The sequence below is a fragment of the Sphaerodactylus townsendi genome, linkage group LG06 (genome assembly GCF_021028975.2).
Source record: "Sphaerodactylus townsendi isolate TG3544 linkage group LG06, MPM_Stown_v2.3, whole genome shotgun sequence".
NCBI lineage: Eukaryota > Metazoa > Chordata > Lepidosauria > Squamata > Sphaerodactylidae > Sphaerodactylus > Sphaerodactylus townsendi.
This window is the reverse complement of record NC_059430.1, coordinates 130,619,616-130,681,820: the sequence shown is the minus strand read 5'-3', so window position 1 is coordinate 130,681,820 and position 62,205 is coordinate 130,619,616. Positions and strand designations below refer to the sequence as shown.

The following is a 62,205-nucleotide window of genomic DNA, read 5'->3' as shown; positions in this document are numbered from 1 at the left end:
CGCCACCACTGGTCTATGGTATTATACATTTCTAAGTTGCTTCCCTTCCTTGGACCGCCCCCCCCCAATCCCCAGGAGTTTCCTGGCCCCAAGCACTGAGTATGGGAAATAAACAAGATGAAGTTGAACTCTTAATACAGCTAAACAAACATGATACTATAGGCATCACTGAAACCTGGTGGGATGAGTCTCATGATTGGAACATAAGAATGGAAGGGTATAACCTATTTCAGAGAAACAGATCAAATAGGAAAGGAGGAGGAGTAGAATTATACGCAAAAGATTGTTACAGCTGTGAGCAGGTCCATGACTTAAATCCTCCAAGCCAGACTGAGAGCATCTGGGTAAAAATAAAAGGGGAGAAAAACAACACTGATCTAATTGTGGGGGTCTATTATAGCCCCCCCCCCCCCCCCTGCCAGTCTCAAGAGATGGATGAGGCATTCTTGGAACAGATGACCAAACTTGCACAAAGAAGAGAAACAGTCGTAATGGGAGATTTCAATTATCTGGATATTTGCTGGGAGTCAAACTCTTCCATGACAGTCAGGTCCAACAAATTTCTCACTTGCCTTGGTCCAGAAGGTGGAAGAAGCAACAAGGGGAACGGCTATTTTAGATCTGCTCCTAACCATAATGATGACCTGATTAGTGGAGTGAAAGTGGTAGGATCCTTAGGTGGGAGTGATCATGTTCTTCTCGAGTTTGTTATACAGTGGAAAGGGGATGCTAAGCGTAGTCATACACGCATTCCAGATTTTAAGAAAGCAGATTTCAGTAAGCTTAGGAATCTACTGGGTGCGATCCCGTGGTCAAAAATACTAAAAGAGAAAGGAGTGCGTGATGGCTGGGAGTTTCTTAAAAGTGAGATCTTGAGCGCACAATTTCAAACCGTTCCAATGAGGAGGAAAAATGGGAGGTGTCTCAGGAAACCAGGATGGCTGTCTAGTCAGTCACAAGCCTTTATTGGCATAAAGGATGGCTGTCTAAAGAACTTTCAACTGAGCTAAGATTTAAAAAGGACATGTACAAGAAATGGAAAAGGAGGGAAATCACCAAAGAGGAATTCAAACAAATAACAGGGATGCGTAGAGAGAAAGTCAGAAAAGATAAAGCTCACAATGAGCTGAGGCTTGCCAGAGTGGTTAAAAACAACAAAAAAGGCTTTCTTGGTTATGTCCGTAGCAAAAGGAAGAAAAATGATAGGATAGAATCACTGCATGGAGGAGATGGCAAAATACTAACAGGGGATGGAGAAAAGAGAACTAAACACCTTCTTTGCCTCAGTCTTTTCCCAAAAAGGAAACACTGCACATCCAGGAGAAAAAAACCACAGAAGATACAGTAGGAGAAATGCAGCACAAAATAAATAAAGAGGTACTGTAGGAATACCTAGCTACTTTAAACGAATTCAAATCTCCAGGGCCTGATGAACTGCATCCCAGGGTATTAAAAGAACTGGCAGAAGTAATCACAGAACCACCTGCTATAATCTTTGAGAACTCCTGGAGAACAGGAGAAGTCCCAGTGGACTGGAGGAGACTAGAATAGAATCTTTATTGGCCAAGTGTGATTGGACACACAAGGAATTTGTCTCCGGTGCATATGCTCTCAATGTACATAAAAGAAAAATACATTTGTCAAGAATCATAAAGTACAACACTTAATGATTGTCATATAGATCTAATAAGCAATCAGGAAACAATCAATAGTAACATAATGTTATGTTATAATGTTATAATAATGTTATCCCCATCTTCAAAAAAGGGGGAAAGGAGGACCGTCCAGTAAGCCTGATATCAATACCAGGGAAGATTCTGGAGCAGATCATTAGACAGACGGTCTGCCAGCACTTAGAAGGGAATACTGTGATCACAAAAAGTCAGCATGGGTTTCTGAAAAACAAGTCATGCCAGGGGCAATTTAAAAAATGCTGGGGAACAGGAGCAAAAGACAATAAAACAAACATTGTGGCGGCAGCTGTAGCTGAAATAGCATTATTTCAATGCGCAGAGGCAAGCCGCGTGTCAGCGGCCCGTGGGCACTGTGTTGGAGACCTCTTCAATACCAGGGCTTGGACACGGGAGTGCTGATCGGTGTGGTTTCCTCGTTGTTATTGATTGTCTTAATTTCGGCTTGGCTCCCTCAGGTGCTTTTAATTCATCTTTTAAGGAAGACCAAAGGCGGTAGAAAGGCAGGAGCCAGGAGGGTTGCTTGTGAAGAGGGGGCTGAGACCATCTAAGAAGCAACCGCCCGAGGCGTTCCTTCTCTGCAGACTCAGGGAGACCTCCCAGCTACTATCACTAAACAGGCGCATTAAAAAACACACAAATAGCTTCTAGGGCCATGATCCAAGGCACAGACTGGGATTCTGTCTTGTACCTGCCAAATAGCTTACTCTCGAGTAACGCACGCCTCAGAGCCAACCGTTTTTTCTAAACTAAAACCTCAGTATACAGGCTAAATTGCCGTGTTGGCACTTTGTGGTAAATAAGTGGGTTTTGGGTTGCAGTTTGGGCACTCGGGCTCGAAAAGGTTCGCCATCGCTGCTTTAGAGAATAGTTAAAACATCATCCAATAACTGACCCATCTCAACACAACCACTAAAACCCCTGATACTCCATGTCGGGCCTCAAGACCAGCCCCCCCCCCCCCCCGTCAACTCCTGCAGATAATAGCAACACTGCCCCTAACCTGCCCAAACATGGCAGTCCAAGGAAATTCTCTAAAGCCGCCCCCACCCCCCAACCCCCCGTAGCTTTCCCCTGTAACAAATGGATTACTATCCATGTAAATTTCCCTCCACCCCCCTCCCTTATCCTCTCTAGCCAAACTGCGGCTGCTCTTCTTATGCCTATAAATTTCTAATCCCTTTTACAATCCCTTTAAGCTCCAAGCGATCTGCTCGCTAAGACGCACCAATACCCACAAACATTTAAATCCACGCAAATGAGGTTGAACGGAGCCCAATGCTAGTGGTGGTTATGGCGAGATTTCAAAGGAAAACGACATCCCATCATTAGATGTTAGGAGACTAAGTGGGGTGGTTTCTAGAAGAAGAAGAAGAAGAAGAAGAAGAAGAAGAAGAAGAAGAAGAAGAAGAAGAACAAGAAGAACAAGAAGAACAAGAACAAGAAGAAGAACAAGAAGAAGAACAAGAAGAGGAGGAGGAGGAGGAGGAGGAGGAGTTTGGATTTATATCCCCCCTTTCTCTCCTGCAGGAGACTCAAAGGGGCTGACAATCTCCTTGCCCTTCCCCCCTCACAACAAACACCCTGTGAGGTAGGTGGGGCTGAGAGAGCTCCGAAGAGCTGTGACTAGCCCAAGGTCACCCAGCTGGCATGTGTGGGAGTGTACAGGCTAATCTGAATTCCCCAGATAAGCCTCCACAGCTCAGGCGGCAGAGCTGGGAATCAAACCCGGTTCCTCCAGATTAGATACACGAGCTCTTAACCTCCTACGCCACTGCTGCACTTCTACATTCTCTTGGTGGGCTGGGGGGGGGGGGGCATGAATGATTTCTCACCGTGTTCTAAATATTTTAAGAATACCACCAAGGACTCGATCCAAGGCACAGACTGGGATTCTGTCTTGCACCTGCCAAATAGTTTGGGCTTGGTCCCAGGGCTCATCCTCCTAAAAATGCCAGGAAGGGATGGGTTTCAAGTCCTTACGGAGACAAAAAAAAATAGATTTTGAAGTGAATAGGCCATGCTTGGCAAGATCTTCAAAGCTGGAAGTTGTGGTGCCAGGGTAGCATTCTCCAGTGGTTAGGGATGGGGAACGGCATTCAGGGTGTCAGCCCTTTCATGAGCATCAGAACGAATTATACATGCTGAGGAGAGATAAGCATGTTTGCTAATACCCTGTTTCCCTGAATATAAGACATCCCCTAAAAATAAGACGTAGTAGAGATTTTGCTGAAGTGCGAAATATAAGGCCTCCCCCGAAAGTAAGACGTAGCAAAGTTTTTGTTTGGAAGCACGCCCGACGGAACAGAACACAGAAAAATAAGACATCCCCTGAAAATAAGACATAGCGCATCTTTGGGAGCAAAAATTAATATAACACACTGTCTTATTTTCGGGGAAACACGGTATTGATTCGTGCCGTGAAATTTAAGTTCCCTTTAAAAGGCACACAGGGAAGTAGCCTTCCCTCTGATACACCTCTGAAAATGCAAGCCGCAGATGCAGGCGAAACGTTAGGAACAAGATCCACCAGACCACGGCCACGCAGCCCGGAAAAACCCACCAGAACCAGTTTTTTAAAATATGTTCACTGGCCTGGATATGCCCGAGGTTATAATCTGTTTTGTTCTTGGGAAGCACATCATTTTGATACCCGTTCTGTCCCAATTCATGCAGGTTATATGGTGAGGTTTTATTTGTTTTTTGCTATCTATAGAACCACAAAATAGAAGACACAACCGCCCCACCCCCCACCTTCTACGACCAAACCACCCAACCCTCAGCCCCCCACCCCCCACCCATCTCTCTCATAAGGGCAACTGGATTCGGGTTCAAATCCACCTGCTTTAGAACGACCTGCTGCCAACCCAGAGGCATAAGGAAGGAGAAGTAATATCCCGGCCCACCGTCGCCCCCTCTTCTTTGTAGATTTTGTTGTTGCTGCTGACCAGAGACCAGAGCATATCGCGGGCAGATCTGCGCATGGCCAGGGCTTGTACAAAGCATGGAGCTAGACCTCAAGGAGCTAGACCTCGTGGTAGGCTTGCTAGCTGCTGGTGACAGAGAGCAGGTTCCACCAGAGAAAATGGCCCCTTTGGGAAGTGAAATTGACAGCATTACTCCCTGCTGATCTGCCTCCCCTCCCACAACTGAGTCCTCCTTAGGTCCTACCTCTTCCCCTCCCCCTGCCCAAATTTAAAGGCATTTCCCAACTCGGAGCTGGCAACCCTATATAAGCCCAGCGGCTAATGACCCATTGCAATACTTCGTGATTACCATGGTTTATAACATTTAAAAGAGAAGAAGAAGAAGAAGAAGAAGAAGAAGAAGAAGAAGAAGAAGAAGAAGAAGAAGAAGAAGAAGAAGAAGAAGAAGAAGAAGAACAAGAAGAAGAAGAACAAGAAGAACAAGAACAAGAACAAGAAGAACAAGAACAAGAAGAAGAAGAAGAAGAACAAGAACAAGAACAAGAAGAACAAGAAGAACAAGAAGAACAAGAACAAGAACAAGAAGAACAAGAACAAGAAGAACAAGAAGAACAAGAACAAGAACAAGAACAAGAAGAGGAGGAGGAGGAGGAGGAGTTGTTGTTTGGTGGATTTATATCCCCCCTTTCTCTCCTGTAGGAGACTCAAATGTTTTAATGTTAGTTTAATGCTAAGTTTAATAATGTTGTATTTTTAATAAGATAGGGTTTATTATTAGAGCCATATTAACTTATATTTATTGGATTTTAATTTATTTAATTTTAATTTATTATTGTGCTCTGTTATATGTTGTTCACCGCCCTGAGCCCTTCAGGGGAGGGCGGTCTATAAACCCAATAAATAATAATAATAATAATAATAATAATACACACACACACACACACACACACATACATACATACACACACATACAACGGCCATAATCTCCTTGCCCTTCCCCTCACAACAAACACCCTGTGAGGTAGGTGGGCTGAGAGAGTTCTGAGAAGTTGTGATTCATGCTAGGGAGCTCAGAAGCTTCCAGATACCAGGGTCCACTCCCATCAGCCCCTACCAGCATGGCCAATTGGCCATGCTGACAGAAGCTGATGGGAATTGTAGTTCCTGAACATCTGGAGAGCCGCAGGTTCCCTACCCCTGGACTAGCCCAAGGTCACCCAGCTGGCCTGTGTGGGAGTGCACAGGCTAATCTGAATTCCCCAGAGAAGCCTCCACAGCTCAGGCGGCAGAGCTGGGAATCAAACCCGGTCCCTCCAGATTAGATACACGAGCTCTTAACCTCCTACGCCACTGCTGCTTTGTAGTCCACGAACATCTGGAGAGCCGCAGGTTGCAGACCCCTGAACTATACTTGTCCATCAGTTTCTGAGCCTTCGGGGGAAGGAGACTGTGGCTCCGATCTCCCTGCCTTCCCCTTGCATCCTGCATCTGCCAACTTCTGCTTGCAAAGTTCTGCAGAGCAGATAGCTGAGCACGGCCAGATCATGTCATTAGCCTGGAAGCAAGAAAACACCCAACGTATTTTTCAGACTTCCTTGGGTATTGATTGTTTGCTTTTGGTTTTTGGTCAACTGGGATGTACTTAAAAAAAAATCTAAATAGAACTTGTGTGAGTCAGGAACGGTCAAGTCGCTTCCAGTTTATGGCAATCCTGTGCATTAATTATTTCCGAAACATCCTCTTGTTAGCTGCCTCGCTCAGGTCTTGCAAACGGAGTGCCGCTGCTTCCCGGATGGAGACCACCCGTCTCATGTTTCCTGCTCCTTCAACTTGGAGGAGGATTAGTTTGGATTTATACCCCACCTGCTCTCCTGTAGGGAGACTCCAGGTGGCTTACGAGCTCCTTTCTCTTCCTCTCCTCACAACAGACACCTTGTGAAATAGGTGGGGCTGAGAGAGTCCTGAGAGAACTGTGACTGGCCCAAGGTCACCCAGCAGGAATGTAGGAGTGCGGAAACACATCTGGTTCACCAGATAAGCCTCTGCCACTCAGGTGGAGGAGTGGGGAATCAAATCCAGATTAGAATCTAAATTAGTGCTTAGTGTTACGGTTATCCATTCCACATGGCTGGGGTTAGGGGCAATGTGGAAACATGTGTAAAAAATTGTGGCCCTTCACACCAGAAAAGGTCTGAATTTTTCCTTTTTCTTTTCTTTTAACTTTAAAAAAGAAACTGTGTACGTTTACGGCCATTAAAAGATACAATATGTTGATATTGTACAATACTATAAATATATTTCATCCATTTCTGAGTTTCTAAAGTGTTGCCTGAGTGCCGTCTGCTGGCTGTGCGTTGTTTGTGGCATCTGCAAAACTCCACACACACCCCAATTCCCATTTAATTTTTTATGCTGACCCATAATATATCAAAACTGTGATGGGGAAAGTCACGATGTGGAAGGGATAACTGTATTGTCTTTTTCAGTGACTCAGCATGTGCCCGGTGCGCCCCCCCCCCCCCCGGTGACCGAAAGGCGTTGCCTGGGGACATGGATGTCCCCATGTCCCTAGGGCAGTACGCCCTTGCCCTCCCCTCCCCAGATTTCACTCCTCAAATGTCCAGGAATCCCCCAACTCACATCTGGCGACCCTATCTCCACCACTGCTTTGTGGCTTCTTATGGAACTAACGCGCATTCTAGGTCAAAAAACAACAACTTCCCATCAAAAGCAAGCCCGCGCCTCCAAAAACGAATCAAGTAATTGTGGCACAGATAAGATTTTATTTTATTATATTAAATTCTCCGGCTTTGAAGTTATCTGGTCCGTTCCTTTGAGGGAAACTTCCCCGATTATCAGAGCTCCAGCTGGAAACATCTCAGGTGAAAAGTAGGTTAGATTTAAATTGGACTGGGAGGAGGGATATGAGTTGTCTAGCGCTTACCTCTCCTCCAACCTTTTTTTTTTTTAATGCATTCAGCCAATTCAGAATTTGTGCTCAGTTTAAATTAGGCAAACAGACGTCTGCTTTCCCCAATTCATCCTCATTTCAATTTCTGAGTGTTTCTCCTCCCTTCCTCGTTCTAGACCTCCAATATATTTTTGGAACAGGGCAGAGCTACGCAGGAGGGAAGAATTAGAAAAAATATAGAGGGAAATGAAGTGGTTGGTAATTGGGACCCCAGAGAGCAGCCGGGAATTAGATGTGGCGTGAGAGAACGGCCTCTGGGCTTGGCGCTCTGCGCTTCTGTTGCCATTTCCCGTGTTCAAAATGACATGTTACAATCCCATCCAGCCCAGCAACCCGTTTCCGGCAGTGGCTAGCTGACATGCCCCCCCTCCAGTTGGGGATAACAAGGGGTAGGTGGGTTTCTCATCTAGCTCTCCTGCTTAATATCCATTGATTGACATAGTTCCATGGGAATGTCAACTCAATGCATGGCAAACTCTATGCTGGGGATCATTAAGAAAGGAGTTGAGAATAAAACTGCAAGGATTGTCATGCCCTCATATAAAGCAGTGGTGCGACCGCACTTGGAGTCCTGTGTCCAGTTCTGGTCGCCACATCTCAAAAAGGATATCGAAGAGATAGAAAAAGTGCAGAGAAGGGCAACGAGGATGATTGAGGGACTGGAGCACCTTCCTTATGAGGAGAGGCTGCAGCGTTTGGGACTCTTTACTTTGGAGAGGAGACGTCTGAGGGGGAATATGATTGAAGTCTATAAAATTATGCATGGGGTAGAAAATGTTGACAAAAGAGAAATTTTTCTCTCTTTCTCACAATACTAGAACCAGGGGGCATCCATTGAAAATGCTGGGGGGAAGAATTAGAACTAATAAAAGGAAACATTTCTTCGCGCAACGTGTGATTGGGGTTTGGAATATGCTGCCACAGGAGGCAGTGATGGCCACTCACCTGGATAGCTTTAAAAAGGGATTGGACGGATTGATGGAGGAGAAGTCGATTTATGGCTACCAATCTTGATCCTCCTTGATCTGAGCTTGCAAATGCCTCAGCAGACCAGGTGCTCAGGAGCAGCAGCAGCAGAAGGCCATTGCTTTCACATCCTGCATGTGAGCTCCCAAAGGCACCTGGTGGGCCACTGCGAGTAGCAGAGTGCTGGACTAGATGGACTCTGCTCCGTTCCAGCAGGCTCGTTCTTGTGTTCTTATGTCTCCATTTATGTGCCTGATTTTTTTAAAGGCCATGTCTACGGTGCCTGTCAGCAAATCTAGTGGCATTGAATTCCACATGTCAGACCTTGTGCTTTGCCTGAAGAACTATATCTCAAGCATTATGTAACCCAGGGATGTCCAACTCTGGCGCCCCAGATGTTCGTGGAATCATCAGACTGATGGGAAGCGTAGTCCATGAACATCTGGGGTGCCAGAGTTGGACATCCCTGATGTAACCCCACCCACTCAATGCAGTAAGACAAGGAGCAGCAGTGGCGTAGGAGGTTAAGAGCTCGTGTATCTAATCTGTTGTTAGTAAGGGCTGTTGGCTTGCCCCTTTCACTGACTTTTGCTAGTTTAGACACTAAACATTTGTTCCATCCTTTCTGGCTGCCCTGGCTGTTATTTTAACAGCAGAAAAGCAGGATGTAAATTTTCTAAACAAAACAGAAGAAGAGTTCTGTAGATTTTTCTCGGGATCAAACGAGAGACACATCCAGCCCAGCATCCTGCTTCACACAGTGGCCACCCAGTTCCTCTGGTGGTCCATCAACAGGGCAGAGAGGCCAACGCCTTCAGAAGAACATCAGAAGAGCCCTGCTGGATCAGACCAGAGGTCCTTCTAGTCCATCATTCTGTTGGCTGTTGTGTGTTCCGTGGGTTGTGTGGTCGTGACCTGGAAGTTTTTGCTTCTTACATTTTGGCCACATCTTTGGCAGGCATCTTCAGAGCCATGTCATGGTAAAATGTGCTTCTCTCTGTGGCGTGGTGTCCTGTCTCACACAATGGCCAACTAGTTCTCCTTCCTCTGATGCTGCCTCCTGGCATGGGTATCCAGAGGTTCAGTTCCTCTGAACTTGGAGTTGGCTTCTTCTGTCTTCTTGAGTAAACACACACACACACAAAGAAGAATATGGACTAGGGAATTCAACAGTGGTTTGGTTATCAGTCTTGCCTTTCTTCCTGTACTTTTTCAAGGCCTTTGAAAATTATCTTGTTTTCAGTTACATATGAAGAAGAGAAGAAGAAGAGGTTGGATTTATATCCCCCCTTTCTCTCCTGCAGGAGACTCAAAGGGGCTGACAATCTCCTTTCCCTTCCCCCCTCACAACAAACACCCTGTGAGGTGGGTGGGACTGAGAGAGCTCCGAGAAGCTGTGACTAGCCCAAGGTCACCCAGCTGGCATGTGTGGGAGTGCACAGGCTAATCTGAATTCCCCAGATAAGCCTCCACAGCTCAGGCAGCAGAGCTGGGAATCAAACCCGGTTCCTCCAGATTAGATACACGAGCTCTTAACCTCCTACGCCATGAAGATTTGTTCATTTCAATGTTATTGTCATCTTTTTTTTAAAAAAAAAAAGCAGTTTACAAACCACTCTGAGAAAGGAGTTTGCTTTGCATATCATGCTTCTGTGGCAAGTGGAAATAACTGATTCGCCCTGAGGTCAGCCCTAAAACGGTGTCTCGAAATAGGCTCCATGCATAACCTAATCTTATCCGATTCTATCCAATCTCTGCTAGATTGTTTAAGCCCCTTGCCCCCGTGAGCGACCATCCTCTTCAAAATCAAAAGTGGGGCAAGCCGACGAAAACGCTTCCCATCTCTTTCCAGGCTGTTCCCTGTCATCATCATCATCAGCAGCAGCAGCAGGAAGAAGAGGAGGAGGAGGAGGAGGAGAAGGAGGTGAAGGAGGAGGAGGAGGAGAAGGAGAAGAAGAGGAGGAGGAGGAGGAGTTTGGATTTATATCCCCCCTTTCTCTCCTGCAGGGGCTTCTCAAAGGGGCTTACAATCTCCTTGCCCTTCCCCCCTCACAACAAACACCCTGTGAGGTAGGTGGGGCTGAGAGAGCTCCGAGAAGCTGTGACTAGCCCAAGGTCACCCAGCTGGCGTGTGTGGGAGTGCACAGGCTAATCTGAATTCCCCAGATAAGCCTCCACAGCTCAGGCGGCCGAGCTGGGAATCAAACCCGGTTCCTCCAGATCAGAGTGCACCTTCTCTTAGCCACTGCTCTTAGCCACTACACCACTGCTGCTCACTCAGGAAGGAGGGATGCTTCTGGCTGGCTGGTAGGTTTTGTTTTTCCATGAAAGGAAAGGTTTGTTTCCTCCGGAACATTACATTTTTGTACCGACGCCTCATCTGGCCCAGCAAAAGCTCACACAGGGAACACAGCGCACTGGAAGCAAGAGCGACTTAGTGGCACACAACACAATTGCCACAATTACACCGGTTTCGCCTCTGTGCTTTTGCTAATGAAAGAACCCATTCGCAACCAAACTGCAGGAGCCGTTGGTCCCCCGACACATTGCCAAGAAGGGTGGTTGGGGGGAGTCATCTATAAAATCTGCCAGTTGAAAGCTTGGCTCCTATTTCTCTGGGGGGGAAACGATGCTGGAACGGTTGCATCTGATTTCCCGAAATGGAAAACGGATGTAACAAACAGCAAAAATTTGGCATTGGCTCTGCCTACCCCAGCGATGGCTAACCTTTTCGAGACCGAGTGCCCAAATTGCAACCCCAAACCCACTTATTTATCGCAAAGTGCCAACGCGGCAATTTAACCTGAATACTGAGGGTTTTTTTTAGAAAAAACGGTTGGCTCTAAGGTGTGTGTTACTCAGGAGTAAGCTTGGTGGTAGTCGATGGCTTTGCTTTGAAGCAACTGTGTAACTCTTCCAACGGGTGAATCACAACCCTAGGAGGGTTTACTCAGAAGCAAGCCCCATTGCCAGCAACCGAGCTTACTCCCAGGTAAAGGATCGCGCTTTTATTCTTCGCATGAAAATCAGTGGGGTTTAACAGCACTTAACAGGGTTACTTCCCCAAAACTAGGTCTTAGGTTTAATGCTAATAATCGAGCCCAGTGGCCCTGGCCAGCCTAGATGGGGGGGGGCACTCTGTTTGTGTATGCCCACAGAGAGGGCTCTGAGTGCCAACTCTGGCACTCGTGCCATAGGTTCGCCATTACTGCCCGACCCCCGACCCCCACAGATTGGCTTTCCCAATCCTGCTTTTTGGGGTGGGCATTTCACTATAGCAGGGGTGTCCAACTCTGGCGCCCCAGATATTAATGGATTACGATTTCCATCAGTCCCTGCCAGCATGGCCAATTCCCAGCATGGCAGGGGCTGATGGGAATCGTAGTCCATGAACATCTGAGGCACCAGACTTGGACACTCCTGCACTATGGCCTTTGAGCTAAAATCAAGACTCCGGTGACTTCCGCCCCCCCCCCCCCCCCCCGCTAATGTTGCCAGATCTGGGTTGGGAAATATTTGGGGGGGGAAGCCGGGGAAGGAACCTCTCTGCAGAGTATAATGCCATCGAGTCCCCCCCCGCCCCCAGAAGCCATTTTTTCCAGGGGAACTGATCTTGGTAGTCTGGAGGTCAGCTGCAGTAGCAGGTTGTCAATCTACCCCGCCCCTCCAGTTTTGGTCCACACCTTGAGTTGCCAGCCTCCAGGTGGGGCCCAAACATTTTCCAGAATTACAACTGAGCTATAGAACATGCTAACCCTTACTGAGACATTTGCCCTCATCAAAGAGCGGCTACTAGCAATGGATTATCAACAACTGCAGAGCTTGGCCAACAAATCCTGCTCACCAACGAACGTGGCAATTCCATTTGTGCAGGGAAACCCAGCCTACTATATTGCAGCGCTTACCAACCCTATATATAGGAGAGCCTACATCAGTGATGGCGAACCTATGGCACGGGTGCCAGAGATGGCACTCAGAGCCCTCTCTGTGGGCACGCACAAACATAGTTGCCCCCCCCCCCCCCACACACACACACACATACATCTAGGCTGGCCTGGGCCACTGGGCTCGATTATTAGCATTAAACCTAAGACCTAGTTCTGGGAAAGCAATGTAGGTAACCCTGTCAAGCGCTGTTAAACCCCACTGATTTTCATGCGAAGAACTAAAGCGTGATCCTTTACCTGGGAGTAAGCTCAGTTGCTGGCAATGGGGCTTGCTTCTGAGTAAACCCTCCTAGATTCACCCATTGGAAGAGTTGCATGGTTGCTTCAAAGCAAAGCCACCGACTACCACCAAGCTTACTCCCAAGTAACAGAGCCAACCGTTTTTTCTAAACTAAAACCTCAGTATTCAGGTTAAATTGCTGTGTTGGCACTTTGCAATAAATAAGTAGGTTTGAGGTTGCAATTTGGGCACTCGGTCTCAAAAAGGTTCGCCATCACTGGCCTACATGCTGGCTAGATTTAACATTATGCCATCCCCGCTCCATAGAGGAAGACTCAAGGGGCTACCAAACGATAAGAGGCTTTGCCCCTGCAGTCCAGGGCAGCTGGATTCCATTGCGCACATTCTCCTCCACCGCCCACTTTACCAGAATCCAAGATCCAGATTATTATTACAAATCATTGACTCCATGAAAACCCTGACAGAGCTTGATAAAGTAAATATGCTCTTAAACTGTAATGACCTGGACTGTTGTCTCGCAGTGGCAAAGTTTCTGGCTGAGGTTTGCGAACTGAACTTATGATCCAGTGTGAAGTTTTATCGAGTAATTTTAACTGTATTTATATTGTATGTTCTGTATGCCAATAAAGGCTTATTGAAATTGACAACTGAGCTATAGAGATCAGTTTCCTTGGGGGGGGGGAGGGGGGAGGCTGCTTTGGAGGGCAGGTAATAATAGCACCCTGGAGTCCCTCCACAAACTCTGCTTCTCTCCAGCCTTCTCTTCCAAACGTGCAGAAATTTCCCAAGCCAAAGTTGGCATCCATAAATAACCGTTCTACATCTTAAAGGGGCAGAGAAAGCAGAGTTCCTACAGTGAGCGTCTCCCAAACTAAGCTCCATCCTTATCACTATCTGGCAAGATATTCAGATTTCCCTCTATACTACACACAGAAATATATCACTGCCCCTGCTCCTTATTTAACTTATCTGGATAATAAAGATCTAAGGAGAGCTTTTACTTTTGCAAGAAGTGCACATTTACCTTCTGCTGTCTTAGAAGGGAAATATCAAAAGATACCTCATGCTGCAAGGTTATGTTCTTGCTCTCTGAATTCTGTAGAAACTATAGAGCATGTGTTATTAAAGTGTCCCCTTTATGAGGAGGCAAGGAAAAAATGCCTGTCACCTCTACTACACAAGATGACATATTGTTCTGATAAAGTTTGTTGTGAAAAACTACTACAAGATAAGAAGGAGAATATTACTAAAATCGGGTAGCAAAAATTCTGGTCTATTATGAAAAAAAAGAAAAATGATCTGAATATGGCATCCCCCTTGGATATCTTTGTTTTGTCTAGTAATTTTATGCTGTTTGGTGTGTCTACAAAGTATAATGATATATAGATGGATAGTGCTGGAATACGGGAGAGAGATCTGCATTCTTGTTTTGTTGTAGATATTTTGGAGATTTGTAATATATTTGGTCATTGACTGTAAATAAAGTCTTCTTCTTCTTCTTCTTCATCATCCTTATCACAACCCTAGCCAAAGTTACAGGGTGATCCCAGGAAAAAACATCGGCTCATTCCACACATGCAGAATAATGCACTTTCAAACTGCTTTCAGTGCTCTTTGAAGCTGTGCAGAATGGCAAAATCCACTTGCAAACAGTTGTGAAAGTGGTTTGAAAATGCATTATTTTGCGTGTGCGGAAGGGGCCATCACCTACTAAATTCCTGCCTGCTATGTAGCTGTCCAAGACGCAGGAGCAGGGGTTGAGGAAAAACACTGGCAACCCCTATCAGAAAGGGAATTGGAAGCCAGCAAGACCAACAGAACGCTGGTCAAGTTGGGTTAACAGGTGCTTGGCTAAACACTGGAAGCGTATTGAGGACATGTGGGCTACTGAACCCTAAGCTGATTCCTCATTGGTGATTTCCCGCACAGCAGAAATAAAGCATCCTGCAAATGTTGTAAAAGTTTTTTTTTTTGTTTTTTCAGTTCACAAGCAGCCTGCCAAAAGTGTTGCCAGCCAAAATGGACCTTTTCCCCTCCGGCTTGGAGCTCTTGTCGGTTTCAGAGTTGTGCCCGTCTTTTTGTGCGCTGCTGCAGAAATTCCTCATGCCTCCACCATTTGGTGAAGGTTTCCCACTGAGGTTTCCTCTCCTTGCAGTTCATCTGTGCGTCATTTCCACGTTAAAAGTAGATGAATAAAATATGTTTTGCCTAGCCATCCCCCACACACAATTTTTTCTTTTTTGTTGTGAGGGGGATGTCTGCAAAGCTACAGCGCATACCTAAACATTGAGCATATTATTGCAACTTCTCGACTGCATATTGTGTTAAGCCGTGAGGCTTCAGTCACAGATATCCCCCCAAAACAAAAAAAAGGAAAAACACCACATGTACAGAATCACTAGGAAAAAAACTTTAAAAGTGGATGAATAAAATTTGTTTTGCCTAGCGATCCCACACACATAATTTTTTTCTTTTTTGTTGTTTTGAGGGGGATGTCTGCAAAGCTACAGCGACACAAACATGCGCATATTGCAGCTTCTCTAATCGTGTTGCCGTAGCTTCACAGATATCCCCCCAAAACAAAAAAAGGAAAAACACCAGATGGACAGAATCACGAGGGAAAAAAACTTTAAAAGTGGATGAATAAAATTTGTTTTGCCTCTTTGCCCAGTTTATCCTAATAATAATATAATTTTTTTCTTCTTTTGCTTAGTTTTGAGGGGATGTCTGCAAAGCTATGCAGCTTATTACCAAACATGCGATATTGCAGCTTCTCTTAATCTGTGGTTGTCAGAGCTTCACAGATATCCCCCCAAAACAAAAAAAGGAAAAACACCACATGTACAGAATCACTAGGAAAAAAACTTTAAAAGTGGATGAATAAAATTTGTTTTGCCTAGCAATCCCACACACATAATTTTTTTCTTTTTTGTTGTTTTGAGGGGGATGTCTGCAAAGCTACAGCAACACGAACATGAGCATACTGCAGCTTCTCCAATCGTGTTGCCGTAGCTTCACAGATATCCCCCAAAACAAAAAAAAGGAAAAACACCACATGTACAGAATCACTAGGAAAAAAACTTTAAAAGTGGATGAATAAAATTTGTTTTGCCTAGCGATCCCACACACATAATTTTGTTGTTGTTGTTTTGAGGGGGATGTCTGCAAAGCTACGGCGACACAAACATGAGCACACTGCAGCTTCTCTAATCGTGTTGCCGTAGCTTCACAGATATCCCCCCCAAAACAAAAAAAGGAAAAACACCACATGTACAGAATCACGAGGAAAAAAAACTTTATTCATCTACTTTTTACATGGAAATTGCACGAGGATGAGGAGCAAGCAGAGGAATCCTCCATGAGGAACCTTCAGAGAATCTCTGCTGCGGCACACAAAATGGCAGGCTCAATCAGTGGAAATGAAAATAAGAAGTTTGGGCAGGAGAAATAAAACATTTCCTGCCAGCTTGTGTTCGCTCAACAGGCAGGAAATGTTGGTGATCAAAGACGGTTAGTTTAGCGATCCTTGAAGAACCCAGGATGAGGGACACAGAGTGTTTTGAAGACATTTTAGGGAAGAGGGCTGTTCGAGGTCCTTCCCCAAATGCTTTTTAAAACAACCCCAAGACATTTTATTTCTGCTGTGCAGAAATCATCGTAGTCTGCCTTTATAACTACCTTGCATTTTCAGCCTGTAGTATTTGCAAATACTTCACTAGGCCCAGTGGGATCTGAGGCATATTTTTCTAGAAATAAGGTCGACTGAAATCTGTAAGGCTCAATCCTGAGTTAACACACCGTGCGCTTCGGGGGGGGGGGGCAATTCTCCAGCAGCCCACCCCACAAAGGAAACAAACAAACCGGGACCGGAAAGGCGCAGGAGACACCGGGAGACGAAGGATGAGTTGCCAACCCCAGCCTTTCCGAGACATTTCATCTTTCAGCAGGGAAACGGCACAACGGGGAAATTATGCAAAATAATGTTCTGATCTAATCCTGTCGCCTCCACTGTCTGTAGCCAAGTAGGTGGATTTGTTATGCAGCTTGAAGGGACGACCCAGAAGGGCCTGCGCATTTTGATTTATGCAAAAGAAGCTCGCTTCTCCAAGAAAAGACAACAATCAAAGCTCAATTAAAAGAAAATTTTAAAAACCAGCGGGGCGAGTTGTTAGGCAAACTGACAGACATAGAAGATACATATTCTGCTAGCTGGCCTTGTAGACGCCTTGCGTTTAAAAACAAATGCACTGAGTAAATATAGGATTTGTTGCATCCCGATAAGGGTACAGGAACAAGGAAGACGATCCAGACAGAGGCTGCAGTAAAAAAAATTTCCCCAGTAAAATATTTTGAAATCTAAACATTTCACAGCGCTGGCGAGTCCTAGAGAAACAGTCGCTAATGAAACTCCTGTCGCTGTAGCTCAGTGCCCTCATCTTGGCATGGAGCCAAAAGCATCCCTTGAACTAACAACTGTCCGGGGACAGATAACACCTCGGCTGACAGCTGGCAAGTTACACCAGAGACCAATTTTTTTTTGGGTCCTGGCTATATTTAGAAGCCATCTCCCCTGAACGCTCCAGCCTCTTCTGCAACGCTTCCCACCTCCTCCTGTACGTGTGTGTATAATTAGAAAAGGATTATTTGCATTTGAAAAAGAAAGAGGTTCCATTGTTCTTTTACGGCCCTTTCCCAACCTGGAGCTCTGAGATCAGGTTCGTGGAGGTGGCAAGACATGGAAATTCATCTTCTGGGGCTGGAGGGGAGAAAGATAAGCTTGCTGATCTAAATTAATCTGGATGTAGCAGAAAACACACACACACACGCTCACACACGCGCGCAAAGGCAGGTAGCTTGAAAATATTCTCTGCCAGCTCAGAGTGTGAGGTCTCCATCTCAGGTTGGGGGGTGGGGTGGGGGGCTCGCCAGAGCAGATATCATAGTGATGGCGAACCTTTTCAAAACCGAGTGCCCAAATTGCAACCCAAAACCCACTTATTTATCGCAAAGTGCCAACACGGCAATTTAACCTGAATACTGAGGTTTTAGTTTAGAAAAAACGGTTTGCTCCAAGGCGCACGTTACTCCAGTGTAAGCTTGGTGAAGCAACTGTGCAATGCTTTGAATGTGTGAATCATGACCCTAGGATAAGGTAACCAGATTTCTACTGTTGAAAAGCAGGGTGTGTGCGAGCGCGCACACCCGCACACTGCCTTTTGCGCGGCGCTCCCCGGTCAGGAAACAGGGAAGCGCCCCAGAAGGCACTGTGGCTGCGCGGGAGGCGCTCCCTCCTGCGCTGCCGCAGTGCCTTCTGGGGCGCAGTGCCTTCTGGGGCGCTTCCCTGTTTCCTGACGGGGAGCGCCGCCGCAAAAGGAGGGACAATGCCAAAGCCCGGCGGGACACGGGACACATCACGCAAAAGCGTGAGTGTCCCGCAAAAATCAGGACGGCTGGTCACCTTAGGAGAGTTTACTCAGGAGAGTTTACTCAGAAGCAAGGCCAGCCTAGATATGTGTGTGTGTGTGTGTGTGTGATTTTCTGCTCCCCCTAAATGACGAACTATGCGCGCGTGCCCACAGAGAGGGCTCTGAGTGCCACCTCTGGCACGCGTGCCATAGGTTCGCCACCACTGAGATATCACGAACTGAAGATTGCAGAATGAGGGACAGGGGAAAAACAGAGATCCTCTCACTTTAAAACCCCTACCCACAATACACATAAACAGACCCAGCCACTTTGGGTGCACCCCATTTTGACTGATGCTGCGTTCCTCTTTTCAAGGGCAGCCCCACGTACAATGCGCTGCAGTAGTCAAGTCTTGATAGGTGTATGGATGACTGCTTCTGCATCATGTCTTCCCAGAAGAGGAATGCAGGGGCTCAGCCCAACCCCAAGCTCAAGGGAAATGCTTCTTCCATCTGCACAGAATCATCCCCATCCAGAAGGTGTTAGGGAAATGCCTGCCAAAAAACCGACATGCTCGGCCCGTTTTTCAGATGGAAGCGTGGTTTGGTTTTGGGGGAATCTGAATGAGCAATAGGCGAGCATCAGGCTTGCAAAGTTGGCTGGCCACTGTTCATATGTTCCCGGTGCAAAATTTAGGAACAAGCTATTCCTTTCCCTGAAACATTTTGTGAAGTACTAAAAACAACTAATCACATTACGTTAAGAGGAAGAGGCAGTGCCGGAGAGTGTAACGCTCTGAATCGGGGGGTCGCCAACCTGGTACCCCTGGCCGCCATGACACCCAGCAAGTGCTTTGAGGAACCAGGAAGGCCTTTTGCCCAGAAAGGCTTCTGCTGACCATTGGAGATTTGAAAATATTTCTTAGCAGCTGCCACCGCAACACAAGGACCCACACTCAGAGGTGGGATCCAGCAGGTTCTCACAGGTTCCCAAGAATAGGTTACTAATTATTTGTGTGTGCCTAGAGGGAGTTACTAATTGGTGATTTTGCCCCGTGGTTTTTGCCTTAGTGACGCCCCTCCTCTCAGCCGTAGCGCGCAGAACTTGAAGCAGTCTGGCAGGAGGTGCACTGGCGTGCGTGGCAGCCTGCGCCTGCGTGCATTCATTTCCTGCCCAAGGACTGGCACAGCAGCTGCGTCCTTGCCACAGCCCCGCCAAGGAATGCCCCGCCCCCGGAATGCCCGGCCACGCCCCCATCGTGCCCTGCCCAGCCCCATTGGCGCTACGCCACAGTTTGAATCCCACCACCATGGGAACCTGTTACTAAAATTTTTGGATCCCACCACTGGCCACACCATATGATCGAAGTTAAGCCATGGCAATCATTTCGTGGCTGGCTCCAACTCCTGCACCGTGATAAGTCAGAGTTCCCAACGCGCCTGCAGGCTCACAAAGGTTGGGGATCCCTGATCTAGAGTGGGTGGGGAAACTTCCGTCTCCCACCTCCACCAAACCTGCTCGACTGCCTCTGCTACTCCTATCAGGGGAGCCTGTTGGAACAAAATAAACATCTCCAGCAATAAATCCAAGATACCGTTCCAGACAGAGAAAGGGGAGTGAAACCAGGGCTATCCAGTAGCAGGCAATCCCTCAGCTGAGCAAATCCAGACAGCGTGGGGGGCGGGGGACTCCCCTCTTTTTAATAAAACACGCTGTTTTGTGTTGGTCCCAAAATAAAAGGTATTTCACATCTGATTTTAGCAGGGATGGGAAAATTGATTGGACCCAAGTCACCTGTAACCATTTGCCTATTTTGGAAAGGCCTGAAGTTTGCAAAGAGGGTCTTCCATCCCTCTACAACTGGAACCATGCCCTTTTACAGAATGCGAGAATAATTTTAGCACCTTCCAGTGAGCATACCAGACAACTCAGCCTTCTGCCCATTCTCAAGTATTTTGTGACACAGACACAGGCTTTGGGCCTTGGATTAATCCAGAATAAACTCCTCAGTAGCAGGCCGCCTAACCGCTGCGTCCTCCAGAGTGGGACTGTTAAGTTCCCATCATCCCCTGCCAGCATCATGCTGGCAGGGGATGATGGGAACTGTAGTCCATAACATCTGGAGGGCCACGAGTTTGACACCTGTGCCCTGTGGTCGCAAAATAATCGTGCACGGCAACAGGGGTGCACCTATTAAAGATGGCGCCCAAGGTAAACACTCCGCAGCACCGAGCTGCCCATCCCCTTGAATACCACGTGGAGTTTAGGGGGATTCAGTTCTAGGCTTGGCGTGGCCAACTCCAGCTTTAAACGAAGGGTTCCAACTTCCACCCCTGAAGTCTACAGTTTAGAGCTGGCCCCAAAGATCGGGGAACTGGGTTATGACAGTGACTCCTTCAATATGCTAACCTTTACTGAAACTTTTGCCCTCATTAAAGAGAGGCTGTTAGCAATGGACTATCAACAACTGCAGAGCTTGGCAAATAAATCTTGTTCACCAACGAATATAAGTTACTCCCTTTTCACGCAGGGGATACTTCCAGCCTATTATATTACAGCCTCCCAGTAAACTCCATACACAGAGAGCATTTCTATATGCTGGCTAGATTTAACATCAGCCATCTCCTATGCTACATAGAGGAAGACTTTAAAAGTGTCTTCCAAAGCGATAAGAGGTTTCGTCCCTGTAGCACAGGACAGCGGATTCCATCCCAATAATACTCTCCTGAACTGCGTATTATACCAAGAACTCCGATCCAGCCTGCTATCCCAAGCTATAGACCCTATGATTGATTATACTGAATCAGATAAAGTAGTTACGCTTTTAAATTGTCAGGATGTTCATTGTTGCCTTATAGTGGCAAAGTTTTTGTCAGAAGTTTGTAAACTGAATGTATGACAAACGCGAAGTTTTTTACTATTCACTTTTCAACTGGAACTGTATTTTTTAACTGGAACTATATTTTAATTGGAACTATTGTGTATATGCCAATAAAGGCTTACTGAATTGACTGAACCCTGCAGTTCAAGACTAGTCTCCATCCAGCTGGGCCCAGCTTCAAGCTGTGGGGTTCGAGGCAGAGCCTACACCAGCGATGGCGAACCTTTTCGAGAACGAGTGCCCAAATTGCACCCCAAAACCCACTGATTTATCGCCAAGTGCCAACCAGGCTATTTAACCTGAATACAGAGGTTTTCGTTTAGAAAAAACAGTTGGCTCCGAGGCGTGCGTTACTCAGGAGTAAGCTTGGTGGTAGTCGATGGCTTTGCTTTGAAGCAACCATGCAACTCTTCCAACGGGTCGAGTCACTTCCTAGGGAGGATTTACTCAGAAGTCTCCCATTGCCAGCAACCGAGCTTACTCCCAGGTAAAGGATCGTGCTTCAGTTCTTGGCATGAAAATCAGTGGGGTTTAACAGCGCTTAACAGGGTTACCTACACTACTTCCCCAAAACTAGGTCTTAGGTTTAATGCTAATAATCGAGCCCAGCGGCCCAGGCCAGCCTAGATGTGGAGTGGGGGCACTCTGTTTGCGTGTGCCCACAGAGAGGGCTCTGAGTGCCACCTCTGGCACCCGTGCCATGGGTTCGCCATCACTGGCCTACACTTTCAAACTAGATCTGGCTGAGCCCAGCCTTGAACTGGGTGCCCCCCAACTCCACATGGAGTGCAGGGGAGGGTGGGGGTGCAGTTTGATGGAGGGACGGCAGGGCTTCAGAGGGGATTCTGAGCTAACTGGCACCCCTCCCCAGTCCCCATCCTAGCTACGCCAGTGCATGGCAACACAAAATTAAAACAGGAGAGAAGACCATTAGTTTATTTATTGACTTTATAGTCTGTCTTTCTCACTGAGACTCAAGGCAGATTACACAGTGCAAATCAATGCATGATGAGACTTCTAATAAGCAATGTAATAGGACTAGGATTATACAAATCAGAACCCTTTTTATTCACCGACTAAGAACACAGAAGAGTTTTTTTTAAGTCAGAGCTGTACCCCCTTCCCCACACAGACAATGGCTTCCTGATTAGTTCGTTTTAAATTAGCTACAATTACTCATTTGAGAATATCCAGCCGGAGAAAGATTTCTGCCTAACTCAAGATCTTGTGCACCTTCATATCGTCAGGTTTGACCAAAACAAGGAAGGTATTACTTGCATCCTCTGACCCAGGAATCCAACCTTTTTCAGCACAGTGGAAATTTTGACACAGAGTAGTAGGTGCAATCACAAAATAGCTGCCGGAGGAGGCACAGCCAGGTGCAATGTAGCCGCCACAGCTTACCTTTAGTCACACTGTAAAGATCCTTGTACTGTGGCAGCAGCTGCTACCAAAGCAACGTTTTCAAAAATCTGTCCAACCACCCAAATCTGCAAAGGATAATCGGAAGCCCTACTCAGCCCCTCCACTTTATTATTATTATTATTATTATTATTATTATTATTATTATTATTATTATTATTATTATTATTATTATTATTATTATTATTATTATTATTATTATTATGTTTGTTTGTTTGTTTGTTTGTTTGTTTGTTTGTTTGTTTGTTTGTTTGTTTAATATACCGCCCCATCCCTGAAGGGCTCTGGGCAGTGTACAACATAAAAACCATACATAAAATCAACATATAGAACTTCCATAAATATGATAAAACCAGCAGTTATCCTAAGATGGCATCCCACCCAAACCTAATCCTTCTAAAAAGAAGGAGAGAGAGGCAGTGGGTCCTGATGGTATTAGGACCTATGGTCTCAATAATGGGTCCCGATGATATTAGGGACCCATGAACTGGGGGGGGGGGGGACCACTCAGCGGCTGGTATCTCCAAAGACCTGGTGGAACAACTCAGTCTTACAGGCCCTGCGGAAATCACCAAGGTCCCGCAGGGCCCAGACAGCTGGAGGGAGAGTGTTCCACCAGGCAGGGCCACGCGTTGCAGCCACCCTGGCCCTCGAAAGTGGGAGGCTGCCAGACGCATCACTGGGGGGCCAGGGATCTCCAGTAAGTTGGCCTCTGCCGAACGCAGAGGTCGAGTTGGGACGTATGGAGTAATGCGGTCCCGGAGGTACGAGGGTCCCAGGCCGCGTAAAGGCCTTAAAGGTCAAAACCCACACCTTGAAGATTATTCGGAATTCAACCGGTAACCTTTCTAGAAACATTTGGTCTGCGCATCCCCCAGGCTGAGGTTCCCACCTGCTAATGCAGAAGAATTTACCAATGTTGAATTCCACATTCACAGATCAAAAAATGTGCATCAGAATCCGCCACCCTTAACGATAGTTTGCAAATGGATTTTGCCATTTCACACAGTCAAATCCAGCTGCAAAGTGCGCTGAAGGTGGATTGAAAGTGCATTATGTGTGAAAGTGTCCAACTTGACTATGTCTGTAAAGGAGTCGTTAATGGGATAGGAAGGAGTAACTCAACTTAAGTGCTCTTTGGAAGATACTTTTGGGATTGTGCCATGTCTAATTTGGTCCAACCTCTCTCCATCACTCTGAGGTCAGTATTAAATGCACTACGGGTTTAAGTTGAGCCATTAATGTGGGTACACGTGGGTGGGGAACCCACAAACCCAAGGATTTATTTATTTTGTATATGCTATTTATACCCTGCCTCATACTAGCATCTCTAGGAAGCTTACAAAGGTTAAAAAAGAAACAATTAAAACCACAATAAAAACACCACAAATAAAATATAAACATTAAAACAGGTTGTTACAACCAAGCATGACGAGAACAGACTAGCAAAGGCGTTATAGGATGTCCACGGGACTTTGTGAAGCCTATGCTTAATTTTCTGAGACTTTATCCCCCATCCCACAATCCATGTCAACCCCTTCATGCCTTTACCCTAATTACCTTTATTCTAGTTCACTCCCCACAAGTGCTCAACTTTATCTGCTCCCTGACGAACCTTCCAAATTCCTGCCATTATATCCCCTTCAGTTTGCTTCACTTCTCAAGCCCCACATTTCTCCCGTTTTATTATATTTACTCAACCCTGACATCTCTCTTCCCCCCCCCCCCACCCCAAACAAAACACTCCCTTCTATCTTTGGCCCAGATGGACTTTCAGTACCCAGAGGGATCAACATCATCTGGACTATACTAATAGCATTCAAAGGATATCCTAAATATATTATCACAGAACTGTTACAATAACCCTGCAAGGCAGGCCAGCAGTGTTGGAGATGGTTAGGTACCAATACAGAGGAGGAGGAGGAGGCAGAGGAGGAGGAGGAGGAGGAGAAGGAGAAGAAGAGGAAGAGGAGTTTGGATTTATGTCCCCCCTTTCTCTCCTGCAGGAGACTCAAAGGGGCTGACAATCTCCTTGCCCTTCCCCCCTCACAACAAACACCCTGTGAGGTGGGTGGGCCTGAGAGAGCTCCGAAAAGCTGTGACTAGCCTAAGGTCACCCAGCTGGCGTGTGTGGGCGTGCACAGGCTAATCTGAATTCCCCAGATAAGCCTCCACAGCTCAGGCGGCAGAGCTGGGAATCAAACCTGGTTCCTCCAGATTAGATACATGAGCTCTTAACCTCCTACGCCACTGCGTAGGACTGGTCTAAGGGTCAGGACCATGGCTCCATGGCAGAGCATCTGCTTGGAATGCAGAAGGGCCCCAGATTCAATTCCTGACATCTCCAGTTAAAAATACCTTTGCCAGAGATCCTGGACAGCTGCTGCCAGTCGGAGTAGACAATACCTGGGATCTCAGAAAGCTGCTGCCAGTCTGATTCTGAATAAGGCAGTTTTGCGTGTGCTACTTCGTGACTTTGGGGCTAAGATGAGGTTCAACCAGGTATCCTCCTGGAATACAAAGTCATTACATCATCACACTACCTCTTAAATGTGGCATCTCAGAAAAAGATGCACAAAGCCTGTGGCGGAGTAAGGTTTTCTGCCAAATTTCTATATCTCTCTCCGGCCGATTATGCAGGAAACACTTTCCTCAGGACTCTCCTCTTCACAGTGGGCTTCCAGAGGGCTCTCCTCACGTTTCTTTCTTTATACACCAGGAGTTAGCCCAGTGCCTGCCCTGCAGAAGTCTCAACCTGCCTCTCCTTTGGCTGCTTCTCTTAACTCTGCCCATCACAGCCTTAAAAGCACAGATCTCATCGATTGATATTCGCTGATTGATATTCGCTTTCCCTCCCTTCCCCAACACTCACTCTCTCTGCTGCTGCAAGAGAGAGAGAGAGGCTTGTTTTTTTAAATACAAGCTTGTCTGAAAGGAAGTTTTAAAAATGTCCTCCTAATTATCAGGGCAGGCAGAAGCGGAACAGGGGAGGTGGGGTGCAGCCAGAAAGATATAATTGTGCTGTTCCTTTGCAAAAGGCAACTCTCTGTTATTACTATATCGATGTATCGATACAAGCAAATTAAATTTGGCTCCGCAGCCAGAGCAGGCAAACGCGTGTTGCCGCAAGATTTCTTGTATGGACGTATTACCTCAAGTCTTGCGACAAACAACCATTCAAGAAATCTCACGGTGATGTACATTTGTCCCCATAGTGCAGCAGATGCCTTGTGGGTAATCGGCCCCTCTCTCTTTTTAAAAGAAGCTGTTTACAATGCCATTAACCTCCACCAGTGCTTGACAGAACAGCCCCAGAGGCGTCTGCAAGTCAAAAATGTCAACACAGGAAATGTCTGTGCCCGAGTAACGGGTTCATGTTTTGGCAGCTTCTGTCGAAGTCAAGCGGCACATTTGAGCGACCTCACCCATCCTGCAGAGAGTTTGGGGGCTGTGGAAAGACAGGGTGCTGACATCCGAGCCTGGGAGGGCAAACGGGGATCTCACATGCAAACACACACACACACACACACACACACCCAGCCCTGAGACAAGGAGCCCCCCAGACTTCACTGGCAGAACACGATGACTCAGCTCTGACCGCGGAAACCAACGCTTTTGACTCAGCAAGGGAATGCGGGAACAGGGGTCTGGGATTCTGAAGCAACCTCAGCCGTGGGGCTCTCTCTCTCCCGTCATCTATGAGAAAGGGAGTGGAGCTTAGTGGCCAGATCGCTTAGCAGAAGTTACCGAACTCTGCTCCATAAGGAGGCCGTTAGGAGCCCAGAGTCTTCACCCATAGAAGAGGCTGCCTCCGGTCTCTGCATGAGTCACTGCATTTGGCTTGCCAATAAACCTCCAATGGGGAAATAATTGGCTGCCTCTCTGCATCAGGAGTGCTGTCTAAACTACTATGCATAGTCGGTGCTTCCAGTTGCTATAAGTAGAATCCTGCTGTGTAAATTTTGCATCATTTCATGCGTCACAACATTCATGCTTTGCTTCAGATTTCTGGTTGATTCCAGATTTCTCCAAGCCAAATCCTATGGCCGTGGTGGCGAACCTTTGGCACTCCAGATGTTAAGAACTACAATTCCCATCAGCCCCTGCCAGCATGGCCAATTGGGCATGCTGGCAGGGGCTGATGGGAATTGTAGTCCATAACATCTGGAGGGCTGCGAGTTTGACACCTATGTTTTAACTGATACTTTGAGCCTTGACTTATTCACTGGATTTATCATCCTGGTCTAAACTGGTCCTCTGACATCTTTAGGGTCTAATTTTTATTTCTGTTGTGTGGTTCTTGTGTGTCCGTTGAGAAGACTTTTACTGAAACGTTGCCTTATTGCAATGGGATAAGCATTATTAAGATCGCAAGACAGGCGTTTGGCAAAACCGTTGTTTTCAACATTTGACGTATTGTCTGGAGAAATCTCTTCTATTGCGGCTCTGTGGCTTTTTCAATGGAGTTTTTGTATTTAGCATTTGGGGTGAGGGAGAGACTGAATTCAAGCATGTTTTTTGATAGGTGGTATAAATCTAGCATTCTTTTTATAGTACTAAGAAGCCGGGTGTCTTCGCTCAGCACAGACTCAGCGTAGCTTATAATGTCGGCAATCAAAACATAGCAATCCCCCAGATATTTAAAATCACATTCCCCTCCTATAAAAATTCTGCCTGCAATCAATAAATCTACAATAATAACATGTTAAATAAAGAGTCTGCTGTGGCAAACCACTCCGCTTCTCAAAGCATCCATCTTGCATATGCAAGTGAGCTTCTCCGGAGACAGGACAGGCATCCAATAACACTCCCACCCCTCACACACACACACACACACACACACAAAATACACAAATACACACACACACCACCTCAGAGTCCCACTTGAGGCAGCTTACAGTTAAAACACCAGAAGAATATAAAAACAAGGCATTAGACACAACATAAGAACCACCCATAAAACAGATGGAGACAATTTTTAAAAAACTAGTACAACCAAGCTCACAATTAAATGCCTGTGTTTTAAAATATATATATGTACTTTGGCCTGGAACTTTCCAGAAAGTGAGGTAGGTGCCAGTTGAGCTTCAGGGAAAGGACATTCCAAATAGGAGGGGCCACCCCAGAAAAGGCCCTGTCTTCTGAAGGCAGGGGGCACAGAGAGCAGGGTTGGAAAGATCGGTCTCAACTGGCAGGCTGAACGGCAGGGGAGAAAGTGATCAATTGTGCATATATAAGAGATGGCAAGAAACCCAACTGTTGCACTGGCTTAGGAGGTTAAGCGCTCGTGTATCTTATCCGGAGGAACCGGGTTTGATTCCCAGCTCTGCCGCCTGAGCTGTGGAGGCTTATCTGGGGAATTCAGATTAACCTGTGCACTCCCACACACACCAGCTGGGTGACCTTGGGCTAGTCACAGTTCTTCGGAGCTCTCTCAGCCCCACCTACCTCACAGGGTGTTTGCTGTGAGGGGGGGAAGCGCAAGGAGATTGTCAGCCCCTTTGAGTCTCCTGCAGGAGAGAAAGGGGGGATATAAATCCAAACTCTTCTTCTCTTCTTCTTCTTCTTCGTCAACCTGGAGGCCCACGCAGCTGCCTGTAGTTTCCATACAATTTCTGAACTTGGCAGATCTCTCAGAAACCATTGGCTCTGGTTCCTGCAGTCTCTGACAGGCGTCCGGATCTCCTCCAATGATACCCCTCCTCCCAGGCAAGAGGGGGAGGGAGAAGATCCTGCACTAGAACCAGCCAAGGGCATCCTATTAGAGAGAAGAAGCCGGGTGGCTTTTTAAGAAACAAGGAACAGTACAGGCTCTGCTTGTATTTGACCCTGCTCAATGGACAGAGAAAACATTGTATGCAGACAATGGATTTCTAGTCCCATCTAGCGACATGGCTACCAAGATATTTAGGCACACATCATGTCATCTGTTAGCCCCCCCCCCCCCACCTCTCCACGGAGCCAGCTTCTGCAGCCTTCATGAAGGAAGTCTAACCACTCAAGGTGAACAGGTAACTGATAGAAGGTTGACCAACAAGGAAATTTAGGGGCCGAGCAAATTTGAAAGCCACTTTCTCCATACAGAAGAAGAAGAAGAGTTTGGATTTATATCCCCCCTTTCTCTCCTGAAGAGACTCAAAGGGGGTTACAATCTCCTTGCCCTTCCCCCCTCGCAACAGACACCCTGTGAGGTGGGTGGGGCTGAGAGAGCTCCATAGAGCTGTGACTAGCCCCAGGTCACCCAGCTGGCGTGTGTGGGAGTGCACAGGCGAATCTGAATTCCTCAGATATGCCTCCACAACTCAAGCGGCAGAGCTGGGAATCAAACCCGGTTCCTCCAGATCAGAGTGCACCTGCTCTTAGCCACTGCTCTTAGCCACTACGCCACTGCTGCTCCAGGACGTCTCCTCAACATGCGTCCATCAGTGATAACTTCGGAAGAGCTCCAGTTCCCGCCTGGAGTTTGGCAACCCTGCCTCCCACAACTTGACCATGCGAATAGGTTCAGGAAACTCTGAAGGCAAGGTCAAAGGTGACTATCCCCACGATAACTCCCCCCACCAAACCACCAGCTCATCCGTTCACCAACTATTACGGAATCGACCCTTCTCATCACTTTTGTTACACGATACGGGGAAATCTTTAATCCGTTGTCAGCAGTCAAGCAAGGCTTGCGCACCAACTTCCAAAATTCCCTTCCCTCAGAAATTATGTGTGTGCGCTCCGTGCAATTCGAACTCACAAAGCATATTAATTTGCAAAGGAGAGTCACCCATTGGCTAGCTGCGGCTTTCTCTGCTCCGCTAATCCCCTCGCCAAAGCTCGCTCGCTGGGATTTTTGACAGCCGCTTCATAAATGTGCCGGTGGGTTTAATTAAATCAGATAGGGTGGGCTTTTTATTATTATTTTTAGAGAGAGGGAGAGAAATGAAGCAAAATCTTTTATTAAAATCTGTAAAACAGTCGGCTAATCTTCACTGAACGTGAACAGAGGAGGCAGATTTACGGCAGCCGATTCCACCCAGGAACCCCAGAAATTCCACATCTATTCGAAGGACCTGGAGTCATCTCTCTCTGCACATGTTCAGAGGCAAGCTGCAATTATATGGAGGCTTCTAGGACCCAGGCAATTAATTGAGCTTCCTCAACGTTTTTGAGCCTGTGAGTACTTTTGGCGTCCTGACACAGTGTAGTGGGCACGAACAGAAAACGTCTCTGCCCCCTGCAACAAAGCCAACTCCACGGAGAAAGCCCAAGATCAGGCGAGAAGAGGGATAGTTTAAAAAATACACACACTGGGAAAGAGAAGTGAGAGAGAATAAAACAAATATTGTGGTGTTTTGATCTGCAAAGCCAAGCAGATCTCCAAAGGCCAACCAGAAACCCAGCCGGGGAAGCCACTTTCTAAAAGCAGTGGGTGGGTGCCAAGAAAGGTTTCTGCAGGTCCTACGGTGCCCACGGCGCCATGTTGGGGTCCCCTGTTCTAGCCACGCCTGGAGCCCCTGTGTCTCATTTCACAAAACACAACCACCCAGCCAGAGGTGGGATCCAGCAGGTTCTCACAGGTTCCCGTGGAGGAGTAGGGTTACGCTGAACCTTTCATTTGGTGTGTGTCCGAGAGGGGGTTACTAATGGGTGATTTTGTCCCTCGTGATTTTTTGGCCTTTAGTTACGCCTCCCTCCTCAGCAGTAGCCGCAGGAACTTCTGAAGCAGTCTTAGCGCAGGAGGTGCACACCGGCGCGGCGTAAGGGCAGCCTGCGCCTGCTGCACTGCAAGCTCCCTCGCCCAAGGACCCGGCACGAGCTGCCATGGGGTCTCCGCTCTGGCTACAGCGCCCCGCCCAGCAATGCCCCCCGCCTCCTTGAATCTCCTCTCGCCCCCGCCCCCGTCAGGCTCCTACTACCAGCCCTGCACATTGGCGCTACACCACTGTTTGAATCCCACCACCATGGGAACCTGTTGCAAAATTTTTTGGATCCCACCACTGCACCCAGCCCTTCTCTATTTCTTACACACACACACACACACACACCGGGGGGGGGGGGGGTTCCTCCCGCACGACAAGAGCAGACTTCACAGGCTAAATGACTGCCATGGTTTTTAACTTGGTGAAATCTTGATTCACAAAATAAATAAGACACCATCCTCTTCCTGCTTGAATGTTTCGTGCTTCACCAGCGGGCAACAAAATATGAATGGATGTTCAGAAACCAACACTTCTCAGCCGCGGAGGGGACTGCCCCACTAGAGCTAAGATTTCCCCTTCTCTGCCTCTTCTGACAGCATTACGTCACTCTCTGAGCCATGGTCCTTCTTGCCCCTTTCCTTAAAACACACCTCCAGAGTTTGGGAATGTGTGATTTGAACCTTTCCAAAGCTGACTCTGGGACACAGGGAGGTTTTCAAGTATTGTAACCACCAGCCCCTATTCTGGCCACAGAGCAGGTAACAGGACCTGAGCAAAAAATACATCTGAGCAAAAATCATTTTCATGTCTGCCATAACGCTGTAAGCTGCCAGCACGAGATCATTACTAAGCAGAATAAAAGAGAACTCCATTGTATTCAGTTATAGAAGTAACATAACAAAGGTCTTTCTCTAACCCACTTTGGCAACATTAGTTTGCGAGATAAGGAGCCTGTTAGAAGTGTGTGTTCTCATTGTTTGAGAATAATGAAGATTCTGACATGTTGAAAGTATCCATGAACGTTTTCACTCTTGGCGCGCGTCCTGAAAAATGCTTTAAGAAGCTCTGATAGTTGTCATTCGGTGTGATTTTCTCTTGGTGCTGGTCAGACCCTTTTGATCTGAATAAAATAAATTCTTTAATTCTAATTGATTTTGATTTTTACTTTGATGATCTACAGGGACGTAACAAGGCAAACTGTAGCCCTGGGCAAAACCTGAGTTGGATGCCCCCCCCCCCATGGGTGGCCACTCCACCTCCTTTGGGAGTCCATAACTTTGGACTCCCTGAACCAAACCTCACCAAACTTGGGGGGTAGCATAAAGACAGTCTCCTGATGGACATCGCTGGAAATTCTTATGTTTGATTTGAGAATTTGCAGCCTAGGATAGCCTGAATTATTCTCATCAGTTTCACCTCCCAGCATGGCCAATCACAGGCGCTTGACAGGAGGCTGATGGGAACCAGTTCCCATCTGGAGAGCCATGGTGTTATTTAGAAGTTTTCCAGATAAATAGGGGAAGAATTCTATCAGTTCTCTACCAGCATGGCCAATTGGCCATGCTGACAGAGGCTGATGGGAATTGTAGTTCCTGAACATCTGGAGAGCCGCAGGTTCCCTACCCCTGCACCACCTAGACTAAAAACTGGGTAACCCCTGCAGGCCAAAAAATGGAAAAGCCACTAAAAATACTCCCAAAAAACTGAAAAATTCTCCTGCATTCTTGATGCCCTCAAGCATTGGCAGGGTGCCCTGGGCAGCTGCCCACCTTGCCTAATGGGCATTATGCCCCTGATGATCTAAACTTGGTATCCTGGCTTAAGGCAAACGAGAGACCCTGCCTTCCATTGAGGTAAAAAAGGGAACGTCTCTCTCTGTGCTAACAGGTTTTCCTGTCTTCTATAGAGGCTGATCGGAACCTCGGTCCTGCCTCTTGTAAGACTGATTGGGATCTGAAAACAGGTTTTAAATAAAAGGAAAGATTTCATTGTCTTCCATTGAGACTGGGTGAAATCTGAATTGGGACATATCGAAAAGAAGATTCCTGTCTTCCATTGAGACTGTTTGGAATCTAGGGTCTGTGCTGACAGTATCATCAATACATGTGGTCAGATTAGGGGGAAACGAAAGTAAGAACTGCAAATAAGGATCACCAAAGAATCTTTATGATGTACACAACTCCACCCCCTGCCCCCCCAAGTGGTCTGCCTCCCATCCTGCAGCACATCGGCTCCATCCCTTGACCCGCCCCCCCCTCCCCCACGTGTCCTATCCCAAGGTGGGTGGGTTGGGCCAGTCTCAATCCCTTCTTGGCAGGTTTTTGCCTTTCAGCTGGAACCTCTATCACTTTCAATGGTGCTTAAACTAGGGAGCTCAGATTCTTCTTTTAAATCCACCTTGCAGTTCTAACTTCCGTTTCCCCCTAATCTGACCACATGTATTGATGATACAGACCCTAGATTCCAAACAGTCTAGAACCAGGGGGCATCCATTGAAAATGCTGGGGGGAAGAATTAGGACTAATAAAAGGAAACACTTCCTCACGCAACGTGTGATTGGTGTTTGGAATATGCTGCCACAGGAGGTGGTGATGGCCACAAACCTGGATAGCTTTAAAAGGGGCTTGGACAGATTTATGGAGGAGAAGTCGATCTATGGCTACCCATCTTGATCCTCTTTGATCTCAGATTGCAAAGGCCTGAGCAGACCAGGTGCTCGGGAGCAGCAGCAGCAGCAGAAGGCCCTTGCTTTCACATCCTGCACGTGAGCTCCCAAAGGCACCTGGTGGGCCACTGCGAGTAGTCAGTCACAAGCCTTTATTGGCATAAAATAAACATACAAAATCAGCATACAAAATTTGCCCATTATTGCTCACAATTATAGACACTGGTACTAAAATACTAAATACTAAAATATATACATGGTCCTTCTGTAACTATAGGACATTCCTTCAGCTTGCTAAACCCACTTAAACGCCATCGGATACTGATGTAGCTAGAAAACTGCTGGCTATATGTGGTCATAATACATAGACATTGGTTGGTATTCATCTTAGACTTACGCCTATTATTGTTAGCAGAAATTTTGCCACCGCACACTGTGGGATCCATGCTGCTAAAAAGCATAGGTATCTTAAGAGCATCAGTTAGATTGTGCGAAATGGGCATAAGTGCAGATTAAGTACATTCTGGTTTTTTTTAGTAAACCTTTACACAATGAAAAGAGGGTGCTGATCGAGTGTCTCCACCTGACCCATATTGCATGGACACAGCCTCCTCTGTTTATCAATTTGTGGATATCTGCCATAGAGCAGCATAGAAGGCATTAGATTGAATCTGGCCTATGTTAAGGCTCTTCTTAGTTTAGGGTTGGTGATCCAATGTAAATAATTGGCCATGTGTCCTTGTTCAATTGGAATAAGCAGGGTCAGGGGGGAACACGTTTTCCTCGCAGCTGTTATCATATCCCGATACTCTTGTTCTAATAGCTTAGTTTTCAAGCAGCTATATGCTTCTGATAGGGAAAGCCACTGCGAGTAGCAGAGAGCTGGACTAGATGGACTCTGGTCTGATCCAGCTGGCTTGTTCTTATGTTCTTATGATTTTGCCACACAAAAGGAGAGACAGGCCCAAGAGCCTGCCACGCAAAGCAGAGAACCCAGCACCTGTGACCTGAAAGGCCTGTGGCATGCTGAGCGCCCCTTGACTTTTGCCACGGGAGCCACTGGCTAGTCCACCAGACAGGAGAGCTCAGTCCAATCTTAACCACACCAACTGCAGAGATTGGCAACCATAAATCACCAATATCCAATCAGGACACAGAACTGCAGTTGCCTGTTTGAGGCTGCAAACGCAACAAAAGCATTATTATGCTATCATAAAAACAACGTAAGAATTATCACTTTAAAAAAGTCAGGGAAATACAAACAAGCAGCAAAACAATATTTGGCTGCCTAAAGCAACGTCCATAAAATGGGAAGGTGGAGTATTTAAACTAAAAGCCGGGATTTTTAAAAAACTGATTCGGCCTGTTGCTTTAAAAAACCACAAAGGGGAGCTTTTAGGAGGGAGCACGTCCAAAAACAAGGAGTCATGACTGAAAAATCCCTGTTGCTGGTCCCTCCCCCCCACCCACCCCGCACTTCTGCAGCCAAGCTCAAACCAAGCAGGGCTGGGGAAGAGAGATGGGGACAAACATTCCAGTTAGGATTCTGGTTCCAAAAATGCATCATATACACTTACACTATAGATCTAATCTGGTTTAATGGAATCATGAGAGTTGTAATTCTGTAAGGGGAGAGTGAGAGTCTCCAACCCAGGGGTGTCCAACTCTGCTGCTTCAGATGTTCATGGACTACAATTCCCACCAGCCCCTGCTGCCATGGCCAATTGGCCATGCCAGCAGGGGCTGATGGGAATTGTAGTCCATGAAGTGCCAGAGTTGGACACCCCAGCTCTAACCACTTAAGTAATTCCTGGATTCTTCCAAAACGATGTCCCCAAAGCTCAGGCTGCTGGTAGATGCAACATTTAGTTGTTGACCCCAAAAACACTTCACTCTAAACGGCAACCAGGTCTGCCAAGAGAAATACAGGATTCCGGGATCAGCACCACCACCCCCATCAACTCTTATCCTTCCTCAATCTGAATGTCAGAAACCCAAGAAGATGCAGGGAAGGGCAGCACCTGAGGGACAAGCAAGATTTTGGGGCACTAGCTTTTCAGAGTCAAAACTTCCTTCTTCAGAGATGGCATCTGTGAAGGGAGCTTTGAGCCTCGAAAGCTCATCCCCCCCCCCCAAAAGACTGTTGGTCTCTAAAGTGCTTCTAGATCAGTGGTGGCGAACCTATGGCACGAATGCCAGAGGTGGCACTCAGAGTCCTTTCTGTGGGCACGCGTGCACAGAGTTCATAATGTGGGGGGGAGAATCGCCCCCCCCCCCAAACACCCCTAGGCTGGCCTGGGCATGATCCTTTACCTGGGAGTAAGCTCGATTGCTGGCAATGGGGCTTGCTTCAGAGTAAACCCTCCTAGGGGCGTGATTCATCCATTCGAAGCGTTGCACAGTTGCTTCCCCAAGCTTACTCCCGAGTAACAAGCGCCTCGGAGCCAACTGTTTTTTCTAAACTAAAACCTCCGTATTCAGGTTAAATTGCACTTTGCGATAAATAAGTGGGTTTTGGGCTGCAGTTTGGGCACTCGGCCTCGAAAAGGTTCGCCATCACTGTCCTAGATTCTAATCCAGCTCTTCTACTGCAGACCTGCACAGCGGCCCTCCCGAAACTATAGCAGGAACAAGTGTTACTCTTTAAGCCCCCCACCCCACCCCCAACACACACACACATTGGGTTTCCTATTTTATCTGGCTACCACAACCTACTACAGCTACCCACTTGGAATAATAATGAGGATGAGGATGATAGTAATAATAAAAACGGCACACATCTCTCGTGGTCCCAGTGGTTATCGGCACTCTGGATGTCCCACCAAAAAAACCTTGGAAGGCGGCCGAACCCGCAATAGATGGACGAAATCTTCATCTATCAGCTGCAAGAGACCCCACTGGTACTATACATGTACTATATACACCAAGACATGACGACATTCCAGGTTCTTGAGAAGAATCCAACCTGTATGAAGCGCAAGACTGCCTGAACATCTGGTGGCTCTGATTGCAAATTAATAATAGTGATAACGATGATGATGATGATGATGATGATGGTGATGATGATGATGATGATGATGATGATGATGGTGATGGTGATGATTGCTGTTCCGTAAGAAACTCCACCCCCCCCCCTTTTGATCAATCTCTGCACTGGAGAATCAGACGCTGCCCTATTTTCTCCATCCCACCCAAGCGTGGCTTAAGGACCCCCCCTCCCAACACACACACACACACACACACACAGACACGGGATGGTGTGTGCCCTCCCCCCCCTACACACACGTGGGGAAGCGAACTCGGGCGTCCGGCCCTTGACCTCTCTCCCCACCCCCACCGTGCCCCAAAAACTTCCCCCAGCCTCGCAGGGACGGAGCAGAGTGCTGCTCGGCCACGCGTCCCTCTGCTGGGCTGACCCCTTCCTCCCTTACCGGGGTCTGATCCCCGACCCCCACCCCACCCCCAAGGAGTGGATCCCTCCGGCGGGCGTATGTCGGCGGGGGGGGGGGGGGAACCCGGCCACGCTCCTCCTCCACTTTTGCAAGCCCCCCAGCCCCTGGCCCAGCCTCCCTTGGTTCAGACGACCCCCGCCCCGGGAAACGAGGGGGGGGGGAGAAAGGAGGGGGGAGAAAAAAGTCTCCGGCTCGGGCCAAATTTGGGGAGAGGGGAAAGAGCCGCCGCCGCCCCGCTGGAAGGATCCAGGCTCCCCGCCACGCGCGCCTGCTCCGGAGCGGCACCGCTTCTCCGCCCCGCTCGGCCGTCGCTGCGGTCTCCGGCCGGGACCTGCCTGCGCGGGGCGGACAATGGGGGTCCCTGCCTGCCTGCCCGCCCGCCCGCCTTCCCGCCGCCGGGGTCCCGGCTGGCTCACCAACTGCTCCTCCGCCTCCGGCTCGCCGTGCTCGGCGGGGGACTGGGCGGCCAGGCGCAGCGCCCACCGGACCCGGCGCTCCTGGCGCTCCCGCAGCAGCTGCAGCTCGCACAGGCCGGCCACGGTGCCCTCCAGCCAGCCGCGCAGCCGGCTCCGCTCCGGGCTGGCGGGGAACGAGAACGGCCGCATCATCGTGCGGCTCCTCGGCCGAAGCGGCCCCGATGCGCCCGGGCGGCTGCGGCTCCGGCGCTGTCACCGCCTCATCTGCATGACGCCGCTCATTGGCTCCCCCGCCGGGGCCGATTTGCATCACCGACGCCGTCCGCGCCGGCGATTGGGCCCCCGGCGCTGTTGGTATCTGCATGGCCGCGCCCTCCGCTGCAATAATTGGTCCGCACCCCCCCCCCCCCCCACCCCCCCCCCCCCCCACCCCCCCCCCCCCCCACCCCCCCCCCCCCCCACCCCCCCCCCCCCCCACCCCCCCCCCCCCCCACCCCCCCCCCCCCCCACCCCCCCCCCCCCCCACCCCCCCCCCCCCCCACCCCCCCCCCCCCCCACCCCCCCCCCCCCCCACCCCCCCCCCCCCCCACCCCCCCCCCCCCCCACCCCCCCCCCCCCCCACCCCCCCCCCCCCCCACCCCCCCCCCCCCCCACCCCCCCCCCCCCCCACCCCCCCCCCCCCCCACCCCCCCCCCCCCCCACCCCCCCCCCCCCCCACCCCCCCCCCCCCCCACCCCCCCCCCCCCCCACCCCCCCCCCCCCCCACCCCCCCCCCCCCCCACCCCCCCCCCCCCCCACCCCCCCCCCCCCCCACCCCCCCCCCCCCCCACCCCCCCCCCCCCCCACCCCCCCCCCCCCCCACCCCCCCCCCCCCCCACCCCCCCCCCCCCCCACCCCCCCCCCCCCCCACCCCCCCCCCCCCCCACCCCCCCCCCCCCCCACCCCCCCCCCCCCCCACCCCCCCCCCCCCCCACCCCCCCCCCCCCCCACCCCCCCCCCCCCCCACCCCCCCCCCCCCCCACCCCCCCCCCCCCCCACCCCCCCCCCCCCCCACCCCCCCCCCCCCCCACCCCCCCCCCCCCCCACCCCCCCCCCCCCCCACCCCCCCCCCCCCCCACCCCCCCCCCCCCCCACCCCCCCCCCCCCCCACCCCCCCCCCCCCCCACCCCCCCCCCCCCCCACCCCCCCCCCCCCCCACCCCCCCCCCCCCCCACCCCCCCCCCCCCCCACCCCCCCCCCCCCCCACCCCCCCCCCCCCCCACCCCCCCCCCCCCCCACCCCCCCCCCCCCCCACCCCCCCCCCCCCCCACCCCCCCCCCCCCCCACCCCCCCCCCCCCCCACCCCCCCCCCCCCCCACCCCCCCCCCCCCCCACCCCCCCCCCCCCCCACCCCCCCCCCCCCCCACCCCCCCCCCCCCCCACCCCCCCCCCCCCCCACCCCCCCCCCCCCCCACCCCCCCCCCCCCCCACCCCCCCCCCCCCCCACCCCCCCCCCCCCCCACCCCCCCCCCCCCCCACCCCCCCCCCCCCCCACCCCCCCCCCCCCCCACCCCCCCCCCCCCCCACCCCCCCCCCCCCCCACCCCCCCCCCCCCCCACCCCCCCCCCCCCCCACCCCCCCCCCCCCCCACCCCCCCCCCCCCCCACCCCCCCCCCCCCCCACCCCCCCCCCCCCCCACCCCCCCCCCCCCCCACCCCCCCCCCCCCCCACCCCCCCCCCCCCCCACCCCCCCCCCCCCCCACCCCCCCCCCCCCCCACCCCCCCCCCCCCCCACCCCCCCCCCCCCCCACCCCCCCCCCCCCCCACCCCCCCCCCCCCCCACCCCCCCCCCCCCCCACCCCCCCCCCCCCCCACCCCCCCCCCCCCCCACCCCCCCCCCCCCCCACCCCCCCCCCCCCCCACCCCCCCCCCCCCCCACCCCCCCCCCCCCCCACCCCCCCCCCCCCCCACCCCCCCCCCCCCCCACCCCCCCCCCCCCCCACCCCCCCCCCCCCCCACCCCCCCCCCCCCCCACCCCCCCCCCCCCCCACCCCCCCCCCCCCCCACCCCCCCCCCCCCCCACCCCCCCCCCCCCCCACCCCCCCCCCCCCCCACCCCCCCCCCCCCCCACCCCCCCCCCCCCCCACCCCCCCCCCCCCCCACCCCCCCCCCCCCCCACCCCCCCCCCCCCCCACCCCCCCCCCCCCCCACCCCCCCCCCCCCCCACCCCCCCCCCCCCCCACCCCCCCCCCCCCCCACCCCCCCCCCCCCCCACCCCCCCCCCCCCCCACCCCCCCCCCCCCCCACCCCCCCCCCCCCCCACCCCCCCCCCCCCCCACCCCCCCCCCCCCCCACCCCCCCCCCCCCCCACCCCCCCCCCCCCCCACCCCCCCCCCCCCCCACCCCCCCCCCCCCCCACCCCCCCCCCCCCCCACCCCCCCCCCCCCCCACCCCCCCCCCCCCCCACCCCCCCCCCCCCCCACCCCCCCCCCCCCCCACCCCCCCCCCCCCCCACCCCCCCCCCCCCCCACCCCCCCCCCCCCCCACCCCCCCCCCCCCCCACCCCCCCCCCCCCCCACCCCCCCCCCCCCCCACCCCCCCCCCCCCCCACCCCCCCCCCCCCCCACCCCCCCCCCCCCCCACCCCCCCCCCCCCCCACCCCCCCCCCCCCCCACCCCCCCCCCCCCCCACCCCCCCCCCCCCCCACCCCCCCCCCCCCCCACCCCCCCCCCCCCCCACCCCCCCCCCCCCCCACCCCCCCCCCCCCCCACCCCCCCCCCCCCCCACCCCCCCCCCCCCCCACCCCCCCCCCCCCCCACCCCCCCCCCCCCCCACCCCCCCCCCCCCCCACCCCCCCCCCCCCCCACCCCCCCCCCCCCCCACCCCCCCCCCCCCCCACCCCCCCCCCCCCCCACCCCCCCCCCCCCCCACCCCCCCCCCCCCCCACCCCCCCCCCCCCCCACCCCCCCCCCCCCCCACCCCCCCCCCCCCCCACCCCCCCCCCCCCCCACCCCCCCCCCCCCCCACCCCCCCCCCCCCCCACCCCCCCCCCCCCCCACCCCCCCCCCCCCCCACCCCCCCCCCCCCCCACCCCCCCCCCCCCCCACCCCCCCCCCCCCCCACCCCCCCCCCCCCCCACCCCCCCCCCCCCCCACCCCCCCCCCCCCCCACCCCCCCCCCCCCCCACCCCCCCCCCCCCCCACCCCCCCCCCCCCCCACCCCCCCCCCCCCCCACCCCCCCCCCCCCCCACCCCCCCCCCCCCCCACCCCCCCCCCCCCCCACCCCCCCCCCCCCCCACCCCCCCCCCCCCCCACCCCCCCCCCCCCCCACCCCCCCCCCCCCCCACCCCCCCCCCCCCCCACCCCCCCCCCCCCCCACCCCCCCCCCCCCCCACCCCCCCCCCCCCCCACCCCCCCCCCCCCCCACCCCCCCCCCCCCCCACCCCCCCCCCCCCCCACCCCCCCCCCCCCCCACCCCCCCCCCCCCCCACCCCCCCCCCCCCCCACCCCCCCCCCCCCCCACCCCCCCCCCCCCCCACCCCCCCCCCCCCCCACCCCCCCCCCCCCCCACCCCCCCCCCCCCCCACCCCCCCCCCCCCCCACCCCCCCCCCCCCCCACCCCCCCCCCCCCCCACCCCCCCCCCCCCCCACCCCCCCCCCCCCCCACCCCCCCCCCCCCCCACCCCCCCCCCCCCCCACCCCCCCCCCCCCCCACCCCCCCCCCCCCCCACCCCCCCCCCCCCCCACCCCCCCCCCCCCCCACCCCCCCCCCCCCCCACCCCCCCCCCCCCCCACCCCCCCCCCCCCCCACCCCCCCCCCCCCCCACCCCCCCCCCCCCCCACCCCCCCCCCCCCCCACCCCCCCCCCCCCCCACCCCCCCCCCCCCCCACCCCCCCCCCCCCCCACCCCCCCCCCCCCCCACCCCCCCCCCCCCCCACCCCCCCCCCCCCCCACCCCCCCCCCCCCCCACCCCCCCCCCCCCCCACCCCCCCCCCCCCCCACCCCCCCCCCCCCCCACCCCCCCCCCCCCCCACCCCCCCCCCCCCCCACCCCCCCCCCCCCCCACCCCCCCCCCCCCCCACCCCCCCCCCCCCCCACCCCCCCCCCCCCCCACCCCCCCCCCCCCCCACCCCCCCCCCCCCCCACCCCCCCCCCCCCCCACCCCCCCCCCCCCCCACCCCCCCCCCCCCCCACCCCCCCCCCCCCCCACCCCCCCCCCCCCCCACCCCCCCCCCCCCCCACCCCCCCCCCCCCCCACCCCCCCCCCCCCCCACCCCCCCCCCCCCCCACCCCCCCCCCCCCCCACCCCCCCCCCCCCCCACCCCCCCCCCCCCCCACCCCCCCCCCCCCCCACCCCCCCCCCCCCCCACCCCCCCCCCCCCCCACCCCCCCCCCCCCCCACCCCCCCCCCCCCCCACCCCCCCCCCCCCCCACCCCCCCCCCCCCCCACCCCCCCCCCCCCCCACCCCCCCCCCCCCCCACCCCCCCCCCCCCCCACCCCCCCCCCCCCCCACCCCCCCCCCCCCCCACCCCCCCCCCCCCCCACCCCCCCCCCCCCCCACCCCCCCCCCCCCCCACCCCCCCCCCCCCCCACCCCCCCCCCCCCCCACCCCCCCCCCCCCCCACCCCCCCCCCCCCCCACCCCCCCCCCCCCCCACCCCCCCCCCCCCCCACCCCCCCCCCCCCCCACCCCCCCCCCCCCCCACCCCCCCCCCCCCCCACCCCCCCCCCCCCCCACCCCCCCCCCCCCCCACCCCCCCCCCCCCCCACCCCCCCCCCCCCCCACCCCCCCCCCCCCCCACCCCCCCCCCCCCCCACCCCCCCCCCCCCCCACCCCCCCCCCCCCCCACCCCCCCCCCCCCCCACCCCCCCCCCCCCCCACCCCCCCCCCCCCCCACCCCCCCCCCCCCCCACCCCCCCCCCCCCCCACCCCCCCCCCCCCCCACCCCCCCCCCCCCCCACCCCCCCCCCCCCCCACCCCCCCCCCCCCCCACCCCCCCCCCCCCCCACCCCCCCCCCCCCCCACCCCCCCCCCCCCCCACCCCCCCCCCCCCCCACCCCCCCCCCCCCCCACCCCCCCCCCCCCCCACCCCCCCCCCCCCCCACCCCCCCCCCCCCCCACCCCCCCCCCCCCCCACCCCCCCCCCCCCCCACCCCCCCCCCCCCCCACCCCCCCCCCCCCCCACCCCCCCCCCCCCCCACCCCCCCCCCCCCCCACCCCCCCCCCCCCCCACCCCCCCCCCCCCCCACCCCCCCCCCCCCCCACCCCCCCCCCCCCCCACCCCCCCCCCCCCCCACCCCCCCCCCCCCCCACCCCCCCCCCCCCCCACCCCCCCCCCCCCCCACCCCCCCCCCCCCCCACCCCCCCCCCCCCCCACCCCCCCCCCCCCCCACCCCCCCCCCCCCCCACCAGTTCCTTCCTTTCCAAGATTAGGGGCCAGACCCTTGTGCGTTTCTGCCCCTACCTTGTGGCTCCTGTTTTCCCCATGGCTGGCCGACCCCATTCTTCACTTCTCACTCTGAATCTCATTTCTTGGAATGGCCAGTGCCGGTCCTGGACTCTGTTCGGCCAGATTCTTGCACTGAGCACAGCTGGAGTCTGCAGAGATTCCCCCACCCCCACCCCCCGCAACCTGGAAGGATAAAAGCAGACAATTTAGCCTTGGCCGTTACTGTGTGTGGTCAAAAACGTCTCTCTTTTTTTTTTAAATTGCAAACATTTATGTTTGAAATAAAATGCCATATACGTATTTTAAGCCAGGTGTGGGGTCTCGCTTCGGTTGTGTGTTGGCCGGCCTGCTCTGAGTTTGTCCACCGACTGACTTCTTAGTTCCTAGTCCAGTGATGGCGAACCTTCTCAAGACGGAGTGCCCAAATTGCAACCCAAAACTTATTTATCGCAAAGTGCCAACACGGCAATTTAACCTGAATACTGAAGTTTTAGTTTTAAAAAAACGGTCGGCTCCAAGGCATGCGTTACTCAAGAGTAAGCTTGGTGGTAGACGGTGGCTTTGCTTTGAAGCAACCGTGCCACTCTTCCAATGGGTGAATCATGACCCTAGGAGGGTTTACTCAGAAGCAAGCCCCATTGCCAGCAACCGAGCTTACTCCCAGGTAAAGGATCACGCTTTAGTTCTTCCCATGAAAATCAATAGGGTTTAACAGCGCTTAACAGGGTTACCTACACTGCTTCCCCAAAACTAGATCTTAGGTTTAATGCTAATAATCGAGTCCAGGCCAGCCTAGATGTGTGTGTGTGTGTGGGGGGGGACTCTGTTTGCACGTGCCCAAAGAGAGGGCTCTGAGTGCCACCTCTGGCACCCGTGCCATAGGTTCGCCACCACTGTCCTAGTCCATGTTGTAGTCAAAGGGTGCAAGAATGAGCTTTTTGAAAGTGTTGTGTGACCAAAAACCCAAAATCTGTGCCGTGAAAGGAACATCAGGAAAAGGTACCGGTCAACTGTGTGTGTCTGTGCTTCAGACTGGGGGCCCATTGAGACAAATATCGGGGTTGCACCCATTTTCCAGCAGCCCATTTGTGTCTCTGCAGCACAACTGCCAGATGGGCCAAGGGGAGCCTCTTGGGGTGCTGATGAAGATTTCAAGTGCAGAGAGATTTGCACAGGCTATCCGGGTGCTTCCAAAAAACCCTCCTCATACCTGCTCAACCTGTACTGTTTTTTTAACCAAGAAGAAGAGGAAGAAGAGTTTGGATTTATATCCCCCCTTTCTCTCCTGCAGGAGACTCAAAGGGGCTGGCAATCTCCTTGCCCTTCCCCCCTCACAACAAACACCCTGTGAGGTGGGTGGGGCTGAGAGAGCTCAGAGAAGCTGTGACTAGCCCCAGGTCACCCAGCTGGCATGTGTGGGAGTGCACAGGCTAATCTGAATTCCCCAGATAAGCCTCCACAGCTCAGGCGGCAGAGCTGGGAATCAAACCCGGTTCCTCCAGGTTAGATACACGAGCTCTTAACCAGATTAGATACATGAGCTCTTAACAATCGAGGAGTCTCAGGATCCACCTTGACACAGGCATTGATTTTTCTAAAGCCTCCAGGAACCCTCATTGTCTGTTTCACTTGCCAAAAATGCTCCTGACCACTCGTGGCAGGGGGTGGACTACGAATCTCACATGTTGCCCCCCCCACTCCTCTTCCACCCTCTTGTCTTTCGCTGCAGGGCACCAAGATCTTGGATTTGTGCTGCCCATTTCTCATTGCGCAGCAAAGATTGCGCTGAGTGTGAGACCTCTCTTTGGGGTGAGAGGCTACCAAAGGAACGAGGCCTGCGTGCACCAGGCTGAGACGTTCACTGCCCCTAATCTGAGGAAGCACGGCTGATAGGAAAGGAGAAAAGTGCTCTGCACGGGCTCAGGAAACAGGCCTTTTTATTCATCATATGTGTTGTTTGACACATCAGAAATAGGTTTGGAGGCTCAGCCCTGAACTGATGCTATTCCAATGCAATTCTGGGCTGTATCAATAGGAGTATAGTGTCTAGATCAGAGGTCTTCAAACTATGGCCCTCCAGATGTTCAGGAACTACAATTCCCATCAGCCTCTGCCAGCATGGCCAAGTAGCAGGGCTGATGGGAATTGTAGTTCCTGAACATCTGGAGGGCCATAGTTTGAAGACGCCTGGTCTAGATTGAGGGATGTAACTGTACCTCTCTAGTCTGCATTGGTTAGACCTCACCTGGAATATTGTGTGCAGTTCTGGGCACCACAATTCAAGAAGGATATTGACAAGCTGGAACGAGTCCAGAGGAGGGCAACCAAAATGGTCAAAGGTCTGGAATCCACGCCCTACGAGGAGAGGCTTAGGAAGCTGGGGATGTTTAGTCTGGAGAAGAGAAGGTTAAGAGGTGACACGATAGCACTGTTTACATATTTGAAGGGATGTCATGTTGGTGAGGGAGCGAGCTCGTTTTCTGCAACTCCAGAGACTGGGACCAGGAGTCATCTGGTGAGGTCAACGAGCTGTAAATTCAGGATGGACAAAAGGAAATTCTTTTTTGTCCAACCAGTGATTAAAATGTGGAATTCCTGGCCAGTGGGTGTAGTAGTGACGGCCACAGGTGTAGTCTGATTGAGAAGGAAACTGGACAGATTTGTGCAAGCTACATCCATCAGTGCAAGCATGGTGACTACAGGGTGACTACTGCCATCCCAAAGAGAGGCAACCTTTTATTTTTGATCCGACTTGCATGCTGCAATCTCTGCCTTTTTTCAGCTGTAAATATATTCAGCTGTGTGTATCTTATTTATTTATTTCGTTAAAGCCTTGACATCCCGCCTCTCCTCTTCATTCAAGGCGTATCTTGAATGTATCTGAGAGTGGGCCTTCCTATCTGGCAAATGATCTTTTTCTCTCTGGAAAGGCGCCTGGCTCTTCACGTATCCTGCAGTTTGAAATCGGATCCCTGCCTCCTGCCTCCTCCTTCGCAGGGCTGGGCACTCCCAGGAGGGGGGCCCTGGTCATTAATGGGAACGTGTGGATGGGAGGCGGACTGTTTTTAAATCCTGAGAAAGGAACAGTTTGGTCTAGACCAGTGATGGCGAACCTTTTCGAGACCGAGTGCCCAAACTGCAACCCTAAACCCACTTATTTATCACAAAGTGCCAACACAGCAATTTAACCTGAATACAGAGGTTTTCGTTTAGAAAAAATGGTTGGCTCTGAGGCGTGCGTTACTCGGGAGTAAGCTTGGTGGTAGTCAGTGGCTTGCTTTGAAGCAACCGTGCAACTCTTCCAATGAGTGAATCACGACCCTAGGAGGGTTTACTCAGAAGCAAGCCCCATTGCCAGCAACCGAGCTTATTCCCAGGTAAAGGATCGCGCTTTAGTTCTTCCTATGAAAATCAGTGGGGTTTAACAGCACTTAACAGGGTTACCTACACTGCTAGATCTTAGGTTTAATGCTAATAATCCAGCCCAGTGGCCCAGGCCAGCCTAGATGTGTATGTGGGGGGGGGCACTCTATCTGCGCGTGCCCACAGAGAGGGCTCTGAGTGCCACCTCTGGCATCTGTGCCATCGGTTCGCCACCACTGATCTATAGGCTTCTGTCTCCAGTGCTGGCCGGCCTGCTGAGTTCTCCAGCTGGGCTCCCAGTATGAATTACTCAGGCCTTTTCTGGGGGGTGTCCGTGTTACATATGGACATGCTGCAATGGTTGGTATGCAATGAGAGAAGGAATCTTCGCTGTTGTTAGGGTTAAAAATGTGCAGACCAGGAGGGCGTACTGCCCAGGAGGACATACGGGGTCAAATACCCCAGGCTGCGGCCATTTAGTCACAAGGGAGGCGGGAAACCATCCCCACACCCAGAGGTGGGATCCAGCAGGTTCTCACAGGTTCCCGAGCGTAGATTACTAATTAGCTGTGTGGGCCGAGAGGGGGTTACTAATGGGTGATTTTGCCACGTGATTTTGGCCTTAGTTACGCCCCTCCTCTCAGCAGTAGCGCGCAGAACTTGAAACAGTCTAGCAGGAGGTGCACCGGCGTGCGTGGCAGCCTGCGCGCATTTGTTTCCCGCCCAAGGACCGGCGCAGCGGCTGCATCCTTGCCACAGCCCCGCCCAGGAATGCCCCGCCCCAGAATGCCCCGCCCCGCCCCCGTCGTGCCCCGCCACGCCCCATCGGCACTACGCCACAGTTTGAATCCCACCCCCATGGGAACCTGTTACTAAAATGTTTGGATCCCACCGCTGCCCACACCCCTCCTCCTTCTCCCCAGGCCTATACACTGACTTCAAGACCTGGTGCAAAAAAGTTGTTTGATCGTGGTGGGGGAGGGCGGCCACCCATATGTGTGTGTGCCCCCCCCACCGGAAAACTCAGATTTTGCACCAGGCTCCATTTCCCCTAGATATGCCTCTGGTGCAGACTTCAGAGCAATGGGGGATGCGGTGCCAGGCCTCAGTTCTAGGGTTGCCAACCCACACCCACCCCAGCCACCACTGGAAGACTGGGGGGGGGGATGTTATCAGATCCAGATTGGAGAACTCCAGGGTCGAATCCCCACTACCGTCTTAGCCAGGTTTCAGAACACAAACTAACCAGGTTTGAGGGACGACCTCCCCATTGCTTGCGTGGCAGATTCCGCTTCTGGTGCTCGTTCTCCCCGTTAATCCGCGTTCCAGCAGGACCTGGTTGCAAGTGGCACAGACCCCATTAACACGGTTCAGAGCTGATCCGAGGGGAGGGATGAGGGTTGAAACCCTGACTCGTTTCCCGCCCTGGAGTGTGACGCGGAATTTGGGCAACCAATCAGCACTGCGATGCACACGCAGCCTTTCCTTGGTTTCATTTCCGCTTTTGCGATCGGCCAGCAGAAGGGGATGCAAACATTAAACAGTCAAACGCGTAACTTTGACTCGTTCATGGTTTACACGGGTAACGATTAACTGTTTGCACAGTTGAACAGTTAAACGTTAAACTTTTACACGCTGTTTTTTTTAATCACACCCCTACAATGTACGTTTCCGCAGTGGGAAAAAGTCCCGCCCCATCAAGGCACCCCAGCCAATCAGGGGAGACCAGCGAAGCGAGCTCGCCTGGTAGTGGGGATTGCTAAGAGTTCTGCAACCGGGTGTGTCTGCTGTGTGCTCGCTGCGGTGGGGAGGGGAGAAACTCCGATGAAGAGGACACGGTTTCACAATGAACAGGTTTGGATCTGCGTGCAAATTTCAAGTGGGGATTCGACCCAGGAGAATTGGGAACGGAGTCTGGGGAGAGCTGGGACTTCAGCAGGGGGCAATGCCTGAGTCCACCACCCAAAGCATCCATTTTCTCCAGAGGAAATGATCTCTGTAGTTTGGAGATACCGTAAGCTGTCATTCCGGGGGCAGCTCAGGTCGCAACTGGAGGTTGGCATCTCTAGCTCTTCCTGGGCCACCGCCTGCCTGCTGCTAAATCTGGGACATTCAAATACTTCCTCTAGCCACGGGAGAGTGGGTGTCCGTGCTGAGCCAGCTCCTTCTCCCTCCCACTAGCTGGCAGCAGCAGCAGAATCATGCAGAATAGATGCAAATAGCTATCATTTGCGTAGTGATGGAATTGGCAGAATTTCCTGCCTGCAAAAAGAACAATCTATGAGTACGCAGTGGGGGTGGGAGGTGGGCAGAGCCCCGCAAGAGGAATAGGAGCTGGGCAAGGGGAGGGCTGTCAAGTAGGGTTGCCAGTCTCCAGGTGTGGGCTGGAGGCTTCCTGGTAACCCAACTGCTTTTCAGACCACAGAGATGTATCCCTCTGGTGAAAATGGCTGTTTTGGACGATGGAATGTATAGTATTATATATCCTGCCGAGATCCCTCTTCTTCCTAAACCCGTGGTGGCGAACCTTTGGCACTCCAGATGTTATGGACTACAATTCCCATTAGTCCCTGCCAGCATGGCCAATTGGCCATGCTGGCAGGGGCTGATGGGAATTGTGGTCCATAACATCTGGAGTGCCAAAGGTTCACCATCACTGTCCTAAACCCTGCCTTCCACAAGCTCTTCCTAAGCAGGAGGTCGTTCCTAAGCAGGAGTTGTCAACTGGAAGCGATCAAAATGTAAAATAGGAAAAATGTGTTTTCTACTAGAATAAGAGGCTCCTTCCGCACATGCAGCATGATGCACTTTCAACCTGCTTTCGGTGCTCTTTGAAGCTGTGCGGAACGGCAAAATCCACTTGCAAACAGTGGTGAAAGTGGTTTGAAAACGCATTATTTTTGCGTGTGCGGAAGGGGCCAGAGTGGGAACCAAAAGGGTTAAAGGTTTTTAATAGATTAATGTGTTGTGCAAGAGTTTCCAACCACAAGATGAAAACAGATGCTATAAAGTTTTTTGGTCAGAATTATGGGGTGGAACGTGCCAACCACAAGATAGAAACAAATGATAAAGAGGAAGCGTATAGGTTCAAAACAAGTGTGTGAGTGATAACAAAACTCACACAGCTGCCCAGATAGAAACCGCAAGCAGAGCGCAGGGGATCACATAAAAGAAGCATGCATAATTAGCTAGTGCATATTAGCTTTCACACCCCGGCTTGCATAAGGGGTGTCAATAACGGACATACAGGAGGAATTTGGGAGGGGGAAACATATCAAGGAACAACATGTACATAAGCGGATCGGAAAGCTGTAACTTTAAGTATGCTTAGCCAATGGGGGAGCGGAGAGGGTGTGGCAAAACTGGGAGAACGGAATAAATATGTATTGTCGAAGGCTTTCACAGCCGGAATCACTGGGGTGCTGTGTGGTTTCCGGGCTGTCTGGCCGTGTTCTAGCAGCATTCTCTCCTGACGTTTCGCCTGCATCTGTGGCTGGCATCTTCAGAGGATCTGATAGTAGGAATGGAAAGCAAGTGGAGTATATATACTGTGAGGTCAAAAGGTGAGGCCCTCTAAATAGAGTAGCCTTGTATGTGAGTCACAAAGAAGTCTGTAGCCTGGGAATAACAATGAAGATAGCAAGGTCAATAGGTGAATGCATCTGAATAGAAGTATCCTGGTCTTTGTTTCCTTTGATTGCTGTTGTCTATAGTTGTCCTGTGTTTGTGTGGAGCTGATAAGTCACTGTCTTGATTCTAGAGTTTTTCAACACTGGCAGCCAAATTCTGTTCATTTTCATGGTTTCTTCCTTCCTGTTGAAGTTGTCCATGTGCTTGTGAATTTCAACGGCTTGATCCTCTGAAGATGCCAGCCACAGATGCAGGCGAAACGTCAGGAGAGAATGCTGCTAGAACACGGCCATACAGCCCGGAAACCACACAGCACCCCAGGAATAAATATGGTGTGGATGTGTTGTTTCGGACGAGTGTGCCTATGTAAGGACGGAATCCCTTTCTTTTCAAATAAAGCTACTTAAACTTCTCTTCTGTTGGCTTGATGTTTGGTAAGGAAATATTGGGCACCACAAGGACATTAACTGAGCAAAGACCAGAACGTTCAAGGGCAGGCCAGGAAGTCTTTCACGGGTATAAAGAGATGGTGCAGGATTTGGCAGGGGCTGAGAATCTCGCTACAGTCACTGTAGTGACTGGAGGGCATTGAGAAATACCCACGTTTTGATGGTCACACACTCTCAGCCTGGCCTACCTCGCTGGGTCGTTGTGAGGACAGTATGCCCACCACCAGCTCGTTGTTTTAGGAGACTGGGAAGGGTGGGATAAATAAACACTGGGAAATGGTATGATTTGACGAGTGTCCAAGAACGGCAAGCTCCTTTCTGCGGCAGCCTGATAAAATTCAGTTCCTGGCTCAAAAGCGACTGCGTTTCCTGTTGGAATGCGTTTCTTGGAAGCAGGGACGATATTTGCTCCCACCACCATGCAGCTGACGACGGAGCACCTGTTCCAACCTGAGGCCTTGCTCTCCACCAATCAGGGGTCAAGTAAATCAGCCAGTCCTTGGGGGTGGGCGGGCTGCTGTCCTCCGTGGTCTCCCGATACAATGGCCAAGGCTACTCTTAAGTAAAGTGAGCGGCTGCGGCTTTCATCCAGGCTGTGACTATAGCAACAATGGAACACCGACAAAAACACACTGGCACATCTTTCCTTTTCTGAAAAAGAAAACCGCACAGAGGCGTGCGCACACCCCCCCAAGCTGCAGCCTCTCCTCACACAAATCCCCACCAGCCCCCAAATATGCTAACCCTACTTTCTGGGGGGCCAGAATCTCAGAACTGCTTACAGTTTCTCTCTACCTTAGAGCAGCTTATTCTCTCGTCGGATGGAGAACGCGCTGCTTAGGCCAGGAGTCCCCAACATGGTGCCCAGGGGGGGCATCACCACCAAGTGTTTTTTAAAGTATGTGGGCCTGGTGGGGTCCTGCCCTGTATGGCTTCCTCTTGCCCGTTTGATATCTGATCGACTGTGCAGGTTAAAATGACATTTCAGCAGCAGCGGCTGCTACGGTGTTGGCTTCATTGGCTCTTCGCATTCCTGCACTTGGTTTTCCTCTGTGTGTTTTGTTTATTTTTATTGCATTTCTATAATACCACCCCTCCCTTTTTGTGCTCAGGGCAGTTCTCAACAATTCATAAACAACGTCAGATGCAATAAAACTATAAATATAAATTAAATTTGAAATCTATACTTCCCATTCCAGATCTTCTGCCTCCCACGTGGCCGTTTGGCGACTGCGCTCGGTCATGCTGTGCCAAAATTCAAAAGCTGTCCACAGGCTCAGAAAGGTTGGGGACCCCTGGCCTCCCACCCAGTAGCGGGATCCAAAAATTTTAGTAACAGGTTCCCATGGTGGTGGGATTCAAACAGTGGCGTAGCGCCAATGGGGCTGGGCGGGGCACGACGGGGGCATGGTTGGGCATTCCGGGGGCGGGGCATTAATAATTTCTCTGTTACTGTAAAAAACTCTTACTGTAAAAAAAGTTCCTAATTTCCAGCTGGTATCTTTCTGTCCATAATTTAAACTCATTATAACAAGTCCTATTGTCCACTGCCAACAGAAACAACGACTTCTCCTCTATTTGACTGCCTGTCAAATCCTTAATACTTTCAAATACTTAATTTTGTTTCTAGAAATCCAAAGAAGGAGACTTTCCTTAAACCAGGAACTTGACCATATTTCTAAAACATGTTTTTAAAACAGCCCAACAGGGCGAATGATCCCGTTTTCTACCTTCGCTCACCAGCCACATAGGAAGCAACAGGACTTTATGATTTTGGGACCTAATGGAATTTCTAACGGACAAGCAGACCCAATTAGTAACCCCCTCTCGGCACACCCAAATAGTTAGTCACCCACTCTCGGGAACTGGTGAGAACCTGCTGGATCCCACCTCTGCTCCCACGCCATCATCATCATCCCTCAAGCGCAGGCAGGGGGATTTCAGTTCAAGGATTAAACAAATGACACAAGGGCTCGTTCCGCACATGCAGAATAATGCACTTTCAAACTGCTTTCAGTGCTCTTTGAAGCTGTGCGGAATAGCAAAAACCACTTGCAAACAGTTGTGAAGGTGGTTTGAAAAGGCATTATTTTGCATGTGCGGAAGGGGCCTAGGTTTCAGTCAACTGCTCCCCTGTTTTCAAAACAAGACCCAGGTTGAGTTTTATCCAAGACTGCTCCACGTTTGATCTGGGAAACTGTGGTGCAGCTAAATCAAGCTAAATCAAGCGAGGGTGCGTTTTCCATATGCCCTGTAGAGGCAGAGTCTTCCACCCGGAGCAAAAAAAGGGACATTTATCAGAATATCCCTCCCCACAAATGTTATCTTCCCGAGCAGAGTCACCGTTTGTCACTATCTTAAGCCGGGTTTGCTATCAGCTCCTCCGGGCCAGGATTAGGAAAATTGGGGCAACAGACAGTTTTATTTGAGCAGCAGATAAAACTTATCTAAGCCTGTTTCTTATTAGCTGGTCCCATCAGAATTTCCAGAATCTCATTTATGGGACACAGATAGAAACATCTATGGGATGGGGTTTTTTTTCATGGCCAGAGTAGTACAAAGCCTGATCCATCCTCTGCTGGCAACCGATTTCCCTAATATTACCACTGGAGAGCATAACATATAATGATACAGGTCTATAAAAACTAGGACAAAGAGGCTTAGAGTCAGCTTCTACTCTAGAGCTGTGGTTACGCTGAACTCCGTGGCTTCGTGTTGATGTGTACAGTACAGTACAGTAAACCTTTATCAGGCATAAATAATTCTGCATACAGAGAGTGTCTTAACCTACTGCATCTGTGTATGGTTTTCCAGTTGCACAGTGGCAGATAGGAAGGCGCTCCAAAGGGTGATCACTACTGCACAGAGGATTATCGGCTGCCCTCTCCCCTCCTTGGACGAACTCTATAATTCCCGAAGCCTAAAGAAAGCCCAAAATATTCTGGGAGTCCCATCTCATCCAGCACACTCTCTTTTTGAACTGTTACCATCCGGCAGACGATATAGGTCTATCAAAACTAGGACAAAGAGGCTTAGAGACAGCTTCTACTCTAGAGCTGTGGCTATGCTAAACTCCATGGCTTCGTGTTGATGTGTTTGGGGCTGTGTAGGGATGGGTGAAGGAAGGGGAAAGGGAGGATGGGGTGTGAGTCTGGAATTGTGTGCATCGAGGAATGCTGCTGTAAATTTCGTTGTGCGTGCACAATGACAATAAAATGCTTATGCTTATGCTTATAAACTCCTTTCTCATTTATGCTTAGACTGTGGTCATTCTTTTCAAAATTTGTGTCTCCTTTCAAACTAGATTGGGGGCTAAAATGGAGGAGAGCAAAAAACTGTGGAATAAATGATGTAGAGAAATAAATGAAGTAAACCAATTTCTCTCTGTATGTCGTGTCTGCTATTTAGTACTAATAAGAGTAGGACTCTGCTTCTCCCCAGAGCTTTCCAAAATGATCGATGCCGTTTCTGCAGGGAGGCAGCCTCAGGCCTGCCGAGATTATCAAAGAAACAGCATTGCGCTTTTTAATAGCTTTGCCTGGGAATTGATGTGATGATTCCTCTGCTTCCTTCCATCACAATGCTGTTGTGAATGTTTGGTTGCTACATTTTTGGCCCAGTTTTAGAGGAAGGGGTGTATACAGACTAAGCACCCAGCACAAATCACGCAAACTGTTTGATTCCCTGTTCCTCCACATGAAGCCTGCTGGGTGGCATTGGGCCAGTTACAGCTCCTTGGGACTATCTCCGCCCCACCTGCTTCACAAGCAGAGGCGGGATTCAGCCAGTTCGCACCACTTCGGCATAACCGGTTGTTAAAATGGTGCTTGTAAACAAACAGTTGTTAAATTATTCAAATCCCACCACTGGAACCAGTTGTTAAATTATTTGAAAACCACCACTGTGCACAAGGTGTCTGTTGTGGGGTGGGGGAGAAGGAGGGAAGGTGATCATAAGCTGCTGTGAGACTCCTTAAAGGTAGAGAAAAGAGGGATATAATAACCAGGTCTTCTTCTGTTGAGTGGGGGAGGTCAACAAGTCCCAATTAGGGTGACCCTATAGGGCAGTGGTGGCGAACCTATGGCACCGGTGCCAGCGGTGGCACTCAGAGCCCTCCCTGTGGGCACGCGCAAACAGAGTCCCCATCTAGGCTGGCCTGGGCTGCTGGGCTCGATTATTAGCATTAAACCTAAGACCTAGTTTTGGGGAAGCAGTGTAGGTAACCCTGCTAAGCGCTGTTAAACCCCACCGATTTTCATGTGAAGAACTAAAGCGCGATCCTTTACCTGGGAGTAAGCTCAGTTGCTGGCAATGGGGGTTGCTTCTGAGTAAACCCTCCTAGGGTTGTGATTCACCCTTTGGAAGAGTTGTACGGTTGCTTCAAAGCAGAGCCACCGACTACCAAGAAGCTTACTCCCGAGTAACGCGCGCCTCGGAGCCAACCTTTTTTTTCTAAACTAAAACCTCAGTATTCAGGTTAAATTGCGGTGTTGGCACTTTGAGATAAATTAAGTGGGTTTTGGGTTGCAATTTGGGCACTCGGTCTCGAAAAGGTTTGCCATCACTGCCCTATTGTAGACCTGGTTCACATTACTAACTTGGTAAACGGTTAGATTACTCAATGTTTGGATTGCAAGCCATTTCTCACATGGAGGCTGACACCCCTACCCAGGCCCCTTATCCGTCCCACAAAGTGGACAGTCAGGAATTCCCACCCCACGCTGCCCTTTTTGCTTCTTGGGAAAGCAATGTCTTGGGAGTCCCCACTTTGAATCCCGAGGCCGACCCCCAGGTAGCCTCCACGTTTTCAGGCACCATCTTTTCCTTTCACGTTTTACATTCTTACCGCAGCTAATGCCGGCCAGATCCTTGTGCATCTAAGCACAAACCAGTGATCTAGACACAAGGGCTCGGGAGAGCTGGAAGCCCTATAGATTTTTCGGCGGCTCGGCATTGCACAAGACTCGTCTAGTGAGCTGGGCTGGAGACGGGGGAATGGGATGTTATTGTTTGTCTTGAAGGGTGCTGGGAAGAGGGCTGACATTGCTGCTCAGGGCGTGTATACTTGTTTCCAGCTTTGCAGACAAGCATTCAGGAGTTTAGTACAAAAACCTGTGTGTGTGTGAGAGAGAGAGAGGGAGGGAAGGAGGGAGGGAGGGAGAGAGGGAGGGAGGAAGGGAGAGAGGGAGGGAGGGAGGGAGGGAGGGAGGGAGGGAGAGGGAAGGAGAGGGAGGGAGAGAGGGAGAGAGAAAGGGAGGGAGAGAGAAAGGGAGGGAGAGAGAGGGAGGGAGAGAGAGGGAGAGAGAGGGAGGGAGGGAGGGAGGGAGGGAGAGGGAGAGAGAGGGAGGGAGGGAGAGGGGGAGGGAGTGAGAGAGGGAGAGGGAGGGAGGGAGAGAGGGGGAGGGAGGGAGGGAGGGAGAGAGGGAGGGAGAGGGGGAGGGAGAGAGAGAGGGAGGGAGAGAGAGAGAAAGAGAGAGAGAGAATCGAGGCAAGCAAGCAACTGGATAGAAAGGAATTAAAGATCATCCTTTCCTCTGGGGAGAATGAGTAAGTAACGTTTTAGCACAAAACCCCTTGCTCCGCTCGACTCTGGTGGGCATGGATGAAAGTTACAATGGTAAAGAAAAGATTCTGGCCCTCAACTCTGCATGAAATTAATATCCTCTCTGCTGAAAACTGGTTCTTCCTAAGTGTTTACTTACTGTGGAGGGAGAGGGCACTCTGTGCGTCCTCAGAGGCCGGTTCACTCTCTGGGGTTTATTGGAACCCTCCTCCACACTGGTTTTCATCCCTCCCTTCAGTGGTACATCATCTGCCAGCTCCAGATTGGGAAATACATGGAGGTTTTGGGGATAGAACCGGAGGAGGGCGGGGTTTGGTGCCGGAAGGAATGTCACTTTCCAAAGCAGCCGTTTTCTCCAGGTTCACTGTCTCTGCCTCCTGGCGATCAGAAGAAGAAGATTTCTATCCCCCCTTTCTCTCCTGCAGGAGACTCAAAGGGGCTGACAATCTCCTTGCCCTTCCCCCCTCACAACAAACACCCTGTGAGGTAGGTGGGGCTGAGAGAGCTCCGAGAATCTGTGACTAGCCCAAGGTCACCCAGCTGGCGTGTGTGGGAGTGCACAGGCTAATCTGAATTCCCCAGATAAGCCTCCACAGCTCAGGCGGCAGAGCGGGGAATCAAACCCAGTTCCTCCACATTAGATACACGAGCTCTTAACCTCCTGCGCCACTGCTGCTCCCAATCAGTTGCAATAGTAGGAGATGCCCAGCTACCCCCTGGAAGTTAACTATAATGAAAGGTGGGGTAGGTTGCTCAAAGGTTAACCATCCAAGCAAGCGCAGTATGGCTATTGGTATTAATGTTTCAATGTCTCTAATATTCAATATACATAAACAATTATAAATAAGTTACCGAAACACCCCCCCCCCCTTAAAACCCCTTTTTTTGGCTAGCTATATATGAAGCGGTTCTCCAGGATAGAGACTTTGGCCAATTACTGTGCTCTGGTCTCAGTATCGTCTATTGAAAGCTCAGTATACTCAGTATAAAAGCGTATTTATCATTGTTTAAGTGTATGTGTATTGAATATTAGAGACATAGAAGAAGAAGAACAAGAACAAGAAGAAGAAGAAGAAGAATAGGAGGAGGAGGAGGAGGAGGAGTTTGGGTTTATATCCCCCCTTTCTCTCCTGCAGGAGACTCAAAGGGGCTGACAATCTCCTTGCCCTTCCCCGCTCACAACAAACACCCTGGGAGGTGGGTGGGGCTGAGAGAGCTCTGAGAAGCTGTGACTAGCCCAGGGTCACCCAGCTGGCGTGTGTGGGAGTGTACAGGCTAATCTGAATTCCCCAGATCAGCCTCCACAGCTCAGGCGGCAGAGCGGGGAATCAAACCCGGTTCCTCCAGATTAGATACACGAGCTCTTAACCTCCTACGCCACTGCTGCTCCTACATTAGTACATTGGTACATTCGTACTACAAGTTGGCAACCCGACATGATTCCCCTTAACACAGCTCCCTTTTTAAAACCCCTCCCACCAATAGTATGTCCCACGATTGCATGTTTGCCCTTTCCCCAGTGGGCAGCTCAGGGGGACACATTCGGGTCTGTGTGCCCCTCTTCCTTTCTGGCGTGGGTCGCAGCTGGTCTCTCTCCTCCGAGCTCCCAACCGCTTGGCCGACACAGAGCTCGCTTATGAAAACCAGATGCTGGGCCGCACGGCCAGGAAAGTGGTTGTTGCGCTTTCCAAATTCCATCCCTAGGAACGCAAGGCGCTGCTCCCATCCCCCCTCCGTCCCCAGTACAGGAAACTGGGATGAGAGGCCTCGGCCTCCCCCCACTCCTGGCTCAGCGAACTGCTTGTGTCGAAGCTCATGAACATTCCTCTTCTTGCCCAGAGTGTGGAAGAACTGGTCGACGCGTTCACCAGGGGGAAACGGCGCATCCGGATCCTGTCCCTGTTCCCCACACCAAAAAGAGAGAAACTGTTGGGGATTTTGCCTGTGCCTTGGGTTCTCCTTGAGGCTGGGGGGCAACTGCTTCTCCCTGGGAAAGCGGCGGGCGAGAAGCTCTGCTTCTGGGCATGGAGGTGGACCACTATCGGTTCTCGTCTGTGGAGCAGCCACGGAACCTGCCAAACCTGTTTAGCCCAGGCGAAAATCAGCCTCACAGCCTTTGGGGTTGCCCAGGTCTCGTTGGGGTTTGACGCTTTCCTGCAATAGGGGACTCCTATAGTATCATACTCGGCTGAAGTCTTCCCTCCACAGGCTACACCCCCCCCCCCAAATCTCCAGGAATCTCCCAACCCGGAGTTGGCAATGGGAGGTTAAGAGTTCGTGGCGTAGGAGGTTAAGAGCTCGTGCATCTAATCTGGAGGAACCGGGTTTGATTCCCAGCTCTGCCGCCTGAGCTGCGGAGGCTTATCTGGGGAATTCAGATTAGCCTGTGCACTCCCACACACGCCAGCTGGGTGACCTTGGGCTAGTCACAGCTTCTCGGAGCTCTCTCAGCCCCACCTACCTCACAGGGTGTTTGTTGTGAGGGGGGAAGGGCAAGGAGATTGTAAGCCCCTTTGAGAAGCCCCTGCAGGAGAGAAAGGGGGGATATAAATCCAAACTCCTCCTCCTCTTCTTCTTCCTCTTCCTCTTCCTCCTCTTCTTCCTCTTCCTCTTCTTTTTCTTCCTCTTCCTCTTCCCCCTCCTCCTCTTCTTCTTCTTTTTCCTCTTCCCCTTCTTCCTCTTTTTCTTTTTCTTCCTCTTCCTCTTCCTCTTCCTCCTCTTCCTTTTCTTCTTCCTCTTCTTCCTCTTTTCTTCCTCCTCCTCTTCTTCCTCTTCTTCCTCTTCTTCCTCTTTTTCTTCCTCTTCCTCCTCCTCCTCTTCTTCCTCTTCTTCCTCTTCTTCCTCTTCCTCCTCCTCCTCCTCCTCCTCCTCCTCCTCTTCTTCTTCTTCTTCTTCTTCTTCTTCTTCTTCTTCTTCTTCTTCTTCTTCTTCTTCTTCTTCTTCTTCTTCTTCTTCTTCTTCTTCTTCTTCTTCTTCTTCTTCTTTGTTCCCTGGTTCCCCACTGACCACCTCTGCCACACCCCGTGTGTCCTTCCTCCTCGATCCTTTTGGGTCTGCCTCCAGTCTCTGCTTGAAGTCCCAAAGTATTCAGCCCTGACGCCGACATGTGATTCACTCCAGTGACAGATAGATGCCCATGATTTCATCTGATCCCAGGCACCCAAATCATGCCAGCTAAGTTCTGGAGCCAGAGTCATCTGTGGTTAACTGCCTCCGTCTATGTTTCTGTGTGAGTGGTTTGGACCTTGCTTCCAGATTGAGGTAGTTTACATCATGCAGAGACACGCCAGGCAGCCTCCTCTGAGAGCCTCTGTTGAATCTGCATATGGGGAAGCGGTAGGTTGATCCAATCACAGCCCAACATAGAAAGCTGGCAGAATTATCTTTCTTTGCCAGAGTCTAACAAGATGGAGTTGAGGCTGAGCTGTAAATCATGCAGAGACAAACAGGCAGCCTCCACACTGAGTTTTCACTGGTTTCGTGATTCCACTGATGCATGAAGTTTGGGAATAACTAGGTACGAAGACTGGAGTTAAGATCGGTAAATTTATTTTATGGAGTGCATGTCTAATTTGTACCATCTGAATAGCTTGCCAGGTCACTGCGAACAGAAACCTGAGCACAGGGGTAGAGGAGAGAAACTCTTTGGAGACTGTCTGTGCTGGGATTGTGGTTCATTTTTTACATTTTCTTTCCGCATGGCATGTGCACGGCGCTTCTACTTAATGCTTTCCAGATGGGAGACAGACTCCCCCCCCCCTCCTTTTTGCTTTACAGCTCGACTCGACTTCTCCTCTGTGAGCAGCTGCCTCACATTCTGAAGATTTGGGCTTGGAAGGAGGGTATGCCCCCTCCCGCCCCCCCATAAACCCAAATTCCTGAACCAGCCGTGGTCCTTGAAGTATAAACACAGGTTGACTTTGTGACTGATTTAGCTTACAACAGCAAGTGGGGGTGGGGTGGGGGGATGGGACGCAAGCCACCAATCCTTGGGTTGTTGGTTTTTTTCATTTCAGCTTGTTTGGGAAATATGTTTCCCTTGGCTTTCCCAAATCCACCAAAGACCCGGGGGTTTCCCGTCTTGAGTGCCAGGGCAAAATTCACCTCCAGCACTTATACATTTGTACATCAACGTTACACCGAGTGAAATACTGAATGCAAAAACTTCTTCTCCATAGCAAGCAGTTGCCATGTCCGGTTTGCAACCAGTAAGAAATTATTATATACTAGCGGGGCCCGGCCACGCGTTGCTGTGGCAATTGTCCTTCTCATCACAGTCCGCAACCCACACAGATGTCCATGCAGGCCCAATGATCCGCAGCATAGCCTTTTGGGGTGGTCAAATGGAATCCCTCTTTCCCTTTTCAATTCACATTGTTATATGGTGGTGTCTTTTTTTTAGTAGAAGGTAACCCTTTCCATTCCACAACGGAACTATCCAGAGTGCGAATCCCGCTGTCCATGAGGCTGGTTGACACGCACAGTCCTGGCTTGTGTAAGGCAGAACTGGGGCAAGGAGGCTATCCCAGTCAGGCAGCAGAGGCAGGGTGGTGATGCACTCAGATCGAGACCAGCTCCCTGGGTTCTTAAAGGGCCATGTGCAAAAGAAGCAGAGCAGGTAGTGTTGGTTCGCCCCCACCCCGCGGATTTTCTTAGAAGAAAAAGGCAAACTCCAGCTTGCTTTTAGTAAAAGAGAGCTGTGGCGAATATGGGTGAGGAAGTGGGTAAGTGGTCGTTGGATGTGAGGGAGGGCAGAGTGAGGTGTGTGAGGATGAGCTGGATGTGTGTTGTGTGGTAGCAGTGGGTGAGGCACCGAGAGTGAAAGTTACCTGCGTGTGTGTGAGGGGGGGGGGGGAACCCCACCTGATGTCTCACACGGCAAAGTGCATATGTGTTTCACTTCCACTCATATTACCTAACAGTATTACCTATTTACTGTTTTAATTGCTCATCTCTGCCCATCTGAGCGAACATCCTAAGCCCTCAGGCCACAGACAGACAGGCTGCACGAACATTCTAAGGGCGACAGTTAAACACAGCCAGCTTCATGGCCTGGTGCGCCAGGAAAAGGACGTTTTACCTGGCTCAGGTATGGACTTTCAGCAATTTGAAGGTTCGATTACCTGCCCACAACGGGGAAGGTCATCATGTGAAAATTTGGGGGTGATCTGTCCAGCTGTTTTGGCGTTAGGGCATGACTAACAAAGTCACTGTTAGCTTTTTATATATATAGATGTCAATAGCTGTTATGTCTCAAGTGGCAATTTTCAGGGTGGTGCTAAAAGATGTCAAATCGTCAGTTTTGGAGTCTGTTTCTATATCATGGCGGGGGGGACCATTCAGGATGTTTCCCCCTCAAGTGCCAAATGATTTGAGGTTACTGCCCACATGTGAGTCTGTATTTACATGTGTGAGGGATGAGGGTATTTTTTCACACTAGAATGCGGCTGGGCTCACTGATTTGAGTCACCTACAGTTATTACTGATGTGTCTGCTCCCATCATCCTTTGGTAGCGCCAAGTGATCTCGGCCATGTTAACTCAACACAGCTAGGTAGCTTCATCCCACGACTAAATTCTTCTCCTCTCCTGTGAATCCCAGAAGTGTGGGGTAGCTGCCTGTGTCAACTTCACGGAACCCAAAATGCACTTTGTACATACACACACACACCCTTCCTGCACATTTTGCTCCCTCTCGCTGTGGATTCAATCCAGCATACCTCCCTGCAGTTTTAAACTGCAGGTTTTTATGCTGGACATAAAGTGATGCAATATTGAAACAACCACCAGAGGGCAGAACAGAAAAAAATCCGAAGGAAAAGGAACATACAGGCAGGGGAAATGGGATGGCAGAAACGCCCGTTGTTGGATTTCATCTATCCCACAGCTGGCTGTTTAGATGAGGTCTACATTTAGATTAGATCTACAGGAGCAGGTCTACATTAGGATTAGGTCTACATTTAGATTAGGTCTACAGGAGCAGCAGTAGCGTAGGAGGTTAAGAGCTCGTGTATCTAATCTGGAGGAACCGGGTTTGATTCCCCTCTCTGCCGCCTGAGCTGTGGAGGCTGATCTGGGGAATTCAGATTAGCCTGTGCACTCCTGCACACGCCAGCTGGGTGACCTTGGGCTAGTCACAGCTTCTCGGAGCTCTCTCAGTCCTACCTACCTCACAGGGTGTTTGTTGTGAGGGGGGAAGGGCAAGGAGATTGTCAGCCCCTTTGAGTCTCCTGCAGGAGAGAAAGGGGGGATATAAATCCAAACTCTTCTTCTTCTTTTATTGGGCTCATCTTGGTATGCAAAGGGCAGTGGCAGGAAGGAGAGCCAGGATGTAGGGCATGCGTGCTTTAATTTCTAAAATAAGAATTGTTGACCCTCAAACCTCCTTGGAAGCCATTCTAGGAGAAGGGGCAAGCACTAGTTATCCAGTGGTGCAGCTAATGAACTCTGAACATGCTCTGAGGTAATGTTGATGATGCCTTCATATGTTCCAGAATTGGAATTAGAAAGTCTGGAGTCCAACAAAGCCTAGAGGCCAAGGACTTCCCTTGATAAATACATGAGCAGAGCCCTGCTGGATTAGACCAGTGAGGGTCCATCAAGTCCAGCATCCTCATAGGCGTAATGCCCATTGGGCAAGGTGGACAGCTGCCCAGGGCATCACCTTGTGGGGGCCATCAAAATGTAGAGTTCGTTTTTGGGTATTTTTAGTGGTTTTCCATTTTTGGCCTGCAGGGGGCGCAGTTTTTAGGCTAGCTGCACCAAAGTTTCAGCGTATCACCAGGAGACTGTCCTTATGCTACCCCCCCAAGTTTGGTGAGGTTTGGTTCAGGGAGTCCAAAGTTATGAGTCCCAAAGGGGGTGCCCCATCCCCCATTCTTTCCAATGGGAGCTAATAGGAGAGGGGGGCTACAGTTTTGAGGGTCCATAACTTTGACCCCCCTGAACCAAACTGCACCAAACCTGGGGGGTATCATTAGGGCAGTCTCCTGATGAGACCCTGAAAGTTTTGAGACTGTGCCTTTAGAAATGTGCCCCCCCCACCGCCTGCAACCCCCATTGACAGCGATGCAGAAAACTCAATGCAGAACAAAAATT

At 52.0% G+C, this 62,205-nt stretch overlaps 2 protein-coding genes across 3 annotated transcripts; one reads left to right on the top strand and one right to left on the bottom strand.

Annotated features, from left to right (window-relative positions):
- Window positions 1–3,594: 3,594 nt before the first annotated feature.
- Window positions 3,595–36,959, bottom strand: DACT3 (dishevelled binding antagonist of beta catenin 3). Of its 2 annotated transcripts, none has more exons than XM_048501345.1 (2): window positions 36,674–36,959; window positions 3,595–3,669 (listed from the first exon to the last, which is right to left on the bottom strand). In XM_048501345.1, the coding sequence occupies exons 1-2, from the start codon at window positions 36,863–36,865 to the stop codon at window positions 3,637–3,639; spliced, it is 225 nt and encodes a 74-aa protein (XP_048357302.1). In that variant the 5' UTR covers window positions 36,866–36,959; the 3' UTR covers window positions 3,595–3,636. The 2 variants fall into 2 exon arrangements, with proteins under 2 accessions (XP_048357302.1, XP_048357301.1); XM_048501344.1 differs by lacking the exon at window positions 3,595–3,669 and adding an exon at window positions 24,816–24,962.
- Window positions 36,960–39,368: 2,409 nt separating this feature from the next.
- LOC125435555 (basic proline-rich protein-like) lies at window positions 39,369–43,993 on the top strand (the record flags this gene model as incomplete). The annotated part of the gene is made up of 4 exons (XM_048501749.1): window positions 39,369–40,478; window positions 41,511–42,005; window positions 43,135–43,324; window positions 43,833–43,993. Coding segments are annotated over 4 exons (1,956 nt in total), but the record flags the coding sequence as incomplete, so codon positions are not given.
- Window positions 43,994–62,205: the final 18,212 nt, after the last annotated feature.

Coding starts and splice junctions, on each gene's coding strand:
- DACT3 (XM_048501344.1), bottom strand. CDS start 36,865: ATGATGCGGCCGTTCTCGTTCCCCGCCAGCCCGGAGCGGAGCCGGCTG. Junction 24,963..36,673: donor CGGAGGCGGAGGAGCAGTTG/GTGAGCCAGCCG, acceptor TTTGTATTCCAG/GAGGATACCTGGTTGAACCT.